The sequence below is a fragment of the Arctopsyche grandis genome, chromosome 4 (genome assembly GCF_051622035.1).
Source record: "Arctopsyche grandis isolate Sample6627 chromosome 4, ASM5162203v2, whole genome shotgun sequence".
Classification (NCBI taxonomy): domain Eukaryota; kingdom Metazoa; phylum Arthropoda; class Insecta; order Trichoptera; family Hydropsychidae; genus Arctopsyche; species Arctopsyche grandis.
The window spans coordinates 26,618,406-26,679,353 of record NC_135358.1 but is presented as its reverse complement, the minus strand read 5'-3'; the positions used below and the strand labels follow the sequence as shown (position 1 = coordinate 26,679,353).

General features: G+C 32.8%; 2 protein-coding genes across 4 annotated transcripts; one reads left to right on the top strand and one right to left on the bottom strand.

The window, feature by feature from the left end:
• Positions 1–3,101: 3,101 nt before the first annotated feature.
• On the bottom strand, positions 3,102–23,237 carry LOC143910273 (uncharacterized). The gene is made up of 4 exons (XM_077428672.1): positions 23,226–23,237; positions 4,403–4,969; positions 4,109–4,312; positions 3,102–3,395 (listed from the first exon to the last, which is right to left on the bottom strand). Exons 1-4 carry the CDS (start codon positions 23,235–23,237, stop codon positions 3,102–3,104), a joined length of 1,077 nt encoding a protein of 358 aa, XP_077284798.1.
• Cht5 (Chitinase 5) lies at positions 21,499–29,650 on the top strand. 3 transcript variants are annotated; one of them, XM_077430301.1, is made up of 12 exons: positions 22,014–22,134; positions 24,429–24,666; positions 24,761–24,832; positions 24,908–25,077; positions 25,151–25,316; positions 25,399–25,621; positions 25,694–25,817; positions 26,219–26,416; positions 27,621–27,914; positions 28,025–28,204; positions 29,094–29,174; positions 29,267–29,631. In XM_077430301.1, the coding sequence occupies exons 3-12, from the start codon at positions 24,769–24,771 to the stop codon at positions 29,390–29,392; spliced, it is 1,626 nt and encodes a 541-aa protein (XP_077286427.1). In that variant the 5' UTR covers positions 22,014–22,134; positions 24,429–24,666; positions 24,761–24,768; the 3' UTR covers positions 29,393–29,631. The 3 variants fall into 3 exon arrangements, with proteins under 3 accessions (XP_077286429.1, XP_077286426.1, XP_077286427.1); XM_077430303.1 differs by lacking the exons at positions 22,014–22,134; positions 24,429–24,666 and adding an exon at positions 21,499–21,528; XM_077430300.1 differs by lacking the exon at positions 24,429–24,666 and having other exon boundaries at positions 22,004–22,134; positions 29,267–29,650.
• Positions 29,651–60,948: the final 31,298 nt, after the last annotated feature.

Below are 60,948 nucleotides of genomic sequence, written 5' to 3'. Positions count from 1 at the left end.
AGATTTTTAAGAATAGTGTCTGGTTTTTTGCTACTTGTAAAGCAAGCTGTATCATCTGCATATAGGGCTATGTGACAGTTTTTTGGAATAGGTATGTCATTTATATATATGGAGAACAAGAGTGGGCCAAGCAAGCTCCCCTGCGGAACGCCAGCTGCGATTATTTTTGGAGACGATAATTCATTATTTACGCTAACCACTAGCTTTCTACGAGTTAAGTACGATTTGATGATGAGAATTAGGTAGTTTGGTATTTTGTTAATAAGGAGCTTATGAATGAGTCCATCGTGCCAAACCGTGTCGAAGGCCTTTTCTATGTCGAGACATACCATTCCGGTACTTCATATTAAATTTTTTTTCTCTTCATATTAAAGTTCTTCGTCACGTGTTCAGTTAGTCTTGTTAGTTGTTGGGTCGTGGAATGTCCAGTGCGAAATCCAAATTGTTCATTTATTAATTTCTTATTTACGACTTTAAGTAAACGAGTGTAGATTATTTTTTCCAGAATTTTTGAAAGCGTGCATAGTAAGCTAATGGGTCAATAATTGGCCGGGTTTTTAGAGCTTTTATCGGGCTTAAGTATGGGAATTACGTTGGCTGTTTTCCAGTATTCTGGGAAATACCCGGTGAGTAAACATGCGTTGAATATTTTAGATAGTGAGGCTAAAGCTTTAAATGGAAGTTGTTTGATTATGATGTTATCTATTGAATCTCGCCCAGGTGCCTTTTTATTTTTTAAATTACGTATTATATTTTGGATTTCACACGGATGCACCAGTTTTATATTTTTAGTACTGTTAGTGGGAGTTTTTGTGATGATTTTAATGGACCGGTTGACTTTATTATGCGTTGGTATGTGATTGTAATGTTGTGTGAGTGTGTGATGTTTTTGGAAGGATTTTGATAATAGTTCTGCTTTGTCGCAATCACGCGTCACTGAGATTCCTGCATCATCTAATGGAGGAATCGAGTTTTTTGTCCTGCGAATCGCTTTAGCTAATTTCCATAGAGAGCCATCAACTGAGCTCAATTTTTCTAATTTTTTAGACCAAGCTTCATTTTTGATTTCTTTGATTCTAATTTTAATTTGATATGTGAGCTTATTAATTAATGTTTTCAATGCTGGATTTTTTGATATTTGCCAAATTTTACGGAGTTTATTTTTACTTTTAATTAGATTTGCAACAAAGTCAGTTATCTCTAGTTTGTGTTCAATGTATTGTGTCTTAGGTATGTGAAGGTGTTTGGATCGAGCTATTGATTCCGTCAGGTGTATTATGGAGCTGTCAATTTCTGTTTTGTTTGTGAGTGTGGTATAAGTTAGAATAGTTTGGTCGTTTATGTACGACTTGAACTCTCGCCAGTTCAAGTTCTGCTGCATTTTATTGCATGCGATAAAATGCAGCAGAACTTTGAAAATGCATAATCCTATGGTAACTGCCTTAGTGGGTCCAAAGGACCCTGGTATCCGGCTGTGTTGCAAAAATTTGTTTTATTATTTTCTGAAGAACGTTGAAGTCTTAAAATGTTTTATTATAATAAATAAATAAGGTAATTTGTCAATAATGGGAAGTAGTAGAAGGATATTAATTTTTTTTTCTATAATTGAGTTATTGAAATTTTAAGAGGCGAATAGATCCGTTGGACCCACCTTATCCAGTTTGGAGCTAAACAATTTACCAATTACAAAACTTGAATTGCAATACTTAAAACTTAAAGAACATATTTGAATGTAATAAGTTTGGATAAACAAACATATGGAAGAACTTTCAACAGAATATTACATATTTTGAATTGTCTTTTAATCGAGTAGTTGATATTATTTCGATATAATCATTCAACTGAAAGTACTCTTGCGTTTATATGGTTTACTCTTGCGTTACATTTGATTTCTATTCATCGAAAAAGGCAACCGGGTTTTATTCATATTCATTCATTGAACAATTTGGAATATATACGAGTACATTCATACATGTGTAGTCTTTCAAAAAAGCCAAATAATTGTATGCATATTGAATTGGCTATGGAATTAAGATCAAACCAGACACAAGTGAAAGCATTCAACCATAGAAGGGAGTCCTATTACAACATTGTATGCAAGCATTTACCAACTAATTGTTAATACCGACTACGTGTATAGTGACTGTTGATCATAGACCTACGTACATACAAACGTGACCAATGGTCACACAATCGGCAAATTCCGCACTCAAATCAGCACAAAGCCCTAAAGCTCGCAATCAAAAACAGAGTGCACTTTCGGTTACATGATCACGATTATGTATTTTAAACAGGTCAACGCCATAAATCGACGCCCTTTTTATTCTATGTGGGTTTGACCAGCTAACGACCGTCACGATTCGCGGATTTATCCATCTGACCAAACAAATCTGTCAAACCGGAAGTGACAACTCCGTTGCACAACACTCTTTTCGAAACGGCCAGGCGCGTTTTTCGAATTTGTCGCCATTTACACCGCACTAGTTACATTGTAGATCCGTAACGAATCGTTTTGGCACGCGAAAAAGTTTTTACACATTTTGCGATACCTACTTTGCCGCACTTACATTTGCCACTATTTTGTAATGGTTTCGCAAAATATCATTGATATAAAACAAAGTTTGTGTTGAAATTGTATATTTTTAAAAAAATCGGTACAAATATATTACAGTGGACAAAAATAAAAAGATACAATACTAGATACATTCTGTAATATCACATAAATTTTTCCTTTCTTTTAATTAATATTAATAAAACATATCGAACTAAACGAAATACAATTAAATAACAAAACTTAAGCGCTATATGGATTATAAAATGAGATGATTTATTGGCAACATGCGGCTTTACGCACCGTTACCGATTGATTGGTAAACACGTACGCAGAACCGCTGGGAGAAATTTCAGAAAACGAAAGTGTACGGAATCGTTTTCCAATTGAGATAATCGCTTGACGCTCAGATCTACTCTTCTGGTTTGTATTATAATTACATATTTACTATCAATGTCGTGCGATGCTTAGCAAGCGTGTTACGACGTTATGAACTAATGATATTGGCAAACGTAGTATTTATTATATGTATGTAATAGACTAATGTTATTTAATAGTATTGGAAGTTAGATTGTAACTTGTAGCCGTATTGGATTGAACCATCGTCTCCGGCAAGAGCAGAGTAGTCGTCGTAGTGGGCTGAGCTTCCGGATCCTCCGGCTCCACCAGCTCCAGCATGTCCTCCATGGCCTCCAGCTCCTCCATGGCCTCCAGCTCCTCCAGCTCCTCCTGCTCCACCGGCTGCTGCTGCTTTAGCTGCTTGAGCTGCATCGACAGCTGCTGCTGCGGCTGCTGCCTTGGCTGCAGCTTCAGCGGCGTTAGATTGGGCTTGTTGGGCCGAAAGCTATTGCAATAAATACAGCAATTAATTCAATATCCTGTATTATCATTGAAAACATCTTAGATCGATTCTTGAATTTTTTTTAAATTATAAGTGCTGAATGATTTCAATGAAAATAAATGTAAAATTGATGTATGATTTTGCTACTTCTTATGTAATAGTTTACAGTATTATTAACATTTAGTTCATTTTTATCGAATCTTTCTTTTTTCTATTATACGATATTCAGCAACTATGTAATTGAATGTACATCTGCTTTGTATGTATGCATATAATACTTTGGAACAAAAAAGTTTGAACATTTATCAAGTGTTCTATTTATGTAAGTCTGCAAAATCTAATGATTTAATAAAATTTCAGCAGAAATATGTAAAATATATGTAATAATACCGTGATCACAAATTTGATTATATTTATGTATGATGTATTTTCATGTGGGAAATTTATGCATTAGGTAGAGTAACGTACTACACATTTTACTAACAATTTAACTCGCAAAATTACTCGGTTCGAAGCGCCTCTGATGGATTAACTGCATTACTAGAGTCGTTAATACACCATAAATTGATCTATGCACGTGGTTTGATGGGATTTTAAATTGATATCGAACCCGCACCGGAACTAGATTAGTCATCTAATTGCCTGGAAATTGCCTAGAATTTCTCCATCGAAGAGCTCAAACTGTTGAATTTTTCCCGCTGTTAAATATTAAATACCTGGGCATTGAGAGCAGCAGATTGAGTGGCGTCAAAATCGATTCTTGCACCATGGAGTTGTTCGGAAAGTGAGTTGAGCCTTTGTTTAGCTGATCCAACCATAGCCTGTTGAGCGGCCAATTCTCCAGCTGCTTCACTAGCTGCCTGTTGAGCGTTTTCTTGGGTAGCTTGAGCAGCGTTCAGAGCAGCTTGGATCACATTCACCTATTTTTTTTTAGAGAAACGATATTGTCGTGAAATTTAATCAAAATGGATTTAAAACGGGGAATATCTGATTGATTTCGATTTTGATACCTGATGAGCCGCTTGTTGGGCTGATTGTTGAGCTGCGTTAGCCGCCCTTTGTGCTGATTGAAGCTGCATAGTTTCTCCGTCTAATGCTACTTTAGCGTCTCTGACTTGTTGTTCTAATCCGCTATAAATCACCTGTTTTCCAGCGAGGGCCGCTTGAGCAGTAGCTGAAGCTTGAGCTGCTGCTTGAGCCAAAGTGTTCTTGGCGACGTAAGCAGCTTGCTTGGCAGCAGCATGTTGATTGGCTACAGCAGTATTAGCCTGGTCTGCAGATCCTTGAGCGATAGATCTAAGTCCACTGCCTACACTGAAGCCTTTCTTTCCGATTCCACCGCCGCCGGAAGCTACGAAGGTGTCGAAGTGGTTGATCGAAGCTGCAGCTACTGGAGATCCGAACTCGTAGTCGAATTCATATTCTTGTTGTTGATGTTGCTGTTGCGGTTGCTGCTGTTGCGGCTGCCTCTTCGATGATGGAGGCTTAGCCAGCACAACGGCGACATCTTCGCCAAAAAGTAAAGCATGAGTATCGATTGCATCGATATTATACCATAAGACGTAATCTCGTAACGGCTGATGCGTTAAAAAGCGATAAAATTGATCAAGAAGAAAGTAGAGAAGTCAATTGAGCGCGAATAGTCCAGTTCCGAGTGGAAAGTTGATTTTAAATGTAAAAATTTAAATCAATGTCGTCTGTTTATTATTTTGCTGTTGATGTATGTACATATATAATTTGCAAAATTGCATGACCAGTACGTATTGACTTGTAGTTTAACGCTCATATATGTACGTACATACAAACATAAATATATGATCTTAAACTAAGCAATCAAAAGTTTTTACAACCCACTAGAATATTTAATTTATTTTGAAAGATGTGTAAAGATAATTAAACGATGTGTTTTGAAAATTTGAAAGATGTGTTTAATATTAAATAAAGGACATTCTGTGTTTAAGCACGATATTCAAAATCAGATTAAATCGCCTCCAGATAAGCACTTGACATTTACGAGTGTGTAATCAATGATTTGACTTACTCAAGCACAAGAAGGCTACGTACACTATCTTCATCATGTTTGATTAGAGCTGAGTGTGGGAAAAATAAACGTAATGTATTATTATGCAAAATGGAACAACACTTTAAATTAAACTTTTGATACTTGTACTATATTTATATATGATAGAAACCTTTCTGTTTTACTGAAGGCTTCTTGTTGCACTGTCTTGCAGTGAACGCTTGGAACTGTATGACCGAATGCCAATTATCGTAGTATTTATATTGATGAAAGGTGGTGGTGGTTTCGGGGGAGGCGCTTTCCCCACTTCCACCTCAGTTTCCTTTCATTTTCAAAGCCCAAAATCGGATATTGATCGAGGCTGGACGTTATGCATAGAATAGTTATGCCATACCTCAAGACCGATCTTAAAGTGCTTATAAGGATCATAGAAAATTCAAATAAATTTCCTGTCATAGCTTGAATATACAAGTCATATTATGAAGATATAAAATTCAATAGTTTTGCAATAAAAAACTATCGATTTACCTACATGACAAAACGATTGATAAATTGTGCGTGAAGTCCAGCGTTGTGAATCAGAACGAAATTATACAAATGTTAGACCTAATTGCATCAATCAATTCGTGATATTCCATATAAAAAAAATGTAGAAAATTGTAAAAAGTTTTGTTTAATTTACTCTAATTTTGTAAATCATCTCGAAGCGTTAAGCAGTTTCGTACCATAAATTATTCATGAATTTGCTATCGTCTAGTACTATCAATGCCTTTATTCTTTCAAATGTGAGAGAAAAATAAATTATAATTGTGTTTATTTTCCATTCTGTTTTCCTCCATATTTATTTTATAATAAGATAAATTTTTCGAATAAATCTCCACTAAAAATACACTAACACTTGATCGTTATACGATCCATAAATGTATTCATTAATTAGTGCCATAAAATTTACGCAAATTAAAGATCTAAATTCGTGAATTTTTTAGCAGTAAAATTCTCATAAACAAGCAGCATACTTCATACAACATAAAGGTACAAAATACTTTCAAATCAATTAAATTAAAAATGATTTTGTGTCAAATTACCAGTTAAATTACATAGTTACTTATTATGATCAAAAGTGAATGTCAAAATATTGAAATCAATGTATTGTATATGTACATATATTGTTCATTAAGTAGTCATTTATAGAAAAGCGCATATTTCCAATATTGAAAATTTGGTTAAATTATTTATATTTGCATAACTATTTGCGGAAATTGCACTACGTGTACCTACTACGAACAATGTTACTCAACACACGAACTACATACATATTTTTTACACACAAATAGTCAATTATTATAATGATTCAATAGAAAAATGTTCATGAATTACTAAAAATATTTCAACCGCAAAGTTTTTCATAAATCATGTCTTGATGTATATTCGAATTTTATATATTATTCACCTGAAAGCGGATTCGTTCCCTCGGTTCAAAAAATATTATGTATTATACAAATTTGTGTGGATAAGTGTAAAAATTTTCAACGCTCAATAAAACAATGTGAATTTTTATTACTTTCTTCGTTTTGTTTCCAAACAAAATTTTTACAACAATCTCTCGATTTTTTGTAAAAACTGAAAGGAAGCTTTTTTGCCATTTACTATGAATTAGGTAAAGTCGTGTTTAACTATATTTTTTCCTGAAACCTTGTCTTTGTGCAGACAATTTAACTTCATGTCGTGTTCATTTCTAAATATACTTTTTAAACCAAATAAACGGATCGATCTGTTGACATCAAAAGAAAACAGCGAAACGTTCGTGAAACGATCTGGTTTATTGTTATTATCTAAACAAGAATATTCCGTGCACCGTGAGAAAAATGCATTTCCCCGGTGAAAATGTTTTTGTCAACAAATAAGAACGACACAACACATAAAAAAATAAAGTGACTATTAAATTTATATTTATTTTAGACAACAAATGAAGATATTATATGAACACATAAATTGCATGATTCGGTGATGTGCATCACATTGCATGACGTGAAGTTTATATGACAGCTAAATTTAATGCGTTACACTAACGAGAGTGTCAATCACAGCACTTTCAGCCACACTCTGGATTATTCCCATTCAAAATAAAATGCCATATGCCTGACAAAATATCGCATTGGGAAACATATTCCAAAACAAACTAAAAATAACTGCTTTCGTTTGAGAAATTTCTCCAACATTTTTACTACATCCATCCTATGTCTGTCATTAAAATTTATTCATAATATATGTATGGGCTATAAATTATTTAAAAATAAGTATTATGAAATATAAAAATGATATAAAAGCCCATTGAAAAAATGATTAATTTAGTACGATAAAAACTTGCCAAAAACCTTATCAAACCCTAAGGCAATTAACGACTATAAATATTACTATAATTTTCAACATAAGGTGTAAAAAAGTCGTGTCTCGTGAATTGCATCTGATGTAGGTCGCCCAGAATCGCTTCATCTAACATTTATCTGGATCATACACAATACCACCGAAAATTCGCGTATGGTAACGATAAAAAAATGAGGAAGTGCGATTTTTCCAATACAAGTGTAAAAATGAAGTTAAGTAACCGGGACAATTTGCAATATCCGTAATTTTTGCGATCGCGCACGCCACCATCGAACTGTTATTTATTGTTATGTTAATAGTTATCCAATGGTTGATATTAACCGACTGTTATGTTATACTTGAGACTATAACAGATTTTATAACAAGAGAAAGCAATGGCAATCTTCAATATTTTTTACAACATTTTTAAATTCAGAATCGGACAATTGGAATGAAAATTCAAAACTACAACACAAAAAGAAATGCTTGTATTATACGTATCTAGATGAATCACATTAATTCAGAATGTCGAACAAATTTGAACGTTCATGGGGTGATTGCGAAAGCGCAATTTCATAATGTTTATCAACGAAATAAACGCATTGGGCGTAGTGAAATATGTAAAAAAAAATGTAACTTAATTTTTTTACCTTCGTTAAGGTCATTGTTCTTACGATATTGCATATGTATGTATATGTATATTTTTAATATTAAGAGCGCCTAATTAGGTACATCACATCACACTCAAGAAAGTGTAGAAAGACTTTTCCTCTCGTCGTAGCATGACCGTTGATTTAATTAATCATTTTGATTTTTTTTTCTTAATTGATTACTATACGATTGCTTCGGAGTACGCACATAAAAACAACGGTTTGTTAATAGACGAGCTTCGAGAATCATCCGGATGCCACAGAAGCGGTCATTACAAGAAGTTCGCGTGCCAAATTATCACATTATTTCACGCCAATCTCTAAATCAGGGTTTCTAAACCATTTTTAATCCACGAATTTATTTAATCAGCGCAATTGCATATATAGAAGAAAACCACGAAATTTCCAAAGATTACCTTATGAAATTAATTATACCTTACAATTCACTTATAGGTATTTTTTTTATTTAAATAATTTTCCTTAAAAAGTGTGTATTCTATTGATATATGTATGTATAATTAAAACGCATCTTATTCATAATTTTACTATTGTTGCGTAGGGGTGGGTTCAGGATCCAAATGAAAGATCAAAGTCGCCCCACGGCATTTATTTAACGATTAGGGAGGTCCACACGAAATCATGGCTCATTCCAGAATAATTGAACTACCGTGTGTACCTCCTTATAAAGGACAAGTTGCCCAGCATAGCATCCACGTAGGTCTACCCCCCACTTACCCCGTTCTGTGGGAGCCCCAGCGTATCCTTTGTTCGGGCACTTACTGAATCCTGTTAGCCTAATCCGGGGTTTCTATTGTTAACCCACGAATGCACTTAGACAGTGGATACTCTCTCCCATGTTCCCACGTGACACTATGTAATGTCTTTCAGGATGATAAAAAAATAATTGGGATATTTTACGGATAAAAACTTTGACCAAAATTTCAGATCAAATACAATTTTATTAAATGAAAAATCGAACAAGAGTAAACTTCCACTTGCTAAACTGACAGATGCTTACCAAATTTTATACATAACTTGGTATTAAGCTTAAACTTATAGATTCAGTTCAATAAACCAAAAGGTTTCTGAGAAAAACATAAAAAAAACCTTGATTCTCTAGAGTAAAAGTACTACTTCCGGTTCAGATAAAAATATATGGTTATAAAATTTATAATTTCTATTACATGTAAGCGGTTTGGAAGATAATTGAATTAAAAAACTTGGGACACCTTTAAGGGGAGGTACCATTTCCGGTCAACTTAAAAATTTGAAAAAAATTAACGTTATATCTATAACAATTTCAGTAACCGATACTAAGTTTCAGTACAATAGGACTAACAATGTTCAAAAAATCCCCAAAATACACAGATACACACACACACACATTTTTTCTATATCATGAAAACGTGATCAGTGATAGATTCTGAGTTCGAATCAGTCAAAATCTCGAGTTCGAATTTTCGCATTATCACAAAACTTCATCTATTGTTACTACGTACACAAATAAAGCAAAAACTGAATGAAACTTAAAACGTAACGATAAACATTTCAGTTTTAGATAGATACCAAGTTTCAGTTTCATTCGACTAACGGTGGTCAAACTATGTAACTCCAAAATACAAAGACACGTTGTTTCTTAACCACGAATATTTTGAAAATATGAAAACACACATCAGTGATCCACCGTTATAAGAAGTCAAAATCTCGAGGTCGAAACAAAACAATGCATGATCACAAAACGTCTTCAATAACACTGAGCAACAAAAAATCACGTTTTTGAATCATTATCGTATTCGAATTCAGTGGGTCAAACTTAGTAATGATTGATTAGTCTCCGCCCTGGTATTTTTGATTGTTGTTGCTCAGTGTAATTGTTACCACGTACATACAAAGATGAAGAATAGGTGTAGAGCTCTATAAGTATGTATGTTTTATGTGAGATACCTAATATATATATATATATATATATATATATATATATATATATATATATATATATATATATATATATATATATATATCAGAGATCTGGAGCAACCACTTTTTTGAGTTGCTCCGCTCCAGCTCCGCTCTGACACCTATGTAAGTACTTGCTCCAATTCCGCTCCAGGTCCGCCCCATGCTCCGTATACTTTTAATAGGAATCATATTATTTATCATCTTTATTTATTTAGTTTGTTAATTTTATTCATATACATATGATAAAAAATTATAAAAGTAAAGCATTCATTTAATTTTTAAATTCTGATAGAAATTCTAATCTATAAAAACAAAATATCGGAACAGTGGAGCACTACAAATTTTCGTGCTCCGGCTCCACTCCTGCTCCGTGCTAAAACTCGTTGCTCCACTGCTCGTTGCTCCACTGCTCCGCGCTCCAGCTCCACGCTCCGCTCCAGATCCCTGATATTATATATTTTTATTATAATAAATCATTGCTTATAATCTAAAATAGCAAAAAAAAAATTGGGAAGTCCATAACAAATGCACCGTCACAACGACAGACGTGCGACTCGACAACAGGAAAAAACGAAATAATTTTATTGATTTCAATTGTGACTAAAATTTAAAATCCACCGTAAAATATCTCAAAACAAAGGGCCGCATTCGGAATGGAATAATTGAATTAAATTGGCGTAGTAAAACGCCACCATAGTAAACTCGAGCGCGGCCGATTCCTATCATTTTCGTCGTCGAGTTATAACGCTTTTCTGGTTGCTCAACGTTTTGGAACGTGCACTCTAAACTTTTTAAATCGCCGAGCCCATTGTGAAATTGAACGGGACTGGTTCAAAATTTTGCTCAGCTAATATACATATTTATACACATAATGTGTGTGGATATCGGCCGAACTCTATCCGAGGAAAGTTGTGATTTTCGGACACCACAACTGCAAACTGTTAACTGGGCCACATTTAAAAGTCGATCAGTAGATGCAATTACAACAATCTTTTTTTTTCCAACGCTATTGAAAATTACTGTCTGAAAAAACAGTATGCAATGCGAAGGTCGTATGTCGCATGTACTTACATACATATATACGTATGTACATAAGAACGATCTGTAATACTTTCGCTGATCTTAAAATTTCGGACGATTTGCGTAACCGGACTAACGGTAATCGGATGTCAAATAATTGATACGAGTGTTACACAGTGACGAACTAGAATAATGTTGTCTAATGACAGTCATCTCTTCAATAGAATAACTTAATTATCCATTATGATTTATTTTATTAAGGAAGTGGTAGCCAATCATTTTCATTATTACGGAATAAAATAATCATAACTAGAGAAAATGGCAAAGGAGCAGAAAAAACGTACATACTTATTACATCCTAAAAACAAACAATAGTACATATACATAGAAAACGAAAACAAAGGGAAATAGTATTCAGTTGGTACACACAACTACGTACAATCATATAACTACATATAAACCTATAAAATTTAGTAACGCATAGTCGTAAAATAAAATAAGAGCAACAAAATGCTTAATGCGATTCGACTTTGATTTCATTTAGATATCTGCTGGGAAATATAGCTTCTAATTCTATTTAAAACAATATAAATTACGCAATATTTTTATTCCAAATTAGCTGTCTATTAGCATTTCGATGAATAAATAAATTTAGAAAATCTCTTTAATTCATCAGATTTATATGCTCATAATAATTGTTGATTTTAAGCGTTGTTTGATTAGCGTTTCAGATAATTAGCATATAAAGATCAATCATAAAATTATGATACGTAACACGTAATCTATTATTTACATATCAACCGATTACTGGATAATTTTTATTTAATTTTTATCTTGTTTTCTTATTGAGCTTGATATTTGCGTTAATGCTAACCACCAAGAAGTTAAACCAAGAAGTAAAGCCCTCGGTCAATCTCGATTGAAAATAATTTATTCGGAAGTATTTCTGTAGTGGCTACTGCTGGTCAGACTTGGATATGTGTGAGTCAATCGTTTTATATCAGAGTTTGCCAATTCATCTAATTTCATTGTTGAAACGGTTCCTCATCAAATTAGCACCCTAACATCCTACCTACTATGTCACCATTGTTTGAATATGATTTCAAAATTATAATCTATACATTTATGTATGTATGTACATATATCAAAAACAGCGAATTTTGGAATTTGGAAACGCCTATACATAGTTGGAAAAGTTGTTCTGTATCACGTTAAAGGTGTTATTTAAAATAAAATAAAAATGATCTAAATTTAATTAATTAAAAGGTATCAAAAAATAAAATAAAAACTCTACAAAAAGTATTTGTGAAAATTGGAAATTTGACCGATTTTCTAAGGTTTTGTTTAATTTAAGCTCAGTTTTAGTTGTTTATTTTTTTTTTAATTCACTTCATCATATAAATGGAATAATTTTACATTTTAAATTCTTCATATGGGAGGGATGTTTATTAACAAAACTTTGTCACGCGTAACTTACGTGTCTATTGTCGATGTTCCTTAAATATCGTTTCTCGATGTTTCAATGTACCTTGATTTACAACCTTAATACCATAGGTATTGTTCAAGGACAACCCGTAAATGGTAAAATATTAATTGTAAAATAATTAGCCGCTAGTATTTATTAAATAAAACTCAATTATTCATTCACGAAACGCATACGTTTGAAATTCATACTGTGATCAGGACACTGAACGTTCAATACCATATATTATATAAGAAATAAACGATTAAACGCCTACTTAAAACGCCGACTCATATAAACTTTAGACAGATGAATGTTTACTATAATCCTGCTATATTTCGAAAGGCATGGATTATGCTATGCAACTAAATACTAAATATACAAGAAAATGTTTGAGCGGAGGAGTGATTAAAAAATAATCGCTCGTAATTGATATAATTGGGCGGTCGAGCAGACAGCCGAACGTTTTGGCCAGAATTCGGTTCTGTCGAAATGCATTCGGAAAAACGTCTAGCATCCATAATCCATCGGACACGCGAACCGGGAAACCGGAATAGTGGAATTGGAAGCGTTCGAGTGCAACCGGATGCACGAGATCACATCTTGCCGTTTGCCTTAGTCTCTGCCTTCACGGCGCTATTCTACTCTATTGTGTTATTTTGTGTTTCGTGCAAGTGCAACCATTTGAAAGTCAATGAAAACCAATTTTCACCATTCAATAAGTCCGGCTAGACAAAGTCTCTCAAGAAGGACGCGCTGTATTGCAGTTGATTTTCAGAATCTAGAACGGAACGAGTGACGCTAAAACTTTACGTCAATTGATTGCAGATTTATTTATTTTATTTTATTTATTTATTTAGGTAAAAACAGTCACATACAATTATTTAATAAAACACATATAAACAAACGGACCTAAATTACAATAGTTTTAACAATCTTATGAATAAATGGCAGTCGAAATTAAGCAATATACTTAATAACTATAAAATAATAACAATATACTCAATAACTATGAAATAATACCAATATACTCAATAACTATGAAATAATATAATATATGTACTTAGTAACTATGAAATAATAACAATATACTTGAAACTATGAAACTAATGCAATAACAAATCTATACTATAAACTATGAAACCAATGCAACTACAAATCACCTAATCTTTTCCTGAAAACAAATGTATCGGAAAATATATCAAGGTAATTCAAAACTTTATTAAAATGTAAACAGGACCGTCTGAAAAAGGTATTTTTCCCGTAGTTCGTATGAAAAGGGGGATATAGAATGTATCTTTTGAACGGGATGAGGAAGACCGAGGAATTTTAAAAAGATTTTTGCCCAAAAGGGGTGCACAGTTGATATGATTATTTAGAATTTTGTAAAGGAAGATGCTATCTAAGAATTTACGTCTTGCATGCAAAAAATGTAGTTTATGTCTTGTCGTTTTCTCTTCATAATCTTTGCAAAGGTTACCTGTACGATAGTCCAATGGATTAAGAAATCGTTGTTGCACTCTCTCAATCCTATTTATATGAACTGCATACTGGGGACTAAAAACTACACTTCAGAATTCTAGAACGATACGAACGTATGCATTGTAGAGAACTTTAAAGGTTTTGCCTTTAGTAAAAGGCTTACTTATGCGCAGAATCAATCCAAGTTATTTAAAAGCCTTAGCTACGACCTTATCAATATGAAGGTTAAAGTGCAGCTTGGAATCTAAAGTAATGCCCAGATCACGAATATTGGTTACTCGAGTCAAGTTTTTACCGGAAATATTGTAATTATAAATGATTGGATGATGTTTTCTAGTGAAAGTTATAGCATTGCATTTATTTGAGTTTAAAATTAACTGATTCTCATTACAATAGTGTTCAAATTTTAATAAATCCTGCTTGTAAATCTACACAATCTTCGGGACATTTAATAATTTTATATATTTTTGTATCATCTGCGTAAAGCAAGTGATGAGATTTTTTAAAACAGAGTCCAATATCGTTTATGTATAATGTAAATATAAATGGGCCAAGATCCCTGGGGAATTCCCGAAGGGACTTTTAAGAACGAAGAGCGGTACCCTTTAAGGGCAACGGCTTGACTGCGATTATTTTTGTAGGACGTTTATTTATTATGATCCATGCAAGCAGATTTGTGTATATTATAATTGTGAACGATTTATCGAGTAAAACAGAATAACGACTAAATCATGCTGCTAAATTTCAATAGGTATCAATGAAATTATTATATCGAGCATCTTGTTTGTAGTCAAATTCTATACACATTCGATATTACAATACAATTCAATCTACATACATTGATTTATTCATGTATGTATGTTTGTATAGCGATTTGAATATTTAATTTCAAATGATGAAGTTTAATAAACATTGCTCCATACAAAACTTAAGGAATTGGCGCAGGGGGTAAAGTAAGAAATTCCAGGTCCTAATCTCTGGAGCTCGTGGTTATCTGGAATTTTAGATTCAGCGCGCAGTTTCCATTGGGGAAATTAGGATGAAAAATTGGGGAAATTAGGATGAAAAAAATATATTTATTTATTGAATATTAAAAGATATTATTTTGTAAAATACACAAACTATTTCATATAGTATAATTTAATTAAATAAGTTGTTTTCGTATATAATAGAGATTTTAGTAATTTTTCATAGATGTCAGTAAATATATATTATATTTTCTTCAACTTTCTTTGCAGGTGGTAATTTTTTAAGACAAAATAATATGAGTTTTTACATTTTTTTATGACAGACATGTAAAATATTTGAAATCATGAGAAGAATAAGTTAAAAGAAATGGAGAAAAATTGGAAATAAGAAATGAAACATATTGAGAAAAAAAAGTGTATTTTTCACATGATTTTTAAGTCGATCAAACGTTCGCTTATATAATAAACCCAATATTTTCACTTGACAAAAATAATTAGGACCCAAACGACAATCAAAATAGAAATGATAGAAAAAAAACGAGGAAATGGTCAAAACGAAAAAATCGAATCGTTATCGATAATTCGTACCGAACGAAATTACATATTTGCCAACAAAAATAGCATTCTACAGGAAATTAGAAGATTTTTTGTCAGTTCAAAAATCGATGATCGTAACGAATATCTGCTAAAAATAATAATAAGTCAGATCGATAAAAAGTACGCGGAGAGGCCGAATTGTGAAATAGTAAATCAGTAATTTTTATTTACAAGTGTACTTGATTAGACTTTTTGCGCCTCATCGTGATCACTTTTGATTCGCAAAGAAATTAAAACCGTTTACGCCGACCGTATTTAATAGGAAGTGCGACGTTGATTCCACCAAAAAATCAAACATTTTCCTCCAAAGTTTCCGTGTGATTATTCCGCAGTAAAACCTCAACGCGCCAATTATGACAAATTTACATCACAAACATATCGCCTTTTTAACCGCAAGTGAATCACCGTCTCGCAAATCGTTCAACTCCCCCGAGTGCCAAACTCGATAGTCATTCATGGACAGATGCATTTCTCAAAAAGTACAGCGATGCAACACGTGCAAATGTGGACAATGAAAAAAAAATGCATAAAATCGACGATGCAAACAAGTCACCGACCGCTCCCAGGCGAATACAACCACTCGGTTTCGGACATGACTTTTTTATGTTTCGTTAAACATACTTTTTTTTTTGCAGGTTGAAAAGCAATATGATATAACGTGGGAGTCCTTATGAATTTTTAACGGGACGAACAGGAGACGCAAAAAGTGATTATTAACGAACCGTTGCATTGCATGCTTGAAGTCCGTTGCCAGGTACATATATTCTTTGTATCCACACAAAGAAATACCTATAGAATTGACAAAGGGCTGTCTTTTACTTAATATCGGTGACAATACATATAATATTAAATTTATTATATCAATGAAGTTTTATTATTATAACGTTATTGGATATTACAGTGTTACATATTTTATCCCTGTCATTGAACTATAAAACAACGACAAATTTTCAAAAATGAATTTTTAACATATAAAATACAGAATGTTTTTTTAATTTATATTAAAATATATTAATATATACATATAGGTATAATAAGCCTAAGCGAAAACCGTAAATTTCGGATATTTCATTGATGAACCTAGTGGAAAACTTTCGTCACATCAGGGGAACGTTAAATAAAAAAATATATTAATTTTAAACAATGTCATGTGCATCCAACCAATTGATTTATCGCTTTTTCGAGAATATTTTACTATTTTTTAAAAAAAATAACCACTTAGTATTCACCCATTTAGTACTAAAATTTTTAGTTACTATTTAGTATTACTAAATAAGTCATTTTGGCTTCCTTATATTTCCTTAAATTCTTATTTTTTTGTGTTCAAATCAAAGGTATATATATCAAGGAAGCTCTCAACGACTTTTATTTTCTAAATATTCAAAGGAAAATGAAAAGAAATAACGATTTTCCGAAAATAATGATTCTGCCATACAAACACACATTGCGAGTGCGGTGCGCTTTGTATAGGGACTTTCGAGCGAAACGGCGACTTTGAATTCTCGTTAATCAGTCAAAACTTATCATAATGGACCGAAATAATACAAGATAAATCGATTGGTTTTAGGCATAGGACATTGTTTGAAATCAATGGTTTTTTTATTTATTTAACGTTCCCTTGATATGACGAAAGTTTCCCAACAAGTCCATCGACGAAAATCAAAAATTCGCATTTTTCGATCCTACCTAATGTATAAGTGGTATTTAGGCAGGGCAAAAAGCGGTGACACGACAATTGGTTCAATTCCAAAAGGTTCAACGACACAATCTACCCGACAATTGGTGCACTGACAAAATGTACACGTGACAATAATATGTTTTTTTCACACTTTCGTGAAACATGAATAAAATATCGGATACGGTTGAGAGCTCCTGACATAAAAACTAATTCAATGACATCCGGGATGTATATGATAAAAAGTCAATTTTTCATTTGAAATTAAGAAAATTTTGGAGACGGTTGAGAACCCCTGATATATAAGCTAATTCAAAGAAATCCCCAGTACATTTGCTTAAAAAGTAATTTTTTCAATTTAAATAAGAAAATATTGGATACAGTTGAGTACCCCTGACATTTAAAATAATTCAAGGAAATCCACGATAGATTGTATATGTAATAAAATAAAAACAAACTTTATCCATTAAAATACGAAAACTAAGGACTTTTGAACATTTTGTCGTTTGAACGTTATTTTCGTGGGCATTTTGTCGCGTGAAGATTTTGTTAAGGTTAAATAGAACAAAAAAAAGAAAAAACACATTAAGAAGAGTTAGGAGATAAGAGGTAGGAATCCGTTTCATTGTCGGAAAACATCAACTTCATAAGCCATAAATAAATAAAGACACTTTCATCCTTCAAATAATCGGCTGGATTAAACGCATGAATATTAATGTAACACGTGCTTAGAATATTTTATACTTTTATACCAGAGTACGATCCGCGCGATAGTTCGAATATAATTCCCAATAAAGTTAGTATGAAATATTTTATAAAAACAAAAAAAAATCGAAACAAATAACGATGTCACCACTGCATTTCTGAAAGTCTGCATATCGTGTTGAAAAAAGTTCATACACCGGTCGTTCGAGGCTCGTTTTTAATTGGCCCAGGAATGTCGTCGACGTCAGTTTGATGATTATATCAGGTGATGAATCGGTGTGATTGGCCATTAGGAGGATTTATTGGGATTTATGTAGGCACGGTTGTTGTCTCTCTCTCTCTGGCTGAGACATTGACAAAGGAAATTTGTCATTCAGGACGTGTCGGCACGTCGAATGATGTGCGCCATATAAATATTTAACCGACAAAAGTCAACATTTGTATTGACCATCGAATGACGTATTCAAGAATATATTATTCGTACGCAAGTTTTTTGTGTATAAACTAAGTACATATGTATATTATTTAACTTAAAATATAATACCTAGCGAATTTCCTTGTAGTGCAAGTACACATACGTACATACAATGTCGTATTTTGTGAAACACTTACAAACATTAAAATTGGTTCAATATTATATGTAGATAATCATACAAAGTAGCCTACCTAATACATGCATACAATTTTAGGTACGAAAAGCGGTCAGTATAATAAATAAAAATCAATAAAAACACTCACAAGTTATACGAGTACATGATGTATCGGCTTATTTAAAGCCCTACCTTTTCTGAACCCTAAAATAAAATATTACAATATTAGATTTATAAATTTAAAAAGAAATTAATTTATATTATATAAAATGTATGAAAAAACAGCTTACAAGTTTCCATAGCAATTGTTTATATCGTCTGCGGCACAATCAAGTTCTTTTATGATCCACTACATAAACATATAAATTACATTATATTTACACGAAAATCACTCAATTTGTATACGAATACTACAATTTATAACTATTTAAATAATTGATACATTTAAATGCAAAAAATGTGCGAAGTATCGATCGCACGTTCTTCCGTTGATTAAATAATTTTCAAATAAAAACAAACGAATATGTAAGTTGAATGCATAAATTTAAATATATTTTCAATATTGGTGAAGCAGTATATTGACCATATTTTTTTCAAACAATTTCTTTATAAAACTCAAAGATGTTTCTTGGAAATAAATTCGTCATTGTTAGCGACGAATTCGCATCAGTATTCCACTGAATAAATTGTACTTTTTTATATTTGAATTCAACAAACGTACTGATTGAAAGTGTCGATGTTATTAGTTCGAATAGTGATGAAATTATGAGTATTATTTATTATAGCTTGCTTATTAATTGATGAACACATAGGGTAGTAAGAATATGTCAGTTGCATACCATAATGAAGTCGGACACATATGTACACATGTACATACATAAATGCAATAATAACAGAACTCAGCTTTATAATACAATAAATTAAATAAAAGCAATGAAAATATACGAAGATAAAACAATTTAAACTGCTCAGGTGGTAGGTTTGTAGAGTTTTATAAACCTTTGCATTTCTCTTTGTGATAAAAGTTATCTTTTAAAATCATATCGTAAATGCAATGAGGTGTAATATTAAATATAGATATATGTACGTATGGTGAGGTATTTTTCGAGCTGAGAATTTTTATCCAAAGGAATTCGATTAGTTGTGAGCATTATTACGTTCGATGGAACGCAAGAGATAAATGCATCCGCAATAAATGCAACGTCCTAAGGGAATAAAAAATTGTTCTGAAGTATATAAAAATGTCATGATAAGAGTGATGTTATCAAATTGAAGAGTGACGATCTCGTAAACCAATTAAGTCGAATCGAATCATTATATGTAAATTTGTGCATATAATTTACACACACATGCACACACCGACGACAAACTGTTGAACTCGCCCGATACAGTCGATATATTCGAAAGATGTTTGCGATTAGTTAAATTATTTATAATTAAAATTAATTGTTTTAAAGTGAATTTTAAGTGTGTTTTTGTGTATAAAAACAATAATATTAGTTGGAAAACTGCGTATTTTGCACCTTATAAAATAAAGAAATGTGATGTAAATATACAAACAACATGCATACATATCGAAGTAAAAAAAATCATCATTTGGTTATTGAATTTTTAAATTAATCGGATTTTTAATCGAATATGTAAATGAAGGGATTATTTTACATGTATTGGATGCTTAGATGTTTGATTTTTGTTATATTAACTATACATAAATATGTATGTATATGCAGGGAAAATATCTCTGTTTATATTCATATAAACCGTATTAAAGTTAACTAAGCAAAACGAGGAAGGGTACGCAATTCCAATTGGTAAACTTAGATTTTTTAGATTGAGAGATTCATAAGAAAAGCTTGTCTATCGATATTAGTCGATATATTATATATTGCCGAGTTTAATGAAATGAGCTATAGAGGGTCATACAAAATTTTCATTATTTTTCCGTGGATGTGACTCTTATATCAAATTTGTCTCCGAATTATTTTTAACAAATTGTTCATACATACATTCCTAGAATCCTTGAAAGGAAAATTATATTGGAAAATCGTTCTAATATATTATGTACTTGATATATTTTGGCGAACTCGTTAATGTTTTTTTTCTCTTTTTCCGATACTGAGAAAATTATAAAAAAAATATATATTTTTTCGAGCTAAAGCCTTAATTGACATGAAATGTTAAATATTGATTGTCTTGATTTAAAAAAATACCTATGCTTAAATTGAGTTGAGGGAAAACCGATTGCACAAACGAAAGGGTATAGATACAAAATTAATTCAAGGATATCGGAATTAATACAAGAATAAAAAAATCATTAGCTTTTAAACATAAATTAAATTGAAAATTTAATACAGAAAGTCGCGCGTTGTTCACACCAGATTTTTTCTGGAATCGATATTATTTTATTCGGTGAATTTAAAATTTCTCATTGCAATTCCATGCACGTATACACTTTTCGTGATAAAGATGCACTTCTCCTGCTTTCGCACGGCGAGTTTGCTCCTTTTTTTTGTATCTCTCGTTTTAACATTAACTTGATGCAAAACATTATTTATTAGTATCCACATGTGTCGGTATATAAAAGTAAGTTCATTGCGATTTTCAAGTTATTTCGGATCTGGTCTTCACACAGTCAACAATAACCGTAAGTTGACCTATACGAATTCAAAATTATATCAACGATACTAATGGTATATGTAAATGCAGACGTACATATGTACATACGTTTAATATTAGACTGAGAAACTCGACACAAAAAATTAAATTAAATTAAAACTCTACTAGATATTGAATGCCATACTATCAATAACGTAATTGAACAAATATCCAATAAATAAAAGTTTAAATATGTAGTTGAAAAACATTACTCTAGCCGAGAAAAGGTTAAGAGTGGTCGTTCTACCTTTATGATAATGAGCGGCAAAAGCGGAAAAGCTCAATTGCACGCGTCGATTTATTATTCCAATTTAGTTTGCGTGGCATTGTAAGAGTTAAATGGTCGTCGTGTAATAATTCTGGTGGCCTTTTGTTGGTTGTTGTTCGCACGTGACGGGTTAAAATCTTTGTTCGTATGTCGATAACTAGCGGTTTTTTTTCACTATAAATACTAATGACAAACCATCATTCGCTATTGAGTCGCGGGTCGATTAGTTTGTAACTGTGATAGGTGAATTTTTATACCGATTTTACCTGTAAGGTGAATCCTAACCAAATCATTTTGCATTAAAAGTTAGCTAGTCGAAAAATTAAGGTAAGATCAAAAATATCTATTATATTATACTAATCCACTTTTAATTGAAGTTTTACATAATTACTTTCGGCACGTAATTTCTTCAGTGTGATAAAATTTATCATGCAGTTCTAGTTACATTACATGATGACTCAAACGTGTAAAAATAATCAAACAATTCTTTTATCTAATCAAATTTTTTTTTATGTCACGGTTGTGTATATATGTATGTTCGTTAAAACATTACTGAAAGGGCCTTAAAGTAAGCAAAAAAAGAGATACTATTTTAACAACGAAGTAAAAGGTTCACACTCTTAAATTTTAGCTCAAGATTGTAAACATTTATGATTTTTTTGATTAAAATTTATTATTCATTGACGGACTTGTGAGTTTTTTTTTAACATTTCTAATCAGATATATTTCTATAATAAATTGTGGTCAATTTCTTTTTTCAAAGCAATGTTATTATTAAGGATGCTTGTCCTCGTTTTTGTTGACATTAATAGGCCACTAACGGAAGTATTAGAAAGATGCATTAATTCAGAATTTTCGACATTCGATGCACGATCATTTGAATCATAAATCGTCATTGTTTTTTTTTTATGAATCCACAACTGAAAAATTTGCATTGCCACTATCGAAAATAAGTCGTCATGTGACAATGCATATTTTCGTGCCATTATACGCCCGATTAGTATTCTATTCAAAATCGTCCAGTTCCGTTATTGGCACGCTAGAGAAAAAGAACATGGAAAAAGTAGGCTTTCGACTTGCATAGAAGGCAAATCTAGTTTATCTTCGCATCGCTTGATCTATCGCATCTTCACAGTCACCGTTAAATACTAGGTAGGTAGGATACGCGGTTAATATATTCGCAAAATGTTCTCGATAACGGTAAGACAAATCGAAAAAAAAAAAAACATAACAAAACAGTGTCGCATAGTTAGTTTTAAATATATGAGCCTTTCGAAATAAAAAAAATCTGGTCCTGAGATCGCATCTCGGCCCCGACACCAACCGGTTACGCCGAATTACATTAAATTTCGGATGCTGGGTAAACGACCCCGGGGGGGCCTTGCACTTGGCATTCGACACTGGACAAGGTCTACAACCTTCGGAGCCATCTTGGATTGTGCAGATTTTGCACAGTTGTGATTATAGATTAGAATTAAGTACCAGTACCGTTTCTTATACGCAGACACAATGGGAATAATTTTCATTGAATAACTTTACTCCATTGAAACAGATTGATTGTATAGTAAATAAATCAAAAAAAATATATTTCTTACGCATTCGAATAACCATGAAACAATTGCATTTATTATTATTTAATATAATGGTGAGTCAGCCTCGAGAATTGCTTATTTTCAATTTTACCTTTTTTTTGCGAGTGCGTGTTATTTAAACGGGGATTTAATATTATATTTTCACACGCCGCAGAAGGCTTATGGTAATTTAGGACGATGGAAAATATGGCACGAAGCCTTAATGTCGTGACGAAAGAAGCTGTTGCCTCTTGGAAAATCTGCTCCAAATTTTTTTATTTCACTTCTATTTTTCTTCTTCGGTGAAAAAACAAGTTTCCCAATAAGACGAAATATTACACGAAAAGTAGGACTCCACTGAATAAACATCGAACGAGAATTATTGCACACAATATAGTGCTTATATTACATACACATGTAAATATAAACACTAAGAGTTTCATATGCATGTTTTATTAGTTATCTCTAAGATTTAATCTTTAGGCTGTTGTTTGGGTGAATGTTACGAAATATACGACGTTACGTTAAAAATTATAATATCGGTTATACACACGTCAGTGAATCCTAAAATGTTATCTTAAATCGAATGTGAAAATTATTACGACTGTAATGTTTATGAACTTCGTAGATAGTTCAAGCAACATTTCCGTTAGGTTTTTTTTTTCATATAAATATTATTAATGTATTGTGTTATGTTCGTACTTTGGTGATAATGGGATAATTGTGGAAGATAACACTCGGTTTCTGGGAGCAATTTCAAGTTGTAATCCCTGTCTTTCGATAATCTCTCAATTAATACTTGTCTTTGTCGCTTAAGATCGTCCTAAATAAACATAGTTAACTCCGTACTAGGCTTAAGTTGTATGAAATATATATATATATATATATATATATATATATATATATATATATATATATATATATATATATATATATATATATATATATTAATATATATATATATATATAATATTTTTAAATGTTTGTTTTATAAATAAAATAAAAAAAAATGCGAACCTAAGTAAAAGAAGCCGTTTCTTTTTTATATAGTAAGTACCCCGTAAGAATACTATTATTGCTTCACTCTACTACGAAAATTGCGTCTTCGGCAATAAAGTTGATGCAAGTTGTATGGATAAGATCGTTATCGCATAAGATTTTCCCCCAGCTGAGGAAATTGATAAAACTCGAGGAAAATTTCCAAGAATAAAAGGCAGCGTTTTCCGTTTCGCAGTCACAGTTCACTTTAGTGTTTGATATTTTTGAGTTCGCTAAGCAACTACAACCGGTGAATAAATTTACTTGGCAAATAAAATTTAACTGATACACGGTTTATAAATATATAATATATATGTACATATTATTATATCATTTAATTTCAGATTTGAACATGGGTTCCGGTTCGTGTATACCGCTACTTCTACTCATCTTAGCTTCGCTTACATCCGTCATAGGTAATTTAAATCCGCCTCAATAAAAAATTCATTAACATTTTACACACTTAAATTATGACGCATAATATTTTACAGCCGAAAAGGAATCCAGGATAGTATGCTACTTTAGTAATTGGGCCATATATAGACCCGGAATAGGAAGATATGGAATAGAAAACATGCCTGGTGAATTGTGCACCCATGCCATATACTCTTTCATTGGCGTTAAAGATTCAGATTGGAGTGTTCTGATCATAGATCCTGAGGTTTTTTTTTTAATAATTTAAAGTATACATTTTAAAAAAAGATTTTTTTCATTAATTTTTTTTTTGTCAATAGTTGGATGTAGAAAAGAATGGATTTAACAACTTTACAGCGCTCGGGGCTAAATATCCTCATCTTAAATTGATGATCGCTGTTGGAGGATGGGCAGAAGGTGGAGAAAAATATTCAGCTATGGTTGCAGACAAATCAAGAAGGACATCATTCATTAGAAGCATTGTTGGTTAGTTGACGGAATCAAATAAATTAGATCACGATTCAAATGTATATATGAGATTTATTTATAATTATTTTTTTTTGTAAAGGTTTTATGAAAAAGTACAACTTTGATGGGTTTGATTTGGATTGGGAATATCCTGCAGCTGCCGATAGAGGTGGTTCGTTCAGTGATAAGGACAAATTCTTGTACTTTGTCGAGGAATTGAGAAGAGCTTTCTTGAGAGAAGGAAAAGGTTGGGAGATTACAATGGCAGTGCCGTTAGCCAAGTTCAGATTGCAAGAAGGATATCACGTCCCGGAGCTTTGCGAGTGAATATTTCAGTAAAAAGTAGAATATATCTATAGGAATTTTTATTCAAACGAATGCTTTACTATTTTCAGTTTATTGGATGCAATTCACGTTATGTCGTATGATTTGAGAGGGAACTGGGCCGGCTTTGCGGACGTTCACAGTCCTTTGTATAAGAGGCCCCACGATCAGTGGGCTTACGAGAAACTCAACGTGGTAAGTTTGGCATTGATATTGAATGAATTTATTGTATCGATGAGGCACTGCTCTTTGTCACGAACGCACAATGGACGTTGAAGCTTATGGTTGAGGCTTCAAGAACCGCAGACGAGGGTTAAATCTCGTCGGTTGTGGAAAGGGACCTAGGATACGTCAACGTTGAGACTCCAAGTGCGCCTAATTCGAAATGGCAATTGTGTGTCTGGAAATGTAATTTCCGTTTAACTGACGTCCAGGATTAGCCGGTCGTTGTATTTTTCTGGAGAAATTCCATTCGGATCTCAGACACCCTCGTCCGTAGAATATCAAGAGATTAAGCCGCTCTCTCCCGTTCTTGATGCGTCGTTATTATTGGATATATACACAGATGTACTTAGTTTGTTTTTATTTATCCGCAGAATGATGGACTTCAATTGTGGGTGGATATGGGTTGTTCGCCCGATAAGTTGGTGGTTGGAGTACCGTTCTATGGAAGATCCTTTACACTATCTCAAGGAAATAATAATTACAATTTGGGAACCTACATTAACAAAGAAGCCGGTGGTGGTGATCCTGCGCCTTATACGAATGCTACAGGATTCTGGTCTTATTACGAGGTAAAAAAAATTATGATTAAATAATTAATATAAGTTGTGCTAGTGAAATACTCGAACAATTTCCAATCAAAAATGTATTGCAAGATATATTACTCATATCAAAATATAAACGGCCATTCATTGGTCAAACAAATGTTACAAGTTGAAAAGTCGTCGATTCAAATCTGGACTGTGGATTCAATTCATACAAGGCTGTTGGCAAGATTTGTATGATTATGTGATTCAGATTAACCATTTTTTGTCATAGTTTGTCGGTTTTATCTGACAATTACACCGAGTAACAAAAAAAAAAAAATCACGTTTTTTTACTTATCGGAGCGTATATTAATCTATCTTTACTAGGTTGACCAAATTAAATCGAATATGCTACAGTTTTTTTTTCAATTTCTTTTCGTTTATGAGATATGATTGTTTAAAAATATGCACAATTTTTATTTTTTTGACTTTTACAGTCTCTTACTCAAAATCTAGTATTGGTGTGCTAAAAGTGGGTGTTGGTATTAATTTTCAGGTTTTTTTTTTATTGGTTGTGATTTTGTTTTGCTTTAAAATACGTATAATGAATTATATAGCGAATTTTAAAAGTCAAAAGGGTTATAAAAACCGCATTTTAACTCAATTTAAAATAATTTACCACTCGAATTAGTACTTTTAAACTTGAAATAAAATAAAAAATATATTATATACGTGGGTAAGTAAAAGTTTAGCAAAATGCGGCAAGTAATAAAAAAAATGTGTAAGATTTTTTTTAAATTTTTTTTTTTAAATTCGCTATATAATAAGTATTTTAAATCATTATAAAATTACAGTTAATAGAGAAAACGTCTGACTTTTGATTTCAATACTCAATTTTGGCACAGCAATATTAGATTTTGAGTGCATAAGTCAAAAATCTGTAAAAATTGCGAATTTTTTAAACACTCATATCTCATAAACGAAAAGAAAGCAACAAAAATCATCATCATATTCAAATTTAATGGGTCATAGAAAGTAATGATTGAATAGTTTCCGCTCCGTTAGTTTGCTCAGCGTTATTGGCAACACCTAAAATCCAACCTACTTACCAAAATTATAATCCATTCCCACTTCTAATTCTTTCGGGAAAGTATTGGAGACAAACACCTTTCCCAAGATAAATTGAATACATTTAAGACAATCATGACATAGTAGAGGTTGATAAAAATTAAAAATAATATTCTTACAGATCTGTATGGAAGTGCAAAAGAAAGACGGAGGATGGACCAAGAAATGGGACGACGTCGGAAAGTGTCCGTACGCTTACAAAGGCACACAATGGGTCGGCTACGAGGATCCCGAAAGTGTGCAAATAAAAATGGACTGGATCAAATCCAAAGGCTATTTGGGAGCCATGACTTGGGCTATCGACATGGACGACTTCAGAGGAATATGCGGTCCCGTGAACCCGTTGATAAAAATCATGCACTCCAGCATGTCGAGGTACACGGTACCAACACCGACCGTAACTGCCACACAAAGGGTTGGTAAATTTTTAAAAATAAACCTCGTCATGAAAAATATTTTCTTTTATAATATAATGTCGGGATGAAACTGGTGTCTTTTTATGCTGAAATTGTTATTTTTTTGCAGCCTGAATGGTCTCGTCCTCCATCTACGACACCGGACCCATCCGAGGGTGCATTACCGCCATCTATGGCTCCGACTACGACGAAAAAGCCTAATGTTACTAATAAACCTACAAGTAGCCCTTCAACAACCACTACGATGAGAAGTACGACTACCCGAGTCACTGCTGCGCCAACAACTCCCGTGAGTATACTCTTTTTTATTTACAGAATAAAATATACATAGTATAATACATACATACATACATAATACGGCGTGCCATTTCAAAGCTTTTAGTACACTTCTATATGTATAATAATAAAAACAATGTATGTATATGTATGTAAGTATGTATGTGATTAATTATTTTTTATCGTTAAGAACAGGGAAATAATGGGATGAACCTTCATATATGTATGTAAGTGGTATTCAACTGAATGGATTACTTTTTAATTTGTTTCAAATGTATGAGTCTATTGATTTATCTTAATATTTTTATATAATTGAAATGTTAATAAGCTGAAATTTACCACGGAAGTCAAAAGACATAGATCTTCTCTGATAAATTTAAATGTTTAATGAATTTGATCAATACACAACATACATGACGTTGAAATTGTCTTCGGACGTCAAAAATTGCTCTCACTTTTCAATTCAAGTAGAAAGGTAGTGTTGTTTCAAAATATTTGAATTAAGATTTTGTGGAAATTAAAGATATTTGTTATTTTGATTTCAAATATAACCTTTATACTTTTATAAATCGAATTAAATAATTTAACATATTATAATCCGGTAAAAAGGTTGATTAATTTTTATAACATTCAATGTTTGAATTCAATTTTAGCATTGAAATTTATAAAATCACAACAGGGTTTAAGCTTCGACTAACCTGAATTGATAATTAGGTCCAGAAAAGGTTGAAAGTCACTATTTAAGATCCTTCGAGTTAAGCCCTTGTAATTCAGATTGCACCATCGTCATTTCTGGGGCTCGACTCGACGGACGAAGGTTCTCCCATTTACCCAAGGGTGAGATTTCGCCAAAGCCTTTTCTAAAATAAATGTTTTTTTCTACTACCATCTTAAACGATTAGGCCACCGCCTCTGTGGATACCGGAAAAGAAGTGGATTGCAAAGGAAAAAATGACTTTATGGCACATAAATCCTGTAATAAGGTACCTAATAAACTCGTTATAAACGCTTCAAATGATTCTTATAAGTCTGTTTTATGACAATGATTAAAATTAATTACCTCTTTTATCCACAGTATTGGAGATGCGTCCACGAGCAGCCTGTATTGTTCTCGTGTAGGCCGGGAACAGTTTTCAATTCGCAAAATCAAATTTGTGACTGGCCCGAAAACGCTGACAGGAAGATGTGCAAGAATCAGTGAATTAAATATTTATATTATAAAAAGCGCACGAAGGAGATTACGAATTATATATATTACGATTTATATAATAAAGCACTGTACTTGTAACTGATTAAAATTGTGCCATATTTTGTGCTCGCGCTGGGTTCATAATTGAAATCGATTTATATTAAAATGATTTGCCATATTCGTTGGATGGTATCGTTTAATTTAAGATTCATGTTCTGTATAGAATGGAAAATAAATATTTAATTACAAATAAACGAAATGGTTTCACTGAATGCGTATATTTCTACGCTGTAAGCAATTTTTGAAAAACGGTATTACTTTTGGGAATTGCTTGTATTTCAAATGTTCATGTCGTACACTTGCCCCGAAAAAGGAAACAAAAGCATACTTACATAGCGAACTTTCGCAGAATGCTTTGTCAGGAGATTTCTCGCAAATAAGAATACACAATGAGAGAGGAAACTCCACAGTATTTAATGTAGTATTTATTTTAGAATTATCCGTTGTTCGAGTATTTGGGGTAATACAATGCGTCTATTAAAAGATTCAATCGAGTCAAAGTGTACTGTAATCTTCCGATCGACAAATTACCCACCAGCTTGTTTAAACGCGTAACAAAATCGAGTGCCATTTATCAAAGGAGGTTAAATTATTTTCGACGTGAGCTAGGAAGGTTTCTTTCGGTGTGTTTGGAAAATTATCTGATTTCACCTCGGATAGGAAAATTCGCGTTCGCTGTAGACATTCGACCTTTCCCGCTATCGTATCGTGAATATCTATCGATTACCTCCATTTTCCTGTTAATTTATTTCCATCATCCGATCAAACGGCCCGGGGAACACCCGAGACGGAGACGACTCGACAAAATCAAATTTATACACATAATACTTCAGTACAGAACGAAACGAACGTTTTCACTTCACAAATCGCATTTTCGGTGATATTTTTATATCGAAAAAATATGCGCTCGATACAAATCAACTCGATATTGTGCGAAAAAATGTCAACGTTAATAAACACGTCACGTAGGTATAAATGAGACGTACATATAAACGTAATATCATATTGAAATTAGTTACGTCGAACTGTCAAGGAAAGAGTATTGAATATGTTGCGAAATGATGTCCTTTTGAATACGTATGTTCAATATTTCACATTGACGAACATACATATATTTTATATAAATATACCTTTATATTTATGGAAAAATAACCCAATTGTTATGTATTATATAATATATTTTACTTTATCCAACTCTTTTTATTGCTTCAACGCTAGTTTTGTTTTAATGTGTGTCGTTTATGCTTACGCTACACAAATAAATTTATCCAGCTTGATTGTGGTATAAAGAGGAAGCTACTGCTGATGAGGAAAAGATTTTATATGCTTCGTAATATTGGTAATTAAAGCCATAAAAACAAAAAGTTGACATCGGTTAAACATATCCATCTATAGAAATAAACTTGGAGTGAATAAATTTTATACGGCGGAATAAGTTTTTATTAAAAAAATAACCTAAATGCTTACTTTATATTATTATATAACTAAAATTTCAATGCACTCCAAATAGCATGGAACACCATGGTATGCTAGGCATAATGAGTAGAAATTAGAAGTGTAATACGTGGACGAGACGTAAGACAACGGTAGTGGATATAGTGGAGAGAGTGAAGAGATTGAAATGTCAAAGGCCGGGTCTCGCAGCTAAAAGAATTGACAAAAGAAGTGGCAAGATAGAACCCGATAGAACGTAAAAGGACGAAAAGAAGGCCGCAAGGAAGGTGAGTAGACAAAATCAGGAAAATATGTGGGGTGAGATGGATAAGAGTTGCGCAAAACAGAGACGAATGGAAGCGTGTTGAATAGGTTTTCGTTAATGGCTGTTGAATGGCTGTAGATGATGATGATGATGATGATATTATAATTAAATATCGATTTTTTTGTCGATGATGATGATGATATTTTACCGAAATATCGAGCCTCTATATTAGAAAGTGGTGAAAGTCCAATTTTCAGTTCCAAAAACACATTATATGAACATATATACCTAAAAATGTAGGTGGTTAAAACATAATAAAAAAATAGTATCTTTCTAGTATGGTATTTTATAATATTTCCAACTAACATGGAAAAGTGTTCATGTTAGTTGGAATAAAATTCTGTGATAAATTGATATATCTGCTGATTTGTATACTACATACATATGTACATAGATAATCAAAAATACATAAACGTATAGATACGCAGTCTGTTACATTAGAGTATTTTCTGTTACTTAAAAAAAAACAAATACTATATAGCAATACACAATCCATTGTATTATGTACATTCATAGACGGAAAATAAAACGAACTTGTCGGAAAAGCGCGTAAAACAAACCGCCAAAGTGGAACCATTAGTACGAACGGTCAGTCCATTACCGACGAAACACATTACGCTATTATACTACGAATCGTATTTTATTTTCACGTCGATATCAACACTAAAATATTTCCATCGACACACGACTTCAAATAGCTAACTGCCAAAATCGCATTCGAGTTGCGTAATTACAATAACTGAAGTGCCGAACTCCGGCTGAAATTTGAACCATTTAAAGCCTCACAATAAAAGCGGGGCTTTGAATATGCTCGAACCGGTCGACGACGTGGCAGTAAAAAGTCGACCGGTTCAAACGACAAAGTCGTCCCGGGAGCCCTTAAAATATTTAATTTGCCCTAATCGAGACCGTAATTCGGACGATCGTTATTCTATCGCCGCCGCGAGGATTATTCGCTATTAAAGCGAGCCCGTTCGAATATGCTATTGCGTGTAATTAAATAATATTGTTAATCGTGATTTGATTAATGCAAGCGAAACGTCGTAATAAGGTTGTAATTCACTTTAATTACCGTGTGAAGGAAAAAAAACTGAAAGAAACACACAAACTATGTAACGAAACGACCCTCATAAATTGTAACACGCTGACCCTAACTTTTGCCAAAGCGGGGGAAAAAATTATTTGACAATATTTCACGTCAACATTTATTACGTTTAACGTAGTTGTTTCGCTTCAATTTCATTTTGATTTTAGCAATGCATATAATTTATCATAAACGAATTACAACGAAGGGAGATTTTATAATTAAATATGGCATAAAACTTGTTCCTTCCACTTAAAGTGTCTTAAAAGAATAAAATCCGACCACTAAGTCACTTGAAACTTTTAAATATCTATCATGATATTAAAACTCTCTTTCTATAATACAAAATCGGTTCAATAAATACGTCTTAGTTTAATTTTCGTTGAATGTTAGTAATTTTAGATTTAAATTTTTTTTTTCAATATATGTATTTTCAACTGGTGCGCTCCGTTCTACCAACGTGCTATATCTCGAGACTCGTTTTCTCAACTTTTCGTCTGCTTAAACAGGATTTTGTATATTGTATACAATTTTTTTTATACATGTATATAAAATCTTTAATATACGAGACATATTGTGATCATACATTGATTTTTAAGCTATTTTTACACAGCTTTAAAATATTTAAAAAATATATTCGTATTATATTTTTTAAATAGTTAATGTCATAAAATAAGTATTTCAATATGTAAAACATCTTCTTATGTTTTTTTTATATATGTTACAGTGAAACTGTTATTGTCATTGAAATTATAATTTCACTGACTCAAGCAGTAAGTACGGATGTTATAATAGAATTAAAAATTCACTGTTCAATGTCAGTGAATTTGTAATTCGAACGCTAATGTACCATGCGAATTACAACGTACTACCATCCCCAACCTAATCTCATTTTAAATAAATAAAACCAACCCTAACTTAAGCTAACCTTAAATAATTAAAACCAACCCTAACTTAACCCAACCTAACCTAACCTTAAATAAATCAGTGTTGGCTTCTAAGATATTATGATGTTCTTCCGTATCCAGTCCCATGCATGCGGCATAAAAAAAGCCAAATCGAAACAGATAGTGGACCATGAGTAGAGTGGGAATGGACAGGAACGGGGTTGGGGGAGGGCGTGTGAGTCCGAGTTCAGCATCGGAATGGGGATGGAGAGGAGCGGGGTTGTGACGTGGGGTGGGGCGATTCGTGTAGGCGACGCACTATCACCCAACTGTCAAAAATTATAATTTCATTAATAGGGGCCAGTGAAAATATAAATGGATATTATTTCACTGCTGTTATAATTTTACTGTAACATACATATGTATATACAAACTTGACGACGAAATACACTGAAAAAGTTGAAAATATTATTACATATTGTTTATAATTCACAAACATATGTACATATACATACGCAGGTAACATATACATATATGATTAAGAAAGTTTTGAACTTTAATTTAAATGATATTCATTTAAACAGGATGAATCTAAAAAAAATTAAGTCAGCGTCTTTCAAAGTTTTAATCGTAATGGGACTGACCATAATCCTATAGGAATTTTCTGCAGGCAAATTCAACGACCCAAATCCGATTTATTACGGTGAGTTGGTAAACCAAGGGGATGACCGTTGCGAACGAAAAGCCTGAGATTCCGGTAATAAACGCTGAGCCCAGTCCCATTACTGGACAGACCCATGGATTTCGCATTATATTCAATTTATTTATAATTAGTTGTTTTACCCGACTTCGCTCAGTATTTGTAATATTAACAGCGTAAACATGGCGCACCTAATAGTAAATATTCATTTGTTTTTTAATTAAATTTATTTGAATCGAAAAAAAAATAATGTTCAACAAATTGCGTGGTCAAACCAGTAGCGTGGTCTAGTGGTGAATGTTGAATTATCTTGTACTTGATGTTACGAGTTCGATTCCCGCTATTGGCCATAGTGTTGCTATTGGCCATACATTGATTTGTCAAGGTCGATCGTTTCTTATCAGAATTTGCCAATTTTTCTGATTTTCATTGAAACGATTCCTGTAAAATTGGCGTTTCCTTCCCAATTTTCTGTTGCGAACCTTTAGTTATTGTTATATCTTAGGTTTCGCCATATTGCTCACCATAGATGTCTCTGTGGTTGTTTATCGAATATAAAATTCGTATTTTTACATGAAAGTTATTCATCGTTATTTATCGTATTAATACGATGTTGGCAATATATACTAACCATAGATGTCAGATAACGTTTAGATTTACATGTATCTATGTAATAATTATGTGGACCAGGAAGGCGCATTTAGGGTTTACCTGTTAGGCCTTCCTGGTATATTTGTATATATGTATGTAAAAATATGTAAATAAATAAATAAATAAATTGCATCGGCGTCATAGAAAATTTGATTTGTTTTCAATTCCCAACCGAAAATACTTACAAAATTACATACAAAGTCTCTTTCGAAATTATATATTAGATACTATAATATAACGAACTTATTATTTGGTGGGTTAAAAAAGCAAATAAATAATAATTTTTGACAGTTGGATGATAGCGCGTCGCCCATTTTAGATCTTAGCAGTCAACACTTATTTATTTAAGGGTCAGGTTAAATTAGCTTAAGTTAGGGTTGGCCTTTTTCATTTAAGACTAGGTGGTCAAGGTCGGTATTTATAAAAAAAAAGCATATCTTAGCAACCAACACTTATTTATTTAAGGGATATACTTATAAAAAAACGAATTCAAAGTCCAGGAGAAAAGCAAGAAATCAAAACACCAGTGAATGTCAGATTTTATCAACGCGTGGTCCGGCGTAAACAAAGAAACGCACGCGGGTGGAGAAGATGTTGCTAGTGACAATACTTCTTTACACTGCTAAACGATTCGATATAGCAACATTGACTCTACTTCATCTGTCAGAATCATAAAATAAAATCTTATCATTTCATTTATATACTGATCATTTTGGTTTAATTACTGCTCATATTATTTAAATACTTATAATTATATTTAATAACTGATCGCACAGCAACTGGTCAATACAAACTGATCATTTATTATATTCACTGATTAATCCATTATGTTTACCTACCGAATGTTTTTTTACTGATCGGTTAAATAGAGGCCTTTTATATATTCCTGTGTTGCATCGCAAGCTCGATATTACATATACTATGCACAGTATATTTTTTTTGTATGAATGTATGTATAGTTTGATATTTACAAAATTCTCTGCGAGCACCGGTATTGATGTCGATGTTCATAATGCCTTTTTCTCTTTTTCAGACCTGACTATACATTATGGGCACAGTTTGTTAAATAACAAAGAGGCTTTTATCAAAACAATGTGTGACGTCAGACGTTAGTGCGAATGACAGTGGGTGGTGAGTTGAATATACATATATTTTCACCAGGTATGCCAAACAATCGGTTCACGAATATTCAATATTTCAAATTGAAATTAATCACACAATTTGTTATGTTATAAGTACGATAACCAGCAGTATAGATCAATGGTTAGCATATAATGCTTTCAATTGCATGGTCACGGGTTTTATCCCTGGTGTGTACTGGTGGCCAGACCTTCGATACGTGACTCCAAGGTCGATTAATTGCTATCAGAGTTTGCCAATTAATCTGATGTCATTGAAACGGCTCCAACAAATTGGCGTCCCTGTCCTATCTCATGCAAAAATTCAAGTTATTCAGCATCTGGATTTTCGCTGATTTGTATAAATGCTGCAAATTTGTCCATAGATGTCTCTGTGGATGTTAATTGTTGTTTGTATTTGTCTTGAATTATACTTACTATACTTCCGTACAATGTTTGACCATAGATGTCGTGTAAATTGTAAATGTATAATTAATAATTATTTATATATTATATAATTAATAATGCTTAGTCTGTGTATCACACATCACGTTAGCAATCTGTTAAGTTGAGTGTGCATGATTGATTGAATAAAAAATAAAAAAAATAAAAACTTGTTCTGGCATAAGATTCTTGAATTAGATGCCTATTTACTCTGAATCTAATGTTTATTAATTTATAATTGAAAATGCGAGAAAGCCGACAGGTTTTTCATTAATACAAAACTAATAGAGTGAAAAAAAAAATAAAAACCGTAAAAAAAAACAACAAATCGTAAAAATAAAAATAATAAATGAAGAAAAAAAAATTCAATGACTTTTAGAAATTTATCAATATTACTTTTAAAAAAGTCACTGATTGATTTGATGAACTATTGTATAAAACCGGCAACATAGCTCAATTATTAAGCAAATAATGCTAACAACTGGGGGGTCGAGGATTCGATCCCTGTTTCAGTGTTGCTAGCCAGACCTTGGTTATATGTGTATCCATCATTTCCTATCAGAGTTCGCCTGTATCTATTTATATATGTAGTTCATGTACACAATTGCCCATGTGTATCGCCTTGGAGGCAGTCCCGTAATGACACTTTGTTAAAAAAATATATATTTATTTTAAAACCAAAACTGTGTACTGTCAAATAAATTATTATTTTAATTTTCGTTCGATAATTTTTTTTTTTTACACTATGATAAAGTCTATTATACTATTGTATAATACATATACATATGTATATATGAAATAGAACTATGCTCTTTCAAGTACTATATATCTAACATTGATAATAGAAGAAATAGCCAGAATGAAAGTGATTCAAGTGAAGCTTATCAACTTTCATACCCAAAACGAATAGACGAGATGGACAAAAAGCTTAAATCGTGTATTTCCATGTTGCAAAATATGGTCGTTACAAACCATTAAACGCGTAATCGCATTACAGTAAAAAAAACTATCACTAGCGTATTTAATGCCCCATCTCGTAGTACGAAACAACACGCATAAAAATACAAAGGGGCATTTTCATTTTTTACGATCGGGAAAAACGAATTTATCTACATTCGTGACCGCAAGACGATAAGTAAACTCGACCAAAAATAGGTTTACTGTTATTGAAATGACTTTTTTTGAGTGTTTGTCAACAACAGAGAGGCAGGAATGGGATGTGGTGCAGAGCTAGTTGAAACATTCCGCACTCAGACGACATATGTATGTATGTAGAACGAAAATACAAAGAATTTTCCACCAGGTTTTCCTCGCACTTTGCGCCCGAGAGAAAAATTGCATCGTAAAGAGACGAACGTCATTAACGAGATGACATAAATCATTTATCGTTATGCCCATTTTTAACCTAAAAAAATGTATTTTGAAATACACACATATATGTGACACATTTTTATGGTTATGAGGTGTTAATATTGTATGGTATAACTAGTAACTAAGCCCGCTTTAAAGGTCAATGAATTCGATGCTTAAAGCCCTCAACATGAGGCCACCCCCCCTCCAACGAATACAGTCTAAGAGATTCTTTCGTCGGAGAACGAGACGTTTGTTCATGAATATCGCACAAGAACAACCGCACATCACTGCTCTAATGAAAAAAACTGCACTGTACATAACCAAGTACAAAATAAACAACAACGCATGAACACATAAAGCGCACATGCGTTAGGAATTGATACCTGAAATGTGCCGTGCAATGCACGAACACCTCAAGTAAACAAACATGTATGTACATATATGCGTACATAAGCACACACACACACACACACACAAATACACACACACACACACACACACACACACACACACACACACACACAAATACATACACACACCTAAACAGCAAACGCACATTCACACACACACACATTCACAGATCATAAAAGAATAAACTCATTAATGCTTTTGCAATTAAGTGGAGAAGTAGCATCCAGGGGAACCCAGCTTCCCAATGCATTCCGCGAACTTTTCGAAAGCTCTAAACGATGATTTATTCATTATAAGATCCCCATGATGCTGTAGGTCAATGAGAGAACCCCTTTGACGCTTTTATGGTGTAAAAATCTTATATTATATTGAACACTTTAAGACAAAAGTTCACATCTTGGATTGTGTGGGAGATGATCGTTCAAAGTTACGTCGGCCCGACAACGTTTAACACGGTGGGTGGAGGAAAATTGTTTTTTTTCCAATAAAAGCTCCATATTGGAAGACGCATGGCGGTAATATCTTATACATTTGAGACACAAAGGCCCATAAAACGTGGACTGGAACGAAAAAAAGTTGTTCCATTAATATAGACGCGGCTAGAATTTTCCCACAACTCGCGATAGCGTACAAATCCTCATCGTTGACGCAAGCTTTATGCAGGATTTCTCGCTTGGATAACTTTAAAGTATTGACAATTGTCAAACAAACAATGAGTTTGCTTTGACCGTTGAGAATTTCCCGGTCGCTACTCTGTGAGTCTTTGTAAATCAACTTCAGCGTTCTATATGCATTCTTTTCAGTTAAATGTATGTAACTGCATCCTTTTTCAGTACAAACATGATATCGTACGTATGATAAATAATTTAAAACAAGCTAAAGCTTGAAAACAGTTTAACAAATCTGATAATTTCTCATTTAAATTAGAACTACCTACATATGTATGTGAATAAAATTTTAAATTGTACTTGTTCTTCTGAGTGTGTTCCTTTCATTTCATTATGCCACTTATGTATACATGATATTTTAATATGTACGTAAATGCATTTGAACTTAATAAATTTAATTCACTTGTTTATTTTTATTTAATTTCAGTCGGAAAATTACGGAAGAGCCTAACAACACTGGGCTAACATTTTAAGTTTCAATTAATTATCACTTATCAATTAACCATACTTCGTAAGCAGCATCTGCGTATTTTGTAACGGTTACTAGTGACGTATTATAATACAAAAATTAATTCAGTGCGTGTTTTTAAATAATAATTTTCTTTATAAAGTCGTATTAAAATTTTTCATCGCTTGGGAAAAGAATTCATTTGTTTTTGTGACTCAAAATAATAGTAAATGGTATCAATAGTAAATATCACAGCATGTTATATTACGTGTGTGTTGAAGAAGATGATTGGCAAAGGCGCATAAACTATTTCTATGGAGACTACATACAACTGGTGAATTTTCATAATATTTTAAATTTATCTATAAATACTCTTTGCTAAATTTAAATCTAATTTTTAATTAAAATTTTTAGGTTTCAGTGAAGGTAGATTAAATTTAACTCATGGAAACAATTTACTTGTAAGCATATTTTGTTTATTTTTAGACATACATACATAAACATTTTAAATCATCTTTCAATTACGCTGTAACTTTCCCGATTACATTTTCATTTGGGAGTATGATATGTACAAATTTCATTTTTGTAAAAAAAATATATATGTACGAGTATGTATATTTACAGTTTTAAGGCATATATTTGTATATATAACACTTAACTATAGTACTCAAACTCATAGTACAAATAGTACTCAAACTCTTACATAATACTTTGTGGTGGAGGGCCATTGGAAGGGTCGAGTGTATAAAATTGTTTGAATGGTATTATTTTTCAATTTTCGTCCACCAAAGAAATTCTGATTTTATACATAAATATGTCTCCCCTTATATTTACATAGAATAATAATTTGTTTTTTACGCATTTACAGTACTTGTAAAGTAAAATTTTCAAAATTTCATTCATTTTCGTATAAACGGATTATGAAATATAATAATATTTACTAAAAATAACAACCCGATGAACATTTATTTTCTTCATACTGTTGCGTACGAGGGTGGGTGGAGGATCCAAGTAAAAGGCCAACAGTCGTTTCACAGCATTTATTGATGATTCAGGAGTTACACGCACTGTCACTGCTCCGTCCAGAATGCTATGATATCGCCTACGTACCGCCTTATAAGGGGTAGATCTCTCAGGACGTCTAATCTGTTTACCTACTGTATAGTCACGTATTTGGATATGTATTCCCACGGTATGAGAAGTGCAATCATTGTTTAGCTTTCATGCACTTAGCTTGTCGCTAATCCCTAAAACCACTTACACCGGTCTCACGGTCTCTCAGGACATCTAATATGTTTACCTACTATATAGTCACGTATTCGGATATGTATTCCCACGGTATGAGAAGTGCAATCATTGATTCATGCACTTAGCTTGTCGCTAATCCTTAAAACCCACTTATACCAGTCGCATGGTATGCATTTAGTTAATCCGTTAACAGATATCCGTTACAGATAATCTTTGAACGGTCACAGTCTCTGGGATTCTATTCGCTTAATCCGCGGCGTACGTTACATTGCCTCCCTCTTAGGTCAAATCGTCCCGATTGACCAACAAATCCGAACTGATAAATCTACAGTAGTTACATTTATCTTTGATATCAGTCACAGTTACATTTACAATTACGGTCGTTATCTTTACAGTTACAATGGAAACAATGGCATTTAAAATCTATTACCGTTACATTATCGTTACCTTTACAATTCAAATTCTGTTACAGTTACATTAACGTCACCTTTACAATGGAAACAATTGCATTAAACTTTCATTACACTTCAATTTACGACACCTTTACAATGGAAACAATTACATTAAACTTTCATTACACTTCACTTTACGTCACCTTTACAATGGAAACAGTTACAGTTACATTTCTAATCCCCTAAAATTAGTCATCCGATGTTCTACATTTGGAAATCATTATTTGTTAGCTCTTCGGTCCAAAATTTCTCACGTGTTTGGTCCATGTTGCTCGTATCACCAAAGTCCAAATTTGCTATGGCAGCCCTGTATTCCTGTCATGTGGCCCAGCATCCTGCTGCAGACCAACGTTCAACCCAGAACGTGCTCCAAAGCCATGTCCCACAAGAATCGCTCCCATCCTCACAAAAGTGACTTGGTCCATGTCTCTCGTGTCACCATCGTCCAAATTTGCTACGGTGGCCCAGTGTTCCTATGTCATGTGGCCCAGCATCCTGCTGCAGACCAACGTTCAACCCAGAACGTGCTCCAAAGCCATGTCCCACAAGAACTGCCACCATCCTCACAAAAATGACGGTTGACCCTGGAAAATGTGCACCCCTCAGTCTGCCACTCTGTTGGTGGTGCTTCTTTTCCGTTCCCTTGACCCTGGAAAATGTGCACACCTCAGTCTGCCACTCTGCTGGTTGTGTTTCTTTTCCGTTCCATTGACCCAACTGAAATCCATTTCTTTCTGATGTATTTTCCCGTTACATCTGCGAGATGATCTAAACACTGCTGCAACTGTCCATGTATTTTTTCAGGTACTCGTGTTTCCACTAGTTTCCAACTAGATTTTTTTCGATGTTGACGTATATCAATTGTTCCGCTCTCTCTCGTTGAAGTCGCGATCTGACGTTTCTTCGGTTTCAAATGCCCTCACGTGGTTGATCCAAGTCGCTCGTTTCCCCAACGTCCAAATTTGTTGCGGTGGCCCCGTCTTCCTTTCATGTGGCCCAGCATCCTGCTGCAGACCAACGTTCCACCCAGAACGTGCTTCCGTTGCCATCCCCTCTGAAGCGGTGCCTCTATCCTCCCAAAAGTGACTTGATTGACTCCGCCGACTGACCAACCAACATTTATCCAATCTGATAAATGTGCCTCTCTGCCGTTGCATGGTTCCGATTGAATTCCATTTCAATCCGTTTACTTTCCGACTCTCCCAATTAGACTCGACTAGTTTCCAATTAGATTTTTTTCCAGTTTGTTGACATCTGCCGTCAACAAACAGTTGAAGGGAATAGTGGCTTGTAATCGACATCTCTCAGTTGTAGTCGATCTCCGCTCCTCTTCTGACGACGATGCTTTCCCGTGGATCGTCGTCCCCAACAGCCGCTAATTCTTGGTACTTGCGGCGTAAGTGGACCGGTGAACTGCCCTCGTCCCGGTCGCCCTTTGGATGACTCTGCAATTGCCGGATGCTGCTCTCCGATGTTGCCCTTGACAACGCCTCAAGTTGTCCTCTCCCGGCAGCACTTGTACGAAACCTCCCGTTTCGTAACCTCCTTCCGTCATCCCGATGAATTCTTGGCGGCCACCGCCGATAATGTCAAAGTCGAGTTGCAGTGATAACTGCAATTCAACAACCGAATATGTGATGACCGATTCTGTGTGTTGCAGTGAAAACTGCATTTTTTTTGTTTCGTGTCTCCATGGCTCGAACTCTCTCCTACAGCTCCCGAGGATGGCTTCGCTGTAGCTTCTCTTCCTTCGCTGGTGACTTTGTTCCACGGCCCATCTTGGATCCCACTTCTGACGACCAGTGTTGCGTAGGGGTGGGTGGAGGATCCAAGAAAAAGGCCAACAGTCGTTTCACAGCATTTATTGATGATTTAGGAGTTACACGCACTGTCACCGCTCAGTCCAGAATGCCCTGAGATCGCTTACGTACCGCCTTATAAGGGGTAGATCTCTCAGGACGTCTAATCTGTTTACCTACTGTATAGTCACGTATTCGGATATGTATTCCCACGGTATGAGAAGTGCAATCATTGTTTCATGCACTTAGCTTGTCGCTAATCCTTAAAACCCACTTATACCAGTCGCACGGTATGCATTTAGTTAATCCGTTAACAGATATCCGTTACAGATAATCTTTGAACGGTCACAGTCTCTGGGATTCTATTCGCTTAATCCGCGGCGTACGTTACAATACATATGTTTTTAATATCGTATAAGGATGTACAGCAAAATCGACGAAAGAAAAAAGAAAGAGTAATGGGAGCGACTTCTCAAGAAAATCACATTTGTTGCGCACCATTTTTTATACAGCTTTTCAATTTGGAATAAACAAGAAGAGTTTTTCCATCATATTTTCTCCCTGCACATGCTTCGTCTTTGATTTGTGGGGTATTGTAATGAAGGACATCGACTCTCACCAAATTTGTAAATATTTTTAGTATAAATGTTTTTTTGTAAATGTTTTAACGTGGGTACATGACAGAGGATGCCCAAACCTTATGAAATTCGTGCGCAGACAACAGACACCCCAGATTAGGCTAACGGGACCCGTGAAGTGCCCAGACAATAGGCACGCTGGAGTTCTCACAGACCTGGTTGAGTTTGTTTGTAAACAATAGGTTCGCCGCGGTAGACCGAACGAACCCAGACAATGAACAAGATAACATATCGCAGAGGCTGTACTGGGCAAATTGTCTTTTAAATGTGGTACACACGGTAGATCTGAAATTTTGGAGTGAGCGATGATTCCGTGTGGACCTACCTACTGAATCGTTATATAAATGTTGTGAAGCGACTTTGTCTTTTCATTTGAATCCTGAACCCACCCCACACAACAATATATAAATACTATACATTAAAAGTTAAATTGCAAAATATTTCGACGAAAATTATTGTGAAAAATCTTGTTGTGTGAACTGGAGTATCGCGTGATACAAATGTAGAATTAAAAATAGACAAAATGCAATGTTTACTTTTAAAGATGTGTTTCAAAAAATCCAAGGTTGAATTTTAAATTACTCCCCATATTTTTATTCAAATGCGCATCCTGTAAATCCTTGGAGCTTGCGAGCATGAGAGACTGTATCTCGCTCGCCTTTAATGGATGTTGGTTGGAAGCCTTCTTGCAGAAAGCTCTACTAACAACCAACCACGTTAACTTTGCCTTTTTATATGTACTTCCGGAATACCTAGACGCTGTCGTCGAAAATAAACAACGCTTAAAAACGCGACAAACGCGACGTTTATAACTCGACTTCCGGTCGCGAAAAATTCATTCAACATTCTCGCATGAAAATTATCCACGACAAAAATGCAAAATCGCGGCACGGAGTCCACGGTAGTTCCCCGATATATAGCCAGTTATACTGTATAGTGTGAGAAACGAGTATTATTAATCGAATGGGTCGCATTTCTCCGAGGAAAACGTTTAGGAATCTCTGGGTGCGTGACGCCATTCGACGGCTTCGGACTAGAATTAAAACATTTTTTTTATATAAAGTACACGCAGGTTCAGAATTATGTTTCTTCATCAGATCAGTTTATATACTGATACATTATATGTAAGTCGGAATCAATTTGAAGTGATAATTTATATTTTATAGTAAGCTTCTTCTCCTCCTCTTTTGCCTTCAATAATACTTAGCAACAAACATAGATAAAGTAATTAACAGAGTGAAGACTATTCAGATTGTACTTAATTTGACCCATTAAACTTGAATATTACAATGAGTTTTGTTGCTTTCTTCTCATATATGATATATGAGCGTTTAAAAAAATGCGCAATTTTTACAGAGTTTTGGCTTTTACAGTATTTAACTCAAAATTTAGTAATTTAAATCAATAATCGGATGTTTTTTCCAGGGCTGTGGAGTCGTTAAAAAAAATCACGACTCCGACTCCGACTCCAATTCCGAAATTTAGCAACCACATGACTCCGACTCCGATATTTACCAACAACACGACTCCGACTTCGACTCCGAATCTGACTCAAAAATGTTAAATTTTATCAGGTTTTTTTCCTACCTTTGCAAATATTTTTCATGTTATAGGCATAAAAATAAAACAAGATCAAACTTTATTAATTATTTATTTGAATTTATTCTTAAAAACAACTGCTTTGAATTGAGGATTTTAAGAGCGGAAAATAACCGCTCTACGGATACTTGGGTTGCTGTGCTGTAACGATCAACGCTGAATATTTTACGATTTGTGGATACTGCTGTATTGCCATTTTAATTATAAGCTCGGTCAATTTTTTCCACCATTTTCAATGCATCGTAAAATTCTTCTTCAATACATCGTAAGAGTCTTCTTCGTCTGCTATATTTGGACTCAAACTACGACGTTTTATTTCATCTTGTTCATTGACATATTTTTCAAAATCGTCTTCAGATTCAGCGGTGTCGGATGAACATGATGATAATTCAAGTATTGATTGATCAAAGATGGCTGATGTCGTCTCGTTTCCCACTCGAAGACCTTTCATACGAATCGTTAATTCAAACAGAGCATTCTTTGCTCTATTTATTTGTTCTTCCGTTAATATGGATCGAACCAGGGGGTCAACATAGATCCCAGCCAATAGAATATCATTATCCAGTAAATGTTTTTCTGTGCATAGCATGGCGTTTTTTATTCCATCAGCAATAGTATTATTCTGAATTTTAGACAAACGAAAAATAATGCTCTTCCACTGCTTGTAAAATTCACCAGTAGTCAAGTCTTCTGCTTGCAATACTTTTGTCACGAAATAAGGATGACGAAGCAAGGCTTCAAGTTCGGAGAAACAATGGTCGGAGTCGCTCATTTTTCACGACTCCGACTCCGACTCCAACTCCGGCCAAAACAATGCAACTCCACGACTCCACAGCCTTGGTTTTTTCTCTTAATTGTGATCTTCTATTGCTTTAAAACTCTATAATTAATTATCTAGCGAATTCTAAAAGTCAAAATCCTTAACGCTCGAATCAGAACGTTCAAATAAAATAAAATAAAATTTTGAGATTGAAAACCAACCTTTGTAAACGTAGTGAAATATAAATAAACTGGTCTAATAAATGCATGACAACTCGAGAAAAAAAAATATTTTTGGCTTTTAAAACTCGCTCGATAAATATTTATGTGTATTTTAAAGCAATATAAAATGATATTTACATAATAGAAAAAACACCTAACTATTGATCCTAATACTTCTAGACGGCACAGCACAGAAATACTAGACTTTGAGTTAAAGCCGAATAATACATATCTAAAAATTGCGCATTTTTTTATACGCTCATATCTCATAAAAGAAAAAAAAACAAAAATCATTGTCATATTCGAATTCAAAGTGAGTCAAACTTTGTTAAAGATTGATTAGGCTTAGCTCTGGTAAGTGAAATACGTGATATTTTTGTTGCTCAGTTAAAAATTGGGTTGAAATATAATATTTTTATATTTATTTTCAAAAAGTGAAAGACTTAATACATATACATTAAATCGCATTCGATGTCTACGCAGAACTTGACTTACTTGTTATTTTGTTTTGGGCATAATATTTTAATCAATTTTTGTTACACTTTTTGATTTACTTTTATTATATCAAAATTCGGGTTGACCCAACTCCATAAATTAATTTCCAGTCTTTGAACTGCCCAACAGCTCACTCGGTTATCATTTAATCGAAATTCTGTATTTATAGAGGTGTGTATAAATATGTTGTTTTTCTAATAGAAACTAAAAATGAAACAAAAGTTGAATTTTTTAAAAGTTGAAACAATTTTACCAGTACTATTATATTAGATTTTATACCATTATGTACATTAGAGCTATTCCATTATGTACATTAGAGCTTTTGAAAGTCGATTGAACCGTGAGGTTTACTATGAACATACGTATAATACTTACTCAAGTACTTTCACAAATAGCAAGCACAAAAAGTGTACGCCGAAGTGGCAATTATTAATGCGCATCATTTGTATTTGTTCCGATGCTTAATTGAAGGTTCATGTTTCAGATAACGAGCGCTAGCTAAAACATAAGAACATAAACACAATAGCATATGATGTTGTCGTCGTACTCAAAAAGCATAGTGAGATACATAAATGTATATTGTATCTTCATATATATTGTAAACGTGTAAATATGTAAATACGAGTATGTACATACGGATCCCTAACACACTACACGAATCTCACGTTTGCAAATTTATATACACGTACTGCATACCCGATAATCAGCATAACTTAATTTTTTCCGACTTGCGTGCGAGATTTGGCGGATTCATTTTCGGATGTGAAAAACGTGTGTGAAGGATTTTCCGAGATGGGGACGCGCACGTCACGCTTCGGAAAATGAATGTCATTTTTCCGCTCACTAGTAAACAAGAAACGAATAAAAAACACGTATTTTAAAAATATTTTTTCGGCGAAAAGAATCGTCTCTTCAACGTCATATACAGGATGTCACAGACTCGTCACGGCGAAGTGTCAATTCTGTCAATTATCATTTGCGACGTTTCGAAATATTGACGTGTCGAAAATTTGGCAGCGTAGTATGTATCCATGTTATAAACGTGGGGGATTTCATTGCTGTTGCTTGATTTGAAAAGGCTTCATTAAATTGAAATTAAATTTTTGATGGATGTCTCACTTTCTATTGAGCCCAATTTGGTGGTATATTTTCGCGTGTATTGATTTTCAGGTTAATTGATTTTCATAAGGAGTTGAAAATTGTTAATCAATAGAGCTGATTTCTATTATAAAAAGTAATGATAATAATTGAATGAAATATAAGCGGATTATCTTATGTGGAAAAGATATAAAAAAAAGTTCTCGTAATAGAAAATAGAATTCTTCAAAATTTAATACATTAAAGTAAAAATCCATTTCAATAGTAATATAATAATAACAAAAGAAAACATTATCAATTGATAAAGATAACAAAAACAATAATATGCCGTTAATCATATGACATGTATGTATGTATGTGTATATGACAAAAAACATAGAAATGAAAAAATAGTAAAAACGTAATAGAAGAGATAAAATATGGGGACACTAATAAAATTAAAGAAAAACGACATTCTAAATAGGTCTAATTAACTGATCATAAGTCACACTAAATATGTTGATGTCCGTATGATCAGATATATGGTTAAATAGCCCCATGGCTGTGCATATCGGAGAATTGAAAAGAATGCTACATAGATTTCACAATAATGGACGACGACTGAACATATTTAATTTAATTCTTTGAGAATCAATGGATTATAAATACAAAATTATAAATGAAAAAAATACATTGATTTCAATCGCATGGACTTCACGAAGGGTAAATTTATATCAATGAATATTTAAGAAGATATTCTTGTAACAATGTATCTTATTTGAGTCGTCAAAGAAACAACCACCAAAACAAAACACTTCAAATACCGTCATAAATAAAATATGGAATGTAAATTTTTATTGCCAATTTCGAAATTTGTCAAGACCACGCAATATTTGTAAATGTCACGAATAAAATCCATGTTGTGAGACTGAATAAATTCTATTTACGGATATTCATACATTGTTATTTATTGAAAGTGAGGACGTCTTTACGGTAAAAAAGTACTAAATGTATTATACAAAAAAATGTACATACATATGTATATTATCAAAGGAATATTTTTTTTATCTAATTAAATAAAGCGGTTTTAAATTTAATTTAAATGAAGTGCTTCGTGAAATTCGTTCATAAGATATTCGATAAGTGAATTGAAAAAAAAGTATGAATAGAGTTTAAATTAAAAATGTTAATTTGGGCAAACCCACTCAGTTTCGGTTTACTGGTACATCAGTCGCAGTGTCGCCTCGGAATAAATTAAAAACCATTATAAAATTAATTGGTTCGTCCAATTTATTTCGATTCGGAAGTGAGGATCAGGCCAAGAAGCTTCCCGGTCTACGATATCAAGGCTTTCCTTCAAATTCAGAAGCCGCTTACAAAACTCACAATTTTTTCACTCCAAAATTCAAGCTTCTGGGATGAAACGTGTTTTCCCCCTTTCCTACCATATTCGAGTGGTTTTACCAATTTATTCCATCAATGAAACCGACGGGGAATTTCCATAAAATGTAATTAATTACCTCTTATCTCCGCAATTGAATCATAAACGAAAATTCTTTTTTTCCCCATTCGCTAATTTCAATAATATAATATAATAAAATATTTTCATGTCGAAACGTACGCATGATATGTACATACATATGACTGCTTAATGATTATTGAAACATTAAAGTACATTTTTGCAGATGTTTAAATACGCATAAATTGAATGTTTTTATAAATTAAATGGAGGAAATCGTGATGATTCAGTTGAAAGAGTTCATTATTATAAATGATTGTTTGGTAGTGGAACAGTCTGGATTTAGAGAGAGACATTCAACAGAAACCGCTATCCAGTTGGTGGTTTCTAATTGGATGGAGGCGATGGATGAAGCAGGCATGGTTGTTGGAGCAGTCTTTCTAGATTTGAAAAGAGCATTTGAGACAATATATACATAGGAGTATTTTATTAGATAAGTTATATAAATTAGGAATAGTATTTGGTTTAGTATTAAATAGGTTTAAATCATATTTAAATAATAGACGGCAAATTGTGAAAATCGATAAGGTGTTATCTGCTGAATATGAAACACCTTATGGAGTGCTGCAAAGGTCTAAATTGAGACCCTTATTATTTATATTTTATATTAATGATACTGTTAGGGTAGTAAATAAATGTAAAAAAAACATCTGTTTTGCAGATGATACATTAATATATATCATAGGAAATAATATTGATGTAATGTCTGACATTTTAAATAAATAATTAAATTATGTAAGTGATTGGTTGTGTGAAAATAAGTTAAAGGTAAATGTGAATAAACCAAAAACGATGTGGTTGAATAGTAAAAATGTATTTAATGAAGTCAGAATTGATGATAAAATTAATAATATAAAATATCTAGGAATCCACATAGACTCGAGAATAATTTAGATAGCAATAGCTTTTTAATGTTGGAAAATATTAAACCACTCAATAGAAATTTCTCTTTTCTTATGCAATCTATGATATTATACATGTGAAAACCTACAGGGAAAAAGTTCAAAGTGTGTACAATTACCCGTATTCAATTCGTGAAAAGTGTTTTCGAACAAACGGGCGGAAAAGTCGACCCGCTTCGCAAAAAGTTTTCCCTACAAGCAAAGACGAACTAATAGAACTTATTCATTCTTCCGTCGTGTGGTTTGCACACTAGTATAAAATCTATATAATAAGTCAATATCAATACGAAGCGAGACCCCATTTACGAGCGCCGTTCCAGTAAACCCTCGGAGGTCTATATGACAAAAATCGCCGGTGTCCGCGCGTCGAAACTCAGTTTCCAGCGAATAAAAAACAATTGTTTTCGCTGTCGGTGAAAATTATACGAGGGTAATGGCGGAAAGCGCCTTAATAAATAACGGCCATAACTATAAAAACCTGCTCGTTTTTTTTCGTCGTCGAAAGGGGTCGCGACTAAAGGGCTAAAGGTCGCCAACTGTATGCGCTAGTAGTTCGGCCCTGTCATTCCTCCGAACAACGGTCGTAAAAAACACACACATATTTGACGGGGAAAATGCTCGCTAAAAACGTAACGGTCATACTATATAAATATACATTTTTTGTTCGTTAAAGGCTATAGGGTGAAAGCTTTCAATACATTGCTGTCGAAAGCTTTATTATATGTAATGTACGAAACTTTAACATGTACATATGTATGTACGAAGAGCGCGATATGTGTGCACGTTGAGAGTGGATTTTCCTGCAATAGTTTTATGTTCCTACTTAAAATATATGCAATATGCATATTTTTTTGCTTTCAATGCTTTGAATTTTGGTTCATATAATAAATTTACTGGCATGATTTTTAAAATTCATATTTAGATAGTATTTTACTTCGTGCATTATTTAATATTATAATTTTAGCAATTTATAACATACATTTATTTTTTCTCATGATGCCTTTATGGGTTGCTCAAGAGCGTCACCTATGGTATTAAACTTGTATATGTATATGTCCAGTAGTGTAGTGCTAAATAAAAAAGTACCAGGGTGGCGTTTAATTTTTACAAACCCCCCTCCCCACTTTTTTAGTTACTTAAATTACATGTATCCTAATATTGGTAGTTCAAATATTTGTATAAAAATCAAATACTAATTAACAAATATGATTTCATACTGCATCCTCTTCAAAATCTTTTATTTTGCAATATACAATTCTGAAAAATTTGTTAGATTTAATTTCGGCATCATTCAAAGTGTCTATAATATTTTCAATGGGATTATTGGGCTGTTTGTAAATTTTTTTCTGCACTCAAATGGGCATTTGATTCAATGTGATCCAAAATATTTCTTCTTAATGATTTTTATTGTAAAGCTATCGAATTTCCGTTTGAAGATACTGAAATGGAACTTCATTCCTTTGAAAGATTTTTTACTTGATGAAACCACATGATATACAACCAATTTTTCCATTTTCACCAATTATCCATGTGAATTTCTTTTTCTTTTCTTCTCACATATTCACCATCCTAACGATCGGCCAGGAAGATTATTCATTATTAACATTTGTGTCACTAATTTTATTCGATTAATTTATTTCTAAATCTTTTATATTATTTAATTAACTTGTTTTATTTGATTCACATATTTTATTCACTTCACTTGTATTATTTGAATCATCGGTGCACTTTTTGTTATCGGCAGTTATTTATAATGATTTAGTTCTTTAAATGAAAAAATTATGTATTGAATTCTGCTTACGTTTTTCGCTAATTTTCATTTTAAAAATTGTAATTTATTAATCGAATAAAATAGGGGACCATTTATGTCACTTGATAATATGAGACTGAATTCAGAAACAGAATTCATTCGAAAAATATATGATTCTAATATATTTTTCATAGCCCGATTGGTCACCAAATATTAAAACGAGAGTCTGCTCACTATTTGGTTGAAAAAAATTTATATGAAATATAAGAAAAAATATTTTTAATTGTACTCGAAAAACAATTTTTATATTAAAGTACCAGGGCGGTAACCTGGCTCAAAAATAAGTACCAGGGCGGTGACCTAGCCTGACTACACCACTGTATGTATATGTCACAGTGAAATTATATTTCAAGTGAAAATTTATTATTCATATAGAAAATGATTTTTCATTCTTAAGCGATCCATGAATGGTAATAAAGATACAATTTTTAGATTTCAGCAGAATTTGAGAGGCGTCTTTTTGTTTTTGAATTAAATTTAAAATGCACACATAATAAATATAAATAATATAAGTTCTGAGATATAATTTATCATTAATTTGATATAATCTTTTACAATAACTTTGTGTGTATGTATGTATATATGTATGTGGATAATATTGTAAACCCATCATTATGAAATGTTTCGTGACGTGGGGAATGTTAAAACGTTGATGCTTTTTGATTAGTGCTACACTTTGACGAAGTGAAGAAGATCAATTTAAACTTTACCTTAGGGCTTAAGGTAGGGCGAGGCTCTAGCAAAACCCAGGTGTAATTATACCATTATCACCGATGCTCCAATTGTAACGTGTTCGAACTTTAACCTCGACAAAAATTCTCTCTCGCAAGAAAGTTTCGGAACAAACTCGAAAGGTGGGTCTATTTTCTCAGAAACCAGACCTCCAGGGATATGAGACCTTTCCGGGAAGGCGCACATTTGCGGCTTCCACTATCTAAGAACCTGTATCAGTGTTTGGCTAAACATTCAAAAGTTGGATCAATGGATTATTATATATTCAACGTGCGTGAAAAGATACCGTCTTCAGTGTAGAGATAAGCGATTCGGGCCGTACGCCTTTTAACCCTTTAACTGCCGGGTGCACCCCCCCCCCCTCCACCATTTTCTCTCTCTCCTTTACCATTCGCATCCTGGACCGTCAACGAGTGATCTGGCCAAGTTTCCGACTGCGATTCCACCGGAATAATAATTGGCTGGGTCTATTAACATTTTAAATTTTATGCTAATTCAAATGGAAATGGGGGTACCCTCGTCGCGACGGTTTATTCATGCAAAATTATTCGTTGACGATAAACAATCCGAACGCAACTAAAATATTGAGAGACTCTGGTGGAGTTTCGCGTTCATTTGATTGTGAAATGCAAGCTTTTTCCATAATTTATTTATTTGTTCCGAATTATAATTTGCATAACCTTAATAGTATTTTGCCAGACTTAACGTGACGCTTATTTTTAATAACTATTATATACTTACATATGTATGTGTGTATGTTGAAGGGTTTCTGATTTCTCGGAATTTTTCAATTCACGCGATGACGCTCCGGATTATTTCCGAAATTCCTGGACATATGTATGATTCAAAATTATTTTTTTTTAATTTTAATTTATTTTTTTATTATAAACTAGCTGAACACGGCTGAATGTTCCAATGCCACAATAACGCAATCAATTCCCGTTCCCGTTTCTCGATGTGTTTCGATAAGTGAACGCTTCAGTTTCAAATTAATACTTAATAATCAAATTAAATTACAGTAATGATAATTTGTCGGTAAAACGCAGGCAGCGAACGAATTTGAAATGATTCAATTGTTTGTTTATTTTACCCTAACAATTATTTGTTAATTTTACCCTAACATTTGAAATTATTTGCCATACAGTGCCATTCATTCCCATTTTTCCCGTTTCCGTTCCCGTTTTTGGGGGATTATTTTTACAAAAACCATCATGGATATGCACATAATAACTCTTGTAAGTTTCATCGCAATAGGTTGAATAGTATAGGAACGCATGCGTGACAGACAAAGAGACAAACATTAATTTTTATATATAATATATATGTAGATATATTAAAATTAATTCATTTGCAATGGCTTTTTAAGTATAGTAAAATATTTCAATAAGAATAAAAAAGTATATTTCTTTATTTGGTATAAATATTTCCAACAATGGAAAAAAATGGTGTTTTCTCTCGTATTAACAAGTCGAATGTTTATTTCTGTATATTTGTCTTTGATAACTCCTTATTTAATTATTCATACAAAGTCAAACATAATTGTCTCAACAAAAACTAGAAAAGTTTCATCCATTATGAGATCGTCTTTAAAAGAACGATACACTCGCTTCATAATAGTTTAATTGTGCACATACATATGTACATTCATCTTTATTATAAAATCTAAAGAACGTTCTGATTGAAATATTTTTCCCGGGATTCGACATAAGAATTCCCGGGACATGGGATATCAAAAATCTCATAATGTAACCCAAGTACATATGTATATATGTATGAATGTATTATACTCGTATTATATATGCAATATAAAGATGATCTAATATCTTTACAAAAAAATTATAAACCCCATGTTTATGGAGAATCTGTGAACATTAGTATTTGTAATGCGAGTATTAACATTTCATTTTTAATTACGCGAATATATTTTATTTGAAAACATGAAAAAAATGATAAAATACTGAAGTGGGATTGATTTCATTGAGATATTTCTTTGAAAAATGCTTACCTAATATAACGTTGTCGCTTGTGTCGTCCTTTGAATTTTCCTATTAATTTTTTTTACATATAACTCGTTGATAAGCTTTGAATATATAAGATGTTCTACAAAAGCTGCTGTCTACAAAACAAATTAGATTGTTATTGAGAGATCATTATCACTTGAAGTGCTTAAATTGAGAAGGAAAATAATAGAAAGAAACTTTTCATATGAAACTTTCGAAAATTATCGAGGAAGCACTCTGTGAAAACAATCCACTCACAAATTATAAATGTAGGAAGGAATTCGCGGAAAACAAAACTATTATTAACATCGCAAAAATATAGATATAGGAAACGTTCCACGGCGAAAAGCCATCCGCCGAATGTAAATTCCATAGGCCACAGAACAGGAAAACTTTCCGCAATGATTTCGAAGCAGACTAAAAAGGTGAATTTTCTATTCATATCAGAACCCAAAACACAATGTGTAGACATAGAAAATCCCTACAATTTTCCTCATTCTTGATATACACGCGTATCATGAATATCTGACGTTTTTGCGAATCAACGAACCGATTGCACTCTTTGAGAGAGCCATCGCTTTGTGCAATTTTCCGAACAATCAATCTCGCGCAAACTTTCGCTTCGAATGCAAATAACATAAGAATATATGTATGTATAACACACGCACTCTGGATTGTACAACGGCATAAGACCGAGTGTAGTAAATTATTATTGCAAATATTTTGAATATATGTATCTACATACAACGAAGTTCCCATGTAATATTATTCGGAGGCGAAGCGAGTCGACGTGAAAAAAGTTCCATCTATCAAATCCTTTCATGCTCTGACTATACTGTGCGTAATATTGTGCTCTCGTAATAAAATTTCATATATACGTCAAGTGTGACGTTTCCCATCAACGACACCATTCAGTGAGGATATAGTAATATAAATAATAATAATCATGGTATATATTCGAAGTTAATCCGAGTTCGGTTTGTCAGATCGATGAGATTCGACACTCTCCGTTTGCACTCTCCACTTAAATTGAAACAAATTATACATGTAATGATATATCAAGCCTATCGCACGGGCTAGTAATACTTTTCCAATTTTTATATTCCTGTAAATATAATAAATCGAGAAATAGATAATAAAATAACAACGGTTGGCTAATTAATTTAAGTTGACGATCTAATTGAAGTATGATAAACCTTCCTAACAATAACACTTATCTGAGAGGTCATACACTCAGACTACTAAAAAATATTTATTACAAAATAATAAGAGAATTCTTCTTTTCAAATGGAGCGGTTAATTATATTATAGAAGCTTACTTCTTAATTATGCTTACTTTGGAATGTATCCTTTATGACTTTGTATTGTGTCCTTCATGATAGAAAGCCGGGGGGGGGGGTATAAATAAGAATAATTAAAGCAATTTTTTATTAATAATATAAAATGAGATCTTTATTTTCTATTAATTGTTATTTCGATTAAATTATACTATTTATTTTAACCCTAATAAACATTTCATCAATTGGTCTTCATTTTCATTATATACTCTTTCAATTCAACCACAGATGGGAATCTTTTCTAGTACGTGCATGTATTCTTGGGATGAATCCAAGTATTTACGACAATTTTATATTATCATTTTATGCATCACAAAATGATACTATTCAGTACATTATAGTAGGGCATAGTGGTAGAACGTGTATTAGTTCCATCAGATTATGTCGTATAATGTGGAAACTCTCGCTGGCGGCTGCGGCAGTTAAACATTAAACTTTCGATTCGAATGCGAATTCCCGAAATCCTATTACTGCATACATATATGTACTAATATTTCAACATTATGAAAAGAATTTCAGATCCATATAATTGAAGAAAATAATAAATATAAATTCAATACTATTTTTAAGACACTACGAATCGATATTAAATGTAAAATTTAATTTGATCAAATCAAATTTGATTTAAAAAAAAAAAAGACATCCTTATAAATGCATATTTGCATTAGAAAAATAGTAACTAAAAAAAAAATAGTAATTTTCTTTGATACTAGAAGTGTTATATTTATGTACTATAGTGTATTAGCTACACATGGTTGCTGAATTCAAAATTTCACTACAGATATGTACGAGTATATAAAGCGGTTTCCAAAATAAAATAATTTTTTTTATATATTGGTATAATAAAAATAAACATCTGTTTGGGTATTTGACAACGAAGATTTTTTTCGAAGATTGAGGATTTTATTTTTATTTTCGAACGCAATGTGAAGGGTCAGTTTTTATGGCCTCGAAAACTGCGAGGGACACGAAATGAATCTGCGGTTTCGCTGATTCGCAAGTCACGCGACCAAACACCCACAATACACTCCATTCATTCGGGGGATACGATAGTTTGAGGAGGGAAGATAGGAGAAGTTTTGTGTTGGGCTATTGCGAAAGAAAACCATCCACCCTCAGCCACCCCATAGTCCATCATCGATGAGCCAAAATCGAACGAGAAAAAAATGGTGGCAAACCGACCGCAAACTGAAAGCTTTTGTCGCGTAGAAGCGATGTATTGAAAAATACATCGCTATTATTCTTTAGAATTTGTATAAAAACGTGCATGTATATATTATACATATAATACATATATGTATATATAAATATATATATATATATATATATATATATATATATATATATATATATATATATACATATATATATATATATATATATATATATATATATATATATATATATATATATATATATATATATATATATATATATATATACATATATATATATATATATATATATATATATATATATATATATATATATATATATATATATATATATATATATATATATATATACATATATTCAGTAGCCATATATAATTTTTAATAAACCTTTTTAGCCATACATGTATGTTTGTATACATTTAATATATATATATATATATATATATATATATATATATATATATATATATATATATATATATATATATTTATATATATATATATATATATATATATATATATATATATATATATATATATATATATATATATATATATATTAAATGTATACAAACATACATGTATGGCTAAAAAGGTTTATTAAAAATTATATATGGCTACTGAAGCCATCGAACATAAGGTAGATGCATACATTGGTAGGAATAATGGTTTGAAAACCTTTTAACGTGTGTCCAAAATGTGTTCTATGAATCAATAGCAATGTCAGCACACAAATATTTTTGGAAAACAAGTAAAATTAAAAAATAAATACAGTATACATGATGGCTCGGTGTTGCGTTTTTGTTTAGCACCGAGAGGTTACCGGGTTCATTCCCGTGCTAAGCTGTAATACTGCTGGTCAGACTTGGATATTTGTGATTCGAAGTCGATCGTTACTTATCAGATTTTTCCAATTTATCTGATTTCATTATTGAAACGGTTTCTCCATTAAATTTGCAAAAATCTAAATCCATAGATGTCTCTATTAATTAATTAATTAATTGTAAATTTCGTGTTCTTCAGCCTCTTGAAATACAGCGTTTTATGTTTTATGAGAATTCTCAATTGATAAATGAAAAAATGTATATAACACAGTAAAGTATCGTTTATTCGACATAATTGGATTCAAGAATACAAATATGTATATGTTTTCGCATTATTGGTATGTAATTTTTGTATGTATTATCTTAGTGTACACATAATTAAAATAAAACAACTGTAAAATTAGTGAAAAAATGTCTTTAAAAAACACATGACCTCTAAAGTAAAGACAGACATCCTGGTTCTTTATTTTAATCAGAAATTTTCGGTCGTGGAAAAATTTATCTCGTTTTGTGTTGACGTTGGTTTAATTGACAACAAGGCTTCAAATAAGCACTTTAAATCATCTGTTCTCTTGCCCTTCGACTGAAATATACTAAATTCTTTCTCTTAAAAATATTCTTAAATCTTTTTGCATTCTGCCGATTCCCACGCCTTATTTATTCTTATCGGAGAGGTTTCTATAATCACCAAAGCAAAGAAACCACCGCCACCGGGTAGAGTAATAGAAATAAATAGTAATAGAAAAAAAGTCAGGTCAAAAATTACGGTATAGAAATACACAAGATATCGTTTGTGTATTTCTAAGGATTGACGCGTTTGCAATGTCCAGGTCAAAATAAGATAAGAAAATAACATAAGATAAGGCACATTAGAAAGCTAAAAATCATTCCCTTCCCTTCTAAGAAGTATGCACATTAGGTATAAACCTGCTCTTTCTAATTTAGCTTTATAAAGGACAGTGGTTGTTAACTTTATGAAAATATTCGAAAAAACATATTTTTGTATAATAAAAAATGTTTTATAAAATTTATCGAGAAATTACAAAATTTCTCGAGAAACGAGAATTATCAATTTGACCTTTTTTCGAGAAATTCTCGAGAAGGAACACTACATGTTAGTATGAACGTATGTATGTACGCGTGTTTCAATTTTTATTTTATTTTATTTTGTTTCTTTTGACGTATGGATGTGAAACTTGGACATGGAACCCAAGATCTTTTTTTTAATTTATACCAGGAAGGTTTAACAGGTAACCCCAATGCGTCTTCCTGGCATTTGTAAATTTACATTTAGGTTGATGGAGGAAAGGTTTACAAATTAAGGTTGATGGAGGAAAGGCAGCAAGCGGAATACGTGGGTGAGAAGTATGACAAGGGTAGTGTACATAGTGGATAGAGTAAAGAGATTGAAATGGGGATGAGTGGGCCACGTGGCTAGAATAATGGACGAAATTCAGAAGTGCTAGAATGGTACCCGAGAGAATGTAAAAGGCTAAAAGGAAGACCGCAGGGAAGATGGGTAGACGAAATTAGGAAAATGCGTGGGGTGAGATGGATGAGAGCTGCGCAAAACAGAGACGAGTGGAAGCGTATTGGAGAGGCCTACATCCAGCAATGGATGGCGAGTGACTGTAGATGATGATGATGATATATATATGTTCAATACGTAAAGGTATTTTTCGGATCTGAACGATTCTGCGCGGTATTTAAATTTTTTGAGTATCCTCGTTATATCCAAGACGAGTTGAACCAAACGTGGGTGTCTGGAATCGTTTTCCTGTGCGATAACAAAGGAACTCGTAACGGTCAACGCAAACGAGTGCAAGGGCGTCCGTTGCAAAGCTTTATCATTCGCTCGAATACATTGGTCTCCAGATTTTTTCCCCTTTGTCCATTGTCCGCGTGTCCGAGGATGAATGCATCCAAAGAGGAGAGATATCGGACAGGATTACATTTGTGACCATTGGACGACCAACGTGTATGTATGCATGTATGTGATAGGATTACCCGTTGCATTTGCAACGGGTCCGAATGCAATTGTAATAATTGAAAGTGCATCATGCGGAATGTAAAACTTTCAAATATCATACATACATATAATGGTAAATATATATATTTTTTAAATTTCTTCTAAAATTTACATATGTATGTATGTATGTACATATGTACATCGTTGAAATTTGATTAAATGCTATTTATTTTTCAACGGAATTGCAACCATATTATGAAATTACATTACATACTATGTACATAAATACGAGCAGTTATATTAAAAAGTGGTGGAAGTCCAATTTTAAGTTCCAAAACTAATATTTCTGATTTAATTCACAAATTGTTATCAATTCTTTTTAATTCGATATGTCCAGAATTTTAGAAAAGCAAAATGAACGTATTTACAGGCCACCAATATTTTCAAATATTGTTAATCGCAAAAATTTTATTTAATGTTTTGTGAGATATTTCTATAAATAAAGAAAACTGGACTGCCACATTCAATTATAACGGCTCGTCCATGCCTTTCTATTTACATACATTAATACATAAATAGGTCACTAAAATGCTAAAGATATATATCTTTATACCACTATTAATATCTATTCATACTATCCAACACTGCAAGAGACGGCTTCTTTTCATGCTATAGAGCAGCTCACAATCAGACAAGTTTTGGCCGAATGCAACGCAAAATCGGCTTATAAATACAGTATTACCATATTTCCTAGGACTTATTACGGGACGCTCCATAAAAAATTGTCCTCTCCCCCTATATAAAAAAATGTATCATTAATATTGTCACGATTTTTTTTCTGATACGTGTAAAATTAATAAACAAAATAGCTATGAATTTTCCAGAAAAAAATATTCTCGCTTTCTTTTAATTGTAAAAATTATATGCAACTGAAAATTTCGATTTCTTCAATTTTCATTTCTTCTTTGGTTTAAAATGATATTATGATTTTGTTTAAAATTATATTTGATTTTGTTTAAAATTATATTCTGCGCATCAGTGGATGGACAAAACGGGATATATTAAACAATTTTAAGAAAACGACGGGACGAACGCAAAGTATGTGGAAATGGGACGTATGTTCACCCTAAATTTAAATTACAGAGTGCGACGATAGTGCGCAATATTGCGTGCATCGTATCTACATAGTTACAATTGTCACAATATGACATTCCCGAAAATATTCTTATGCGCATGCGAACTTCCATTAATACACACGCACTCACTACTATGACGTCACGTCATGCGATAATATTTTCGCAGTGGCTTAAGAAAGTCGTTTTTGCTTGAAACGTTACGATGATATGTACTGCTGTATAATATCAATAGATTTTATCGGCTACTGCTGTTACGTCTACATTACGGCACATATGAATGTGTCCATATAGG

Bases quoted from the DNA above. Each gene is read 5' to 3' on its own strand.
- LOC143910273 (XM_077428672.1), bottom strand. The intron at 4,313-4,402 runs GTATCAAAATCG...AAAAAAAAATAG, and splicing joins CCCAACAAGCGGCTCATCAG to GTGAATGTGATCCAAGCTGC. The intron at 3,396-4,108 runs GTATTTAATATT...TTATTGCAATAG, and splicing joins CTGCTGCTCTCAATGCCCAG to CTTTCGGCCCAACAAGCCCA.
- Cht5 (XM_077430300.1), top strand. From the start codon at position 24,769: ATGGGTTCCGGTTCGTGTATACCGCTACTTCTACTCATCTTAGCTTCG. The intron at 26,417-27,620 runs GTAAAAAAAATT...ATATTCTTACAG, and splicing joins GATTCTGGTCTTATTACGAG to ATCTGTATGGAAGTGCAAAA. The intron at 27,915-28,024 runs GTTGGTAAATTT...ATTTTTTTGCAG, and splicing joins CCGTAACTGCCACACAAAGG to CCTGAATGGTCTCGTCCTCC.